The following is a 72089-nucleotide window of genomic DNA, read 5'->3' as shown; positions in this document are numbered from 1 at the left end:
CATATAAAGGCTCTTGAGCATACCTACTTCACCTCCAAATCCTCCTCATTTACAGGATCTAATTAAAGCCAAGCCTGTCTTAAATAAGATTGCTACGGTTGATGCTTGTAATGTCCTCCTGAAAATTGAGTCCAAATATCATGTAGGCCAAAATAAGGCTGGTAAAATGCTAGCCAATTGTTTAAAAAACAAATCGGAATGAAAAACTATTGGTCCTATTCGTTGTGAGCATAGAAACAAGATGCTGTCCTCTGACTCTGATATTATGGACGCCTTTTAGTCCTATTATGAACTATTATATGCAGAAGACATAACCCCTTCTGAATGTGACATCTTTTTTCCTGGGACTTCCCAACCCTCCCTCCATTCCTTATACACTATTATCCCTTGAAGAAGATATTTCTCTTCAGGAAATCTCTGAGGTTCTTAAGTCTTTAAAAAAAAGCTAAGGCTCCTGACTCTTGCGTTTTTTCCGTCAAACTTTTCTAATTTTTTTCCTCTTTTTTTCCCCCCAAATTACTCAAACTTTTTAATTCTTTTTAGTATAACTCTAAAGCCAGTGGTTCCTTTTGGGAAGCCCTTATTGTCATCATCCCCAAACCAAATAAAGACCCTACTCTTTGTAAAAATTACCGGCCTATTTCACTGATCAATTACGATTGTAAAATCTTTGCAAACATTTTGACATCTAGTTTGGAGAGCATCATCCCCCTTCTTATTAAACCCGACCAGGCTGGTTTTATTAAGGGCAGGCTTGCTTCCGATAATTCTAGAATGTTTTCCAACATTCTTCCCCTTGTGAAAAAATATTCATCTCCCCCAGCAGCCTTGTCGCTTGATGCTGAAAAAGATTTTGATCTTATAATTTGTCAATTTATGTTTTCTACTATTCGTTGGTTTGGTTTTGCCATAAATGTATTTCTTTTATCAAATAGTTATATGTTGAACCACGTGCTTGCGTATTTGTTAATGGTCATTCCTCTCACTATTTTAAACTACATAGAGGTACTATACAAGGTTGTCCCCTCTCTCCTATACTCTTTAGAAGCCTGTCTTGTGCGTTTCAGATGTAACCACAATATAACTGGTTTTAAATTCAATTCCCAAGAAATCAAACTCTCTGCTTATGCAGATGACATTCTAATCTATATGTCTAATACCTTAAGCTCCCTGGATGATTTTTTACAAGAAATGAAATGAAATGAAATGGAATTTATAAAGCACGTTGGCTACCCGAAGGCCTCCCAGCGCTGCGGACAGAGGACAAACGGAGAGCAAAGCAAAGGACGAGCTAAAACAACCAGGTTTTTAAAAGCTTGCGGAACGATAGAAGGTTAGATTCATTCTGCAAAAAGAGAGGGAGTGCATTCCAGCCAATAGCGCCGTTATACGTGAAGGACCGGCCCCCACATCTGGCCCTCCTTATTCTAGGTTGACAAGCAAGGAGGGATACAGACGACCGAAGGTCTCTTTTCGGGTAATAGGGGGTGATCAGATGCTGAAGAATGGGAGGACTATTCTTCCAAACAATTTTATGGACCATACACATAGCTTTAAATTGGATCCTTTCCCTGATAGGCAGCCAGTGCAAGGTTTTAAGAGCTTGTTTGGCTGAGTGCCAACGGGGAATTTGAAGCAATCTACGCGCGGCGGAGTCCTGAATGACTTGGAGCTTATCAATGGTGTACTGGGGAGCTCCTAGATATAATACATTCCCGTAGTCCAGGCGGGAAAGGATCAGAGCTTGAACCATGATCCTTCTAGCATTAAAAGGGAGAAAGGGCAAAATCTTAGAAAGCATCCTTAGTATCCCGAAGCAAACTGCTGAGAGTTTCACTGCTTGCTGACTAAAGGTAAGGAAGTGGTCAATCCAGATGCCTAGGCTCTTAATTTGCTCTTTGGGGGCTGGAGCACGGTCTAGGCAAACTGGCCAGAGAGATGAAGGGTTGAAAACAGAAGAATTGCCCAGAAACATCAGCTCTGTTTTGTCCCCATTCAGTTTCAAGCATGAATGTTTTATCCATTTAGAGACCTCCTCTAAGCAGGTGCTTAGGGTGCCAGGAGGCCCTTTTACAATGGTTAAGTGCCACCACAAGTTGGGTGTCATCTGTGTAAGAGACAATTTTTATGCCAAACGGTTGGACAATCTCTGCCAAAGGTCGCAAATATACATTGAAAAGCGTAGGACTAAGGGCCGAGCCCTGAGGGACACCACAATTAAGGGGGAACTCGTTGGAGACTACATTTCCCTCAAAGATCCTGAAAGAGCGGTCACGGAGAAATGACTAAAACCACTGTATTGCCATACCTGAGACTCCCATATTCTTGAGTCTGAGCAGCAGGGTGGCATGGTTAACAGTGTCGTGCCACCCTGATCCATAATCATTTTTGTTTCTTCTATCACTGCGAGAAGAGCAGTTTCAGTACCCAGTTGAGGACAAAACCCTGTCTGAGATGGGTGAAGCAGGTTATGGGTTTCCAAAAAGATTACCATAATATTATTTACGTATTTCTCTAGAATCTTGCTCACCCACGGGAGAAGAGAGATGGGGCGGTAATTGGCAAAATTATCCTGGTCCAGATAGGGTTTTTTTTAAAAGGGCTTTGACCATGGCGCATTTCCATGCTATCGGGACTATTCCTGAGGAGATGGAGGAATTCACCATATCCAAAATAAGCGGCCGAACAGTGTCGGCAACTAAGGTAAGAACCTGGGGGGGGGGCGGGGTCCATCGGGGAGCCTGATTTTATAAGTGCCATGTTTGAATCCACCATGGAAGAATTGAGGAGAGGAAATTGAGCTAGTGAAGGGAAGGGCCCTACAGACGGCCCAGCAGAGGTGGTGATGGGAATAGTAGGCTCAGGGGCAGAAAGGCCTGTTAGATGTTCTGAATTTTCTTTTGAAAAAATTCTGCCAGAGTATTACAATGCGTCAAAGGATCCTGTAGCCTAGGCTGAGTTTGAGGCAGTTTAGACAGGGTTCTGGCAATTTTAAAACTTTCTTTGGGAGAGTTAGCGACTAATTCAATTTTCTGTTCATAGAAGATTGCTTGAGTGTTTTTAATTTCCAATTTGTAACATCTAATGGATTCCCTGTATTCTGTTACTAATGTTAGAGTAATCCAGCCTCCACTTCCTTTCCAACCGTCTGCAGCGCTGTTTAAATTCTCTCAAATTACGAGTGAACCACGGTGCAGTTTTAATCCTGTTAATTATATATGAAGCTTATTTGGGGAGAACTGTATCTAAAGAACATTGTATCCAGGAATTAAATCTCTTATTTGTGTGTTCTAGGCTCAGATTTTCCTCCAGGGATGGCCTATTAATTCCCAGGACAGATTCCCACTGGTCCACAGAGAGTTTAGACCAATTTCGCTCACATACCGGGATCGCATTGGGAAGGCGAGCCGGGCCAGGGATTACCCAGTTAAGCGGAATTAAAAAATAGTCAGTCCAGGGGAGGGGGATGGGCAGCCCACTGGTAAGTTCCCTACAGTTACTGAAAACAGGGTCAAGAAGATGACCTTTAGAGTGAGTAGGTTTCGATACTTTCTCCGTAAGCTGGAGGGCTGACAAACTATCCATTAACTCTATAGTAGTTTTATCAGATAGACAATCTAAGTGTAGATTAAAATCACCTAATACAGTAAAATTAGCTGGTCCCAGGGCTAAGTCTGCTACTGCAGATGGAAGCGCATCAAGAAACTGTCTAGCGTTCCCAGGAGGGCGGTACAGCAAAATACCAGAAAAAGTGCTGGTAGGAGAGATCACTAAGGAAAAAGCCAGACTCTCGTAGTTTACTAGCGGGTCTGCAGTGATGCGACATAAAAAGGTATTTTTATAAATAATGGCTGTACCCCCTCCTTTACCCGTTTTCCTATCAACCCGTTTTATAGAATAGTCAGGGGAGATAGTTTGTACTAAAACCGGATCTGACTCGTCTTGGAGCCAAGTTTCAGTTAAAAAGAGGATATCAGGTTTAACATCATCAAGAAACAAAGCCAGTTCCATAGAGTGTTTAGGAAGGGATCTACAATTAAGTAAAAACATTTTTAGCACGGGGGGAACCAGGGCAGTCAACCGACTTGGTGGGAAGCGAGAAGGCGAAGTCGCAATTAGGACACTGCCTGACTTTATGTAGTACATTCATGGAATGATAGCAAGCTTCAGAAGTGGCTGCACGAAGTGCAATGAGAGCATAAGGGCTATAAACAATAGAATCAACCCCAGAACAAACAGGGGTTGTGGCCCTTGGACCCGATCGGGCGCGGCCGGGCTCAGACGGGCTTGCCTTTGGCGCGCCGCTGGCGCGCCTGCTGCGCTGCATCCACAGCGCGCGTTTGCTGCACGAAGGCCAGAGCATCCGGATAAATGGAGGGGGAAGCGCGAAGGCTCGAGCGCAAACCCCCAAAACCGGAAGTTGCCTTTTCTCCCTCCACGCAATCGGGACAACACCCGTGGTGGACCGGGGAGAGGCAAGTGCAAAAAGGCAATAGTGCAGGTAATTTAAATGAGGCAATATTTGGCAGCAGTGCAAAGATCACAATTAAAAACAATGTTAGCAGCAGAGCAGAGTCTTAAGAAAATAAAACAGTTCTCAATTAACAGTGCGTTTTTAAAAGTACACAGTAATGTTCAAAGCGGGGTCTAAATGTAGCGGTTCACTAGCAGAGCGTGGGGTGATAGAACACCGATGCTTGTGTCGAAGTTTGCACGCGTCCGCTGCGCGAAGGTCAGAGCATCCGTTTAAATGGAGGGGGAAGCGCGAAGGCTAGAGTGCTAACCCCCAAAACCGGAAGTTGCCTTTTCACCCTCCACACAATCGGGACAACACCCGTGGTGGACCGGGAAGAGGCAAGTGCAAAAAGGCAATAGTGCAGGTAATTTAAATGAGGCAATATTTGGCAGCAGTACAAAGATCACAATTAAAAACAATGTTAGCAGCAGAGCAGAGAAAATAAAACAGTTCTCAATTAACAGTGCGTTTTTAAAAGTACACAAGAGATTGCTTTATATTCTAATATCTTTGGTTATAAGCTAAATTTTTCTAAAACCAAGACTTTACCGCTAAATTCCTCATGTTATCGCTATATGTTTGACAAGATTAACTTTACATGGTGTCCCCATAAGATCAAAAACCTGGGGGTCTGGAATCCCCCCACTTTACCAGCGACTCTAGGTCATAATTTTACTGCTTTAAAACTTAAACTCTAAAAGTTACTATCTTCCTGGTCTCCTCTTTTTTTATCTTGGTGGGGTTAGTTGGACACTATTAAAAAGATGATTGTCCCCCATGTTCTTTTTATGTTTTCTATGTTACCCTTTAAAATTTCTAATAATTATTTCTCCCAAATCACTTCTATTTGTACTAAATTTCTTTGGAACAACAAACGTGTGTGTATTGCTTTGTCTAAGCTAATCCGACCCAAGATGGAAGGTGGTGTACGATTTCCATCCTGACATTAAGATATATCATGCCACTTTTTTAATTTGACAATTTTATGCTATGTCTAAGAATACTATGACTCTTCTATTCCAACATGGATTGTTTTTGAATGCTCTTTACTACATAAATTTGATTTCATGTCCAATTGTACATTCATATCTAAAAACCCATTTTTAAAATATTCCCACTATTTATTACATACACTTTTTACCCAAGGATCTGATTTTTGTCAATCCTTCCTTGCATCTTCTATTTGGTACTATAAATTTCTTAAATTCCCACACAAATAATTTTACTTCAAACATTGGAAGGAAAAGGGTATTTTTTATGTGTATCACTTGGTCTTTCAAAATTCCATTTTATCCTTCCCGCTATTGCAGGAGAAGTATGGCCTCCCTGATTCCTGCCTCCAACAATGTAATCAATTAATTACTGTACTTCAATCCTTCTTATTAAACAATAACTTCACATCTGACATCATTCCTTTTAACCCAATGACACCATTATACAATATTGCTAATGATTTCACCCCCAGAGCTTCCTTCATATATAAGTCTCTGTCCTCCCCCATCACTACGAGGAATGCATCTGCCATTGAACTTTCATGGGAGATTGAACTATCTCAATCATTGTGTCCATCAATGGGATCTATTTTGGCGTAAAAATTTGAGTATCTCTAAAGCTGCCAATATTACACAATCTTTATTTTTTGTATACAATAGGGTTGGTATTACTCCCTCTTTCCTTCATAAAATGTACTCCTCTTTCTCTCCCTTATGCTGGTCATGTCTCTCTGATGGCACTCTGACTCATCTACTTTAATATTGTCCTAAAGTCAATGAATTTTGGATAGCCATTTGGTCAAAATGCTTAATAATTTTCTCATGTAATATTCCATTATCTATCCAAAATATATTTCTTGGTACTTTATCTGCTGATTTTGATCATCTGTCTTCAAAACCTGTTTTACTTAACCCTTGTATTGCTCTTGCGTTCAAAGTTATACTAACTTGTTAGAAAGATAACTCTAAACTATGTATTTTGGTTTGGTGGAACCTTATTTGTAATGAGCATAGAATATCTACCGTTTTTTCCTCTTCGCTATCTCAAAAAACTTAAATCCAATCTACTTTGGTTACCCTTTACCAATTTTCTATCTTCACACTACCTAAAACTCATGGTTTTTCTATTTCCGTCTCTTCTTTTTCTCTTTCTCTCTTTTGTTTCTTATTTCTTATCATCTCTCCCTTTCGTTCTTTCCCTTTTTGTAAAAAATACATAAAAGATAAATAATCATCATTGATTCATTTTGTATAACACTAAATTTGTATTTCATATTTTCATGACCTTAAAAGATTCCTTGTTCAAATGAGTTCATTAACTTTGTATTCTGTTTAACCTGTTATATTTTGCCTAACTGATGTACTGTTTACTACCCTTTACCTTTCAATAAAAAATATTTAACAACAAAAAAAAAATAGAACTAAAACCTCAACACAGTTGATTAAAGTTGATGATAAGGAAATGATTCTGCTTTCAGAGAACTGAGAGGACTTCCAAAGAAGATTAAGTAACACATGAAATCAAATACCACAAGCGTTGGAAATGTCAATATGTGTGGGATTGGCTACCAGCCTTTTCACTTTGTCAATGCTTGTTTTGCTTTTTCACGAACTTTGTAAACATTATTATTTGGAGAGTTGCCGGACCTTTAACAGAATATATAAAAAAAATGCAAAAAACAACAAACACATTTTTGGTCCAAAAAACATACACAGCCATAGTAGCCCCTGGCACCGAAGGGAACTACTTTGGATGCGGATGTGCTCCTTGTAAAAGAGCAAATGCCCGCAACTCACAGTAAAGTAGGGCAATGGCTGAAGTGGGCTGAACTCTTTAGCCATGCTTAATGCTGTACAAGGTGTGGGCAGAACAAAATGTAAATGATACAACAGCAGAAAAATGGATGAAAAGGACTGGCTAGAAGCCTCTCTAAATAAGTATGTGTAAGGAAGTCAAGCAGCTCAGCAGGTTACCTATTCAATGTCTGTTACACGATCTTGTGTTTATCTAGTGAGGGTTTGGGAGTTACTACACATGTGGGATCTACTGGCCTATGACACATCCTGAATTTCTACATTTTTCTCCTTTCAATCTAGGTATAATTTCAAGATTAAACTCCATGGGCTAAAAGGGCTTTATTACTTAAAATCACAAATACAACATTATAAAATTCTCTTACACCTTAGGTCACTGTGTAACTTATATGACTCCTCATGCACATTTGACTCTGCGCACATTTGCCTTCCGAGAGCTTGTCTGTTCTGCTGTAATGCTTGTTGCCGATGCTTACTTCAACAACTAATCAATGTACTTTTCCTGCTTCTTCATTAATAACGAGTTGATCTTTGGTTCAGGAACATGACAGACTCCGTCTTTACATTTAATTGACACGATGTCTGGAGAAGTTCAGTAATAATTGTAATATTTATCTTTTCTGAATTGAGCTTGCAAGTATTTACCCTGACCTACTACCACTTTTGCAACACAGTAGTCTATCTTTCCTAAAAGCATCCTTGGTATTGGCCATGCTATGCAAGTTGAAACATACTTAGAGGTCTACTAAATTTCTCTACCTTTTACTAGGACTTTGTTTCTATAACCCTGAAAGAGCGAACCTTAATTGGAACAATTGCCCTGTAGCTGTGTCTAAGGAGTTGACAATAATAGGGTGAGTCTTCCATTTTAAATAGGTGTATACTTCTTTTTTACACATGCATTTGACTTTGAGTCATCCCCTGCTGGTCTTTAAACTTCCTCAGGCCCTCTTTTGTGTTATACTTCTTTTTTCCCCTGCATTTGACTATGCAATGTCTGTAACACCATGCCCCTTTTATTTGCAGCCACGGCGCTCCAGAACCAAGGCACTCACCAAATCAAATCAATGAGAAAAGAAAGACTGCTCTGGACTCTGCTGCACCTTCACTTCCATTTCTACAATTAAGAGTGTTCCCATCATGTGGAAAGTGGAATACAGTTGTCGTCTTCTACTGTAGAAGTCAAGTGTGTTAAATTCATCTAACTCAAAGTTATGACAGGCGGGACAGGCAATTCCAAAGTCTGTTGCAGCCTTTATCTCCACTTGCATGTGTGCAGTGGAGCATTGCCACACTTTACTGCAAAATAGTCCTGATTCAGTACTCTTTAGTAACATCAAAGTAAGACAAACAATTCAAAAATATGCCTGCATTGCAGTTTCCAGATATGATGATGCTCTTGGTTATGTTAATGGTGGAGCAGGGTTTAGCATAAATGAAACCTGCTTGAATTGAGTACCCCTATAATATGTAGTAACAGTAAGAAGTACGTGAACTAAAGTACACCTGACACAAAAACGTGGGAAATAGCTTTGCACATGCTTGCACCAATATGAAATAATATTTGAAAGAACTAAACGCATTGCAGTATACTTTGACGAAAACCAACTAGGCTTCATGTGCATTTATGTGAATTGCATGCTGCATTTTGCTTTAAACAGTGAATAATGCTGCTTTGCGCCTAAAGCTTATGCCAGATAACTTTAATAAGGAATGGTACAAGGGAGGTGGATACACAGTGAAAACTACATTGTCATATAATTAAGTAATGTTCGTTTGCATTTACTTTAGTGTACGGGATAAGACTCCATCTTGATTTAGAAAATTAACCCGAGTGGGAGGGGTATGATGAGGAGTGCAACAGAAAACTGACAGAAGCAAGGCAGACACGCTGTGCTCAGCAGAAAGATTGACTGAAGTTGAAGGCCACAATGACGTACATCTGCCAAAGAAGGATGACGACCATGGGACCAGAGTCATGGTCTACGGATATTGTCAATTTCTGTGAATAAAAAATATTAAAATTGTATCTGGTGAAAGAATTGCGAGCACGTGTTCAGGATGTGAACTGTGAGAAACAAAATGAACAATAAAGTGATTGAGATGTATATGTAGTCACCATGGTGTTACAGAAACATCCCCAAAGCCCACCAATCATTTGCTTAGATTTTAGAAATGTTTCAGTTTATGTGGGATGGACATGTAAGTTTGAGGGTATAATTGGGATGCTTTTAGGGGTGTGGTTTACGTTTAGGCTGGCAGGAGAGAAAGAGGGTCCTTCGGTTTGCAGACAGGCCTAGCTGGACCAGACCTGTCCTGATCCTGTCCTTTAGACTTTGTTCACTGATCCTATTTCGGGGAACCCCCATCATCACTTAGGCCAAAGGGGTGATTTTCTACAAACCAATAGGTTTGTATTTCAGTCTCTGATTTCATTTGTGCAATTTGTTGCAAATGTATTTTATTCCTGAAATCTTTTGTCTCTCCACCTATCCACTCCATTAAATTCATTGAAATATTATTAGATGAAACTTTTGTGTCTTCAGCTATCCCTTCCACTAGGCGTATTCAGTTTTTGCATATAATTGGCTGAAACTTCTGTCTCTTAAATTATCCACTCCTTCATGCACAATGTCATTGAGTTAGTCTGATGAGTTACATTTCATTTATGTTTCTAATGTGTATCTCTCCCTTCATGGTTTTCATTATTTACATTTGTGACTGAATGCATATGAGCAAACTGCAATTTATTGAGATAAAGCAAACTAACTTTACCAAGTGTCTGTGGTTATTTAGTCAACTGTCAACGTAAGGCATGATCATCATTATCATTATCTATTCAACTAATTGGTCCATCAACCAAATAGAAGCAAAGTTGATTAAATTGATAGGTATTTAAACTCTTTACATTGATTCAAAGAAGAGAACAGCGTTGAATGAAACAAATTGACACCAGTGAATCAGGGATTCTGGGTGAATGTGCATGGGCCATTATAGATGTATGAATTGAGTATTGATCCCTGATCAGGTATTAACCTCGCACTGGATCATTAACAATCTTGCTGTAGGCAGAGTATCACAACCCAGATTGGAGCCATGTGCGAGGAGGGAGTCCCAGTGCTAGCTCACCACCCTCCCCACAATAGGAAGAGTAAGCAGAGTAATTAAAAATGTGCGAACAAGTTGTGACAAGAATTTTCACAGCAGCCAATAAAAACACTTTTTTTATTCGTAAAACTACAAATGCCATGAGCACTAGGTGCCCTTTAACCATAGACAGTACCCTATATAAGGTCTCACAGAGGCATTCACTTCCTCTTTCTTTGCGTGATTCATTTGAAAACCATTAAGTCCAACGTCTTGAGATAACCATTCAATCTTGAACACTGTCTTTAACCTAGACAATCCATTACGGTAACCAACATTCTGAAGTCCAACAGGGACACTCCACCTCAGGGGAGGAAAAACTCCCCATCTTGAGATCAGCGAACGATCGCCGCACTTCAAAGGAGGTAGAACACTCCAACGAACCATGGAAGGCGAGGACAGAAGTCCTTACTTGCCATTCGTATCTGAAACAAAGAGAAAATCCCGTAATGACGGTCCCTCTAGAACTTATCGTATACATAAAATCATTTAACCAGGGTGGGAAAACAAGTCAATAGTACAATCAAATAACAGCAAACACTGCAATTCATGACATATGATTCAGTATAACATATATTCTTGGGTGGGATAATCCTTGCCTCCTTCTCCTTAATAGAACTGAAAATTCTTGCCACGACTTGTTCGCAAATTTCAGGACCGGAGGCTCCGATTATGCTTGTTCAAAGCTGAGCCACCACTACCGATGCCACATCCACAATCGGTTTATAATAAAAAGACTTAAAGGTGGATTCTGTCGACCAGTCAGCTGCCATGATTATATCGGCAAGCGTTACTCCAAGAGCATGTGACTTAGAGGCCATTGCCCCTTGAACAGAGTTAGCCACAAACATAGAAATATCAATACCTGCCTCGCTCATGAACCAACGCACACAGCGAGCTAAAGTGGCAGGGGTCACCGGGCGAAACGTTTTTTGTAAAGCAATAAACAGTTGACCTTGCATATTAGAACAAAACTCAGCTGTACTTACCTCGAACGCTTTAAGACATTGAACCACACATAATTTCGGATTATCCGGAAAACTAGGATATGAAACAGAGGTGGTATTACACTTGGTACGCCTGGAGTTACTAAAAATGACCCCTTCTGGGGAGAAATGGCAACCAGCCAAATTCAAAGCTCGGATATCAGACACTCTCTTGCAAGAGACCAAACATAATAACATGGCCAATTTGGCAGAAATCTGCTTGCGCGATAGATATTAGTTAGCAGGCCATGATTCTAAAAACCGTAGAACCACTGCGACGTCCCATAGGAACGAGTACTTTGGACATGGGGGTTTGACCATCCGAATCCCTCTTAGCAGTTTGCAGACCAAGGGATGTTCTCTCACGGGTTTGCCATCCAGCTGAACATGTTCCGCCGATATCGCAGACCGAAAGGTATTAACTGTTCTGTACGCGAGACCCGATGAGGCCAGGGAATCCAGATAATTCATGATCATGGAGACATTTGCTGTAGTGGGATCGATATCCCGTTGAGCACACCAGCTACACCATTTGTTCCATGCTGATGAATACCGCTTGAGGGCATTATCGGACCAAGCCTGTTTGATGAAGGCGGCAGCGTCTCTCGAAAGGCCAGGGATCTCCCATTAATCCCTGAAACTTGCCATGCCACCAGAGGGAGTAGCCCTGCTAATACCAAGAGATGGGGTTGCTCGTGAGGGTCCAGTAACAGGTTCCATGTCTGTGGAAGTAACATTGGTACAGCACAAGATATCTCCAGTACAACTGGGAACCAAACTTGTGCTCCCCACAACAGAGTGACTAGAACAAGTTCTGCTAGCAGACGCCTGGCCTGCGCCAGGACTCTGGGTATCATTACAAACGGCAGGAAGGCATAGAAAAGGCTGGGAGGCCAGACCTGCAGCAACGCGTCCGAGGCGATCGCCTCTGGGTCCGGACGCCAACTGAAAAATTTCGGGAGTTGTTTGTTCAGGCGAGATGCAAGCAAGTCTAATTGACAAGGACCCCATGTTTGATTCAGGAAGCGAAACATTCGAGGATGAAGCCTCCAATCGCTGTAATCGTGCAGGTATCGAGAGTGCCAATCCACCACCTCGTTGATGCACCCCGGGAGATATTCTGCCACAACTGATATTTTGTGCTGCAGACAATAATGCCAAAAAACCTTTTCTGCAAGAATCCGTGACTTCGTCCCGCCCAGCTTGTTCACGTATCGGACTGCCGATACGTTTTCTATCCATAAGAGAATACAGCAGTTCGCCTTCTGGGGGGGAGAGACTGCTAATTTCAAATGAGCCTGCCAGCAGTTCCAGTCAATTGATGTGAAGGGAAAGCTCCTCTGGGGACCACCGACCCCCTGTCGAAATCGGACCGCAGCGGGCTCCCCAGCGGCTGGCATCCGATTCGATCACTATCTTGGGACGCGATCCGAACATGGCTCTGTCATTCCACGACTCCATGTGATCCAACCACCATGACATCTCCCACCTCGCTTCCTCGGAAAGATGAATACGTTCTGCATATCCAAGGCCTTTGCGGAGATGCAGGATCTTCAAGCGCTGGAGTGCTCGATAATGCAGAGGTCCCGGAAATATAGCCTGGATCGATGAGGCTAACAGACCCACAACTCGGGCCACCTCCCTCAAGGATACAATCTGCTTGTTCACAATCAATCTCAATTCTTTCTTGATTTCTCTGATCTTTTGTGCGGGAAGGAGAAGCTGACAGCTTCAAAAGTCGACCTGAAAACCCAGGGATTTTATAGATTGCGTGGGGACAGTATGGACTTCTGAGGGTTCACCACGAAACCCAGGCTCTGAAGCAAATCGATTGCCCACTCTAGGTGCATGAGTACCAGGTGAGGGCAACGGGCCATGATAATTATGTCATCTAGATAGACGATCAAGCCAACTCCCCAAGCTCGCAACGACTCCATGATTGGGCGTAGGAGTTTCGTGAAGCACCAAGGTGCTGCCGAAAGTCCAAAGGGAAGTACTTTGTACTTGTAGCAGACGTCCTGCCAGAGAAATTGAAGAAACCGCCGGTGTGGAGCGTAGATGGGCACTGATAGATAGGCATCTTTCAGATCGAGACACACCATCCAATCCCCTTCCTGTAGAAGGTCCCGCAACAAATGGATGCCCTCCATCTTGAAATGTCGGTAAATGATCCACTCGTTGAACTCTTTCAGATTCAGGACCAATCAGGATCCGCCCCCTTTTTTCTGGACTAAGAAAACCTTGCTGATGAAACCTCGAGGATGGGGTTGAGTGGCCACATAGCCCCTTTGTTGAGAAGGGCGAGGATTTTGTCTGTAATGAAATCTTGATCTTGATGAGAAAAATGAATGGGAGGAGGAAGGGAACCCTGGGAGGGAGTATCGTACAATTCCAGTTTGTACCCCTGAACCGTCTCCAAGACCCAAGCATCTTGCGAGATTGTTTACCAGACCTGTAGGAAAGATTGAATCCGACCCCCCAGAACTACTTCTGAACACAGAATGAGCCTCACCTGCATTTCCAGTGTCTTGGTGGTTTCCCTGGTTGCCACCAAATCTGCCTTTTCTGAAATGGTTTCGACCTCTTCATGAGGGATTGAAGGAGGTGTTGCCGGAGTTATGATCCTGGTAGCCTCCTCTTTGATGCTGTTGTCCATGTGGAGCGCCTTGATTGTACCCACGGCCGAACGTCCGTCCTCGATTTCATCCAGCCTTGGTAAAAACCGGGTGGAAGGCGTGCTTGAGCGATTCCTGCACCTTGTCCAGGCCACTGAAAGTGGCCACAAACTTGGTCAATTCTTTCAAAAATGGTTGACTGAAGAGGAGACCCTGGGCCACGGGACCCGCCTCCGAGGAGGACAACTCTGCCAACTTAGGATCCAATTTGAGGAGGATAGAATGCCTCCTTTCACTCGACATGGCGCAGTTGGCGTTGCCCAACTGGCACACTCCCCACTGTGCCCATTCGATCAGGTCATCTGGGTCTATCGGCGATCCGGATTCCTTGGCTTGAAACCCAATTTCAAGTATCTTGGTAAGCGGTGCGGATAGGTCTAGTAATTTATCTTGGCATGTCCGTCATGCTCAGTCTATGCCTTTCTTGGGGTCTTTGGCATATTTCTTCAAATATGTGAGCATTGTGGGATCCACCTCAGGTGGCTCCGCAACTCGCACCGCTAAATCAGGCCTCGGGCACTCCAACGGCAGTCGGGCCCTGACGTCCTTGTCAATGGGACGTCAGAGGTGCGATTGCACGTAATCCACCACCTCCTGCGACGGGAGCCACGTGGTGGAATTAGGGTGGACAATGTCCGATGGTTCAAACGTAAGGAGCTTAGGCTGACTGGGAACCTCAAGGTGGTGTCCCTTCCTAGACTTTTTCGCTGGTCGGAGTGCTTCATCCTCCTCTGACTCCTTGTCCAATGAGGAGTCACCTTTCTCACCCTGAATGGAGTCAGTAGACTCTTTGGACGTAGTGTATGCATGGTCATTCGCCAAAGCCCTGGAGAGTCGAGCAAAATCATCTGTGTGAGGGTTAGAAGCTTTTTTGCTACTGGCTGGTGGTCAAGAGCTTGCTGCAGAAATCCACCCCTGCTGGATTGAGTATTTATTTAAATGGAGCTTAAGGGGTTCAATCGCTCTTACTAGGGCAGTGTTTACAGAATGCTGCACCCCAGCATCTAGGGCCTCTATGAGGTCGTGCTCCAGAGAGCCGGACGGCTCTTCCTCCAAATAATCATCCTCAAAGAAGAACTCGGCCATTGTGTATGAGCCGCAGTTAAAGGGTACAAAAATATGACACCAAGCTGAATGTGTCCCAACAGGTATAGAGGAATCAGGGGGAGAGGAACCCCAGGCAAGCCAGGCGATAAACTGTATTTTGTGGTGGAGGGAGGGCTTGCCAGACCTCTCTAGGCAAAGCATATGCAGTGTTATACAGACCTCCGTGTCTCAGCAGTGTCGGGTGTCACAGGGGCAAAGGACGGATCAACAGGCACTTTTAAATCGGGAGAACTCTTCCACTCCGTCAATCTTATCAATTTCAGTCCGGGAATGAATTAAAATGGCCGCAGTGCATGCGCCTACCATGCATGCATGGCTATGGCCATCCGTCGCTATGGAAAGAGAACTCACGCGATCGCGTGATGCATGGTCCTCGCCCCGCACTGCCACTCCACCTGACTCTGCTTCGGGCACAAAGTGCCCAGGAGGGGAGGCCAACGCGTCCCAACGATAGTGAGGAACGAGCGCTACAAGACACACCATGCGCTGGGGAACGCAGCACTGAACAGTAAAGCTACAACAAAGGTGATTAATGACTGCAAACCTGCATTAATCTAATAGTTATGACCCAAAACCCATACACTACCACATAAAAGAGAATAGTAAGGGAAGAGGCACTTAACTGGCTGCAGAGCAGCAAAGAAAGAGGAAGTGACTGCCTCTGTGAGACCTTATGTAGGATACTCTCTATGGTAATGGGGCACATAGTGCTCATGGGATTTGTAGTTTTACGAATAAAAAAAGTGTTTTTATTGGCTGCTGTGTAATAAATGCAAAGAAATGAGAAGCATAATCGGAGCCTCCGGTCCTGACATAGAATTGGAATCTGCGAACGACTAAATCTTAGTAGGGCAATCAGGAATAGGAAGAAGAGAAAGAGAAGAGAAAAAACACACTGGAAGAAGCATTGAGAGATAGGAGTGCATGTAGAGTAAATATACTGAAGTATATTTAGTGTCTCACAGGCACAGATGTTTCTTAGCTCTCGCTTGCATTATCTCTCTTGGAAGTATTAAAGGAAGCAAACTATACCAGTGGGAGATACAAGGAGTCACAAGCACCCAAATGTCAAGGGAGAGCTCGGTGAGCATAACACTTCTGGTGAAGCATCCTAACGGGGTAATGTTCTGAGCATGTGTGGTACAGTAATGACGCACAGCTGATGATTATTGGGAGAAGAGTAAGCACTTCCAAAGGAGAGAGAACAGGAACTAGTGGAAGGAGAAGGCAGAAAACAAGAATTCAGGGTCTCCAGTGGTGAACCAGATGAAAGCAAGAGTCCTTCTGAGGGAGAGGTGGGAAAGCGTGGCTAGAACAGACACATGGGAGGAGTGGCAGAGAAGCCACTGGGTGCCCTTATCATGGTGAGTCATTTCATTTTCTCACTTCAATGAAAAATATAGATGGTAAGTTATAACAGTGGTGCCAGCGTGGCAGTTACAAAGCAACCCTCATCCCTTTTTCTCGTACTGGGGGTTCCCGTAAGCGAATGCCGAAACCAAAACCAGGAAGTAGGTGGCAAACCACCCCGAGGTTGGGAGCACCAGGAGAAGCTGAGAAGTGGTTATCATGTCAAATATCATAGAGCAAGTGTAAGTCAATCTGAATGCTGATATTCAGAGACGTATGCAGTCACAACAAGGAGGAAACATGGGACGAAAGAGTAGGACAAAACAATGGTGGAGGAAATCACCAAATTGTTGCTCAAACTAAGCGAGATGGAACCATACAACTAAGCTGCTGCAAGAGAACTTGCTACTGCCATCAGGCTGCTTAAATTACCCAGGATGCAGTCCTCCTGCAAAATTGATTAGTTGTCCTTCTCTCTCTGACTTGGTAGACCACACTCCTTTACCGCAGCCCCAGACTCCCATGAACTGGCCTTAGAAGTCTCCCTGATTGCTTTCTGAATTAATTCCACATCATTCTTCCCAAACTATTCGAAACTCACCTGACCGCTCCCTGAGGCAGGACACAGAGTAATGTGAACACACTTAGATTGCACCTTTCTAGTCATACAGATTATGCTATATTTTTAGCTGTTTCTTTTACAGAAGCAGCCTACTCCTGCTGTAGAGAGAATGCAGTCTACACATGTCATATCTACCCTGGTGAAGCACGCAGCCATTGCTGAAGATAACGATTACAGCCTACAGTCTGGATTCCCCTGGTCTCCTTACTGATGCCAAGCATGCTTCTGGTGGATGATGTGATCTCCATGGATATGTTTGTTATTTTGAGGCCATCAGCTCTCACTCCCACTCTACTTTGCTGGCATTTGTAGAGCCTTCTTGTAACATCAGGAAGGCTCCACGCTACATGGCAGTAGTGGGCCCGCAGCTGCTGTCGCTGATCACAAAGGCCACTGAGACAGGCCCTCTTGATAGGGCTCACTTTGCCCATCCTCCTTAGGGACCGACACGAACAGGACCAGTGAGTGTTTTTTCATGATATACGCAGGACTGGCCCCAGAAGTCCCACGTATATCATGAAAAAACACTCACTGGTCCTGTTCGTGTGGGTCCCTAAGGAGGTCCATTCCATCGGTCGAAAGTCAGGCATCTGCTTCATTCTGCAGATGCCTTGCTCCGGACCTCACTGAAATCAGCTTTGGCCACACAAGAAGGACCCAAGCTTCCTATACTAGGGCCGTAGAGATCCCTCATGAAACACATTGGAGGCCGTGCATTCTTCTGGCATGTCGAGGAGCAGATCAAACCAGGCCCTCTAGGGTAAAAACATGTCAGATCAGTGAATGTCGGGCTTATCATCTCACTCAAAGCGGCATTCAACGCGCGTCACAAACGGGTTTCCTTAAGAGCTGATGAGGAGACTGGAGGGATGTCAACAATCGGGGACGGTAGCCCTCCTGGTGTTTTAGCCTTTTTGGAAAGTCTCAAAAATATATGACCGCATATGTCTACATCTTGGCTAAACCAATTCTCTGAACGTGTTATCTTATACTCTAACAATATCTAATGATTAATGGTGTTTTATTATTTTTCATCACCATAAGTTTATTTCCGTTAAAAAAAACATGATTGATCGTCATGACTATCATAAACAATATGAACAAAAAAGAAACTTAAAACAGTTTTATAACTCAAGGTACAAAGGGCATAAGTTACCAGTGATTAAATTCACGAATCTGAGTGCAGCATGCAAAATTCAGGGTGCACAATTTCAACCCGACTCCTTCCATGTGTCTAGCTGTCCTGCACTCCCATTAGTTTTATTGTTCTTTAGTATATTTTCAGGCCTGTTTTTAGTTCCTGGCAGGGGGCACTTTAGCATTAAATTATTGGCAGCTCAAATGCTTCCAGGGGCTCTGATGGCAAGGAGCAGTGGTGGGCGTGATTCTGAAACAGAATTGAAAACATATTTAAATTACCTATGAGTGGGATCTTGTATGGAAATTCATTCAATAGGCCACACTTTATTATTCAGTATGAGTTTGACAGGGCAGTCTTCTCATATGGCATTCTACTTCATGCAGTCAAGAATAGCCTGGTGCTTTCGCACCCTACTTTCATGGAATCGGGAGCAATGTACCTTATTTTACTGGCCAGAAAGAAAAACTTGTTTAATTTTCAACTGCATTAGCACCCAGGCCTTGCACCACAGCTCTCCCTGCACTCCTTTTTCTGGGAGAGCGTGCAATATTCCCCCCTACCAGGGCACTATTTATTACTCCCCTCCCTTCCCCGCCACCTCCAACAATCCCACCCTGCACAGAAGGTGACGCTTCCATGTTCCACCTATTTCGAGAAGGTGCTCAAAGGGAGTGATAAACCCCATGGAATTGGACATTCCATGCAGTTTTACTTCTGGTAAAAAACCCTTCTACATAGTTATTCCCATAAAATGGGATTTAACTCTTATTTGCATGGTACTGGCGGGGTGTTACCACACGGTCCCATTAAATGGGTGCAGAGTTTGCACCCACCAGTACTGTTCAACTTGGCATCTATAGGAAAGCCACTCTGCCTAGTGTGGCCGATGTAGTTGCCTGCTGTGCACACTCTATTTTGCCTCTTGAGGAGAGGACGGATAGGTCTATAGGTGTGCAGTATTCCCTCCTGCAGTTCGATGAATGCACTCCAGTGGAGGAGGAAGGATACTGTCCAACAGCCAATAGCATAAGGCTTCAGATGAATACTCCACTGGGCTCAGCCAAGACGTGATTGACAAAGACTCCAGTGAATCCCTAATAGGCAGCTCAAAGAAAGACAGTGGTAAAAAGTGATGGACCCAAAGCCCACTCTGTGTATGTTGTAAGCAATAGGGCTGTTTGTCAGCCTCACTATCAATTCAGGATTAAAATCATCCCCAGTACCACACAGTAAGGCCTTGAAATCCGGAAGTTGTTGGTGCACTATAAAATACATATTTGGCTCTTGTTCCCCAGACGTTTGTGCACCCGATTTTTTGCCCCTTGCCACAACGAAAATGGTGGGGCCCTCTCCCAGAATGTGATGAGTGGCTCCCGACTGACCATTATCTCACAGATATTCATTGGCATGGGGCAGAGTGGGGGCCCCTTGAAGGTTTGGGGGGACCCCTGAAGGACTGGGGGACATTTGCGCTGCACGGGCCTATGTTACGTCCCTGTTTTTTCCCGTACCTAGAAAGATAGGATCAATTAATGGAACTTTGCCCAATATTCTCTTAATTTAATTGACAGGCATAACATATGATGTACTTTTCAAAAGCCGACTTAGCTCCCGATTAATGCTTTTGCTTTTGCTACTATCTTTCAATTGTCTACTGTTTGTAGGTGAATGGTCGACAGTTTTTTTCTAAAACCACATTGCGAGTATAGGACGATTTTTTCTGTTTAACAGAAAATCCACGACAAAGACATTTCTCAACCAGTGATGAGAAATGATGGCTGCAACGCCCAAACACACCTATAGAAGGCAATGTACCTGGCTGAAGTGTAAGAAATTGTATACAACCTTTCTGCTCGAAAAGGGCCTGTTACCCTATAGTCATGAATCGTTGTCAAACACACAATTATGAATGAAGCAAAATGATACTTTAAAACAAGTTATGGTGACTAAAAATCGAAACACCTTTGTAAGCACAAGTAACTCATTAGTGAACTGACGTGTTGTGATTTATTGACGTGCACACCAAGCCCAAGCCTTGTAATTAACCTAGGGAGGTCAGGCCTTGTTTTCTCAGAGAATTGCTGAGCTAGCCCCTGCTATGAGAACGTGGGAGTTTCCTTTTGACAAACATTTCCAAGTACCGAACTGGGAAGGTCTCTTCTTCGTTGATTCATAGTCTGTTCACCCTAGAAAGGAAGGGCTTCATCTTAAGTACATTTCCCAGGGTAGAAGACATCTAGTTTAACTCTCTTACCAGGATATTGAGAGTAAGTAATTCCATAGAGGAACACAACTCTTCTTCAAACCTCTCTTACCTGATTGGTGTGGAAATACTGAGTTAGGTACCACTTGCCATTTGCGCCCACTCAGTATTTAAACTAGGGGTGGGCTGGAACTTGCAGAATTTGACTTCACAGAATTTCACGGAGTTACATAAAAACACCATGAGATTCTGCGGAGTTCCGTCAATGGGCGTACATAGGCTCGTTGCACTGCTCATGCTGTGATTTAGCGCAAACTGCACCACGCAGTGTGCCAGAGGGCGCACTTGAGTTGATTTTGCTGCCACTTGAGTAGATTTTCAATTTGAGTGGAAGCCTTCTGACCCCACAAGATTGTGACTGCCCGCGTTAAAAAAGATCTCATTGGATGTCCTCCTAGCAACCGGAAATCATGCTAGCGGACACCAATTATTACTCCTGCTCGCCAATTTACAGTTCTGGAGCCTCACATGAGAAAATATTCCACCACGCGGGGATTGGCATATTCTGGCCAGAACTCCGCATTACTTCATATTCAGCCAAATCCGTGGGCAGAATGGAATATTCTGCTTCTCCCTAATTTAAACATGTTAAAAATGTGATTATTAGGTATATTTGCCCAACCAATTTCCACCAAGTTAAACCAAGCATTGTTTGACCTGACGTCCTTGGTGTGGACTTACCCCAAACTTTCTGCCTTCTCCCCTCTTGGCTTCTGAAATTCATTTTTGTTGGCCTTAGAATCTAACCAGTGTTAAAGTGCTTGTGCTCACTCCTTTGAACTTGGTAAAATTGGCTTACACCCAATTGGCACATTTCATTTCATTATAAGTCCCTAGCAAAGTTTTACTACATGTACCCAGGGCCTGTAATTAATTTCTGCTTGTGGACCTGTATCACTATTGGCCACCTACTTAAGTAGCCCTTAAAAAGATATCCCCAGTCTGCCATTGCAGTCCATATGCCGTTTTGTTTTGTTGTTAACAACATTTTATTGGTTTTAGTAAAAGCGTCACAGAGAAAACACACAAAATAAAAGGCCCATTTAGGGGACTCCAAGGAGCCATTCACAACAGTCCCAATTTACAGTTGCTCCCTTCTTCGCAGCCTCAGGAGTGCCCCCGTTCAGTTGCTGATATTTTCATCCAAATTCTGAAGTTTTTTGGGGGCACCTGCATTCTATATGAATTATTTTTTTCTAATTTAGCACATCGATCCATGCCTGTCCTCCATTCCCACTGTGGAGGGGCACTCCAACACCTTCTAATTTTTGGCTGTACCCCTTTGCGATAGCAGTGCTCCGAATCCCACCAAAATTCTATCGCACTTCAGGCCTCTCCACTCATCTAGAATACCAAGCAGGGTGAATTTGGGGGTTGCCTCTATTATGTGACCCAGGACCTCTGAGAGTGTCCCTATATCGTTGAATGATTGAGCATCTTCATACCATGTGAACAAAAATCTCCCACTTCTTGCTTACATCGGATGGGTTCAGAGATTCTTTCGACTTTCCAATTTCCATGGTGAGAAATATCTGCAATGAAGTAAATTAAGTTGAATGAGGCACAAGCGGGCTGATATGGCCAGGGTGCAAGGTGTCATGCATGCTTCTTGTCACTCCACCTCATTCAAGTGGCCCAAACATTCCTCCCAGCCTGCCCTAAGGTTCAGTAACTTATATGGGGAGTGAGCAACTATGGAGCTGTATATCTGGGAGATTTCTCCCTTATTCAGCTGGCCCATGAGTATTTTTGCCTCCAGTGAATTGCATTACAGTGGTGTGGTGAGTACATTGTGATAACTTGCCAATGCCGGTCTAGGCTGCAGATAATGGTAGAAGTGGGATTTATGTAGGGACAATTCTGTTTGGAGCATCCGGAAAGTTTGGTGTGGTCACCCTCGCAAACATCTGCCAATCTTGACATCCCTATCTGGTCCCATCCCCAAAACCCTTTAAAGTGAACTAAACAGTCCAGCCATCATCCTGTCCAAAGACAGTTTCCAATGTCACTCAGTGATCCCACCCGACCATTGCAACACTGACGTCCAGGCATGAAATACTACCCGGGTAATCTTTGGAAATGCCTGGGGGATGTATGCCCGATATTGTATGTTATATTATCCAGGTCAATTTGTTAGACTTCGGTTCTAAAGTAATTATCCTCCCATCTACCATACATCCAGTCCTTCACCACCAATATGTATGCAGCCCAATAATAAAGACAGATGTCAGCCATGGCCAGGTCTCCTCTGAATATGGACCTAACACAATTGTCAAAGGAAATTCTAGGGCTTTGTTGGCCCATAAGAATTTATGAGCCCTAGAGGTGATACCGGCAAACCAGGAGTTTGGTATGAAGTAGGGAAGTTCTGGAAGACATGCAACTGGTGCCGGAGAATCATCATCATAAGGCCACCCTCCCCAGCAGATTGAAGGGCAATTTGGGCCATCTGTCCATATCCTCCTAAATGGCATGATTGAGCATCCACTTTCCAGGTCATGTGAATCCCTAGGTATCGGATGCGCAATTGTTGGACAGAGTGAACAGAGTGTCAAGTTGCATCCCCTTGGTCACCCCTCAGAACACCAGGAGGGTTTTTGACCACTTTACTCTCAATCAAGAGGCAGGCTGAAAGGTGCTTACAATATTAATAAAGCGATACCAAAGGGGATGATGAATATTAATAAGGCGAGGGCCAGTAGCATCCAGCCGGGCCTTGAGGAAAAGATCTTTGTCAACATAGAGGGCATTCCTGTCCTCAATTGCCATTCCACAGTAGAATCCCTCAGACCTGGACACTGCAAAGCACCCATTTTTCCAACGGTTCTATTTCCAGGGTCAAAAGAAGAGGAGACAGGGGGCATCCCTAATTGGGGCCTCCTCAAATTGAAACTCTAGGCAAAATTGCTCCATTCACTCGCATCTGGGCTTGAGGCTTGGCATATAATATGTGAACATAGGATTGGGAATGGGTGCCATGGCCCAGTTTACAAAGCACTTCCTGCAAGAAAGCCCAGTCCAAATAGTCGAAGGCCTTCTTGAAGTCAAGGAGCATGAGTGCTGTTGTGAATTGTAAAGACTGAAAGCAAGTCAGAAGCATGTGGACTCTCTGGATACAGTGTCTTGTGCTATGATGGGGAATGAATCTACATTTGGCAGAGTGGCCAAGAGGCTCAGCACTTGAGTAAGGCACCTCACTCAGACTTCAGCAAACAGTTTAATTGCTGTGTTTATCAGAGAGATAGATGGTTAGGAGGCACAATGGTCAAGTGGCTTGTTGGGTTTCGGTAGCACCACTGTGGTGGCTAGGTCTATCTCCAATGGAAAATGGGCTAGATTAGGGGTCTCCAGATACAGGACTAGAATAGGAGGTGGGATGGTGTGGCTCAGTCTGCGATAATATTCTGTGGGGCATCTATCTGACCTGGGAGTCCTGCCCAGATTGAGACCTGAGAGGGCCTTGCTAGCATGCTCCACAGTCAGCAGCTGATGTAGGTCTTCCTGTTCCGATGGGGTCAGTCTGGGCAATAGACTGTTAGCAAGTAGTGGGGTGTGCGCATCCCATGCCAGAAGTGCACGTTTGGCATAAAGAGAGCCTTAGTAGTCCGCAAAAGCGGAGGTGATCTCAGGGGCCGTTACTGCTACCATCCTATTTGGTCCAGTTATCTCAGGCACTATTCTAGACTCAAATTACCAAGTGGCAAGCCAGTGCAGGAGTTTGCTGGATTTATCACCCCATTCGTTCACTCTTCTAATTGAGGCCTCCCAACACTGGCGGGCCTCAACCAGATGTTGTTGGTGTAAGGTAGCCCTCTCCACTGCCAGGTGACGGCACAGCAGCTCCCTTGGAGTAGCCAGGTGTTTAGTCTCCAAAGCCAAGATAGAGGTTTCCAGGTTGGTTATGTAGGCATACATCTCACGGGATTTTCCGCTAATATAGGACCTTGCCTTCCCTCTTATTATAGCGTTAGAAGACTCCCACAATGTACCAGATGAGTCCACTGACCCCCAGTTGACATCCAAAAAAGCGTTTAGACGGGCCTCCATTATCCGGGTGAACGACCGGGCTGATAAAAACCTAGCACTGAGTCTCCACGTCTATTTCAACCCCTTTGGTCCCCGGGTTTCTATGTAGATTGTGATGGGGACATGGTCCAAGATACCCCTCATATGGATATGGGAACCTGGTGTGTGTAGGAGGCCAGGGCCTGGGAGCAAGAAAAACTCAATGCAGGACAGTGAACCATGAGCTGCTGAGGCATGTGAATATTGCCCCGCCTCAGGGCTTCACACTTTCCAAACATTGCATAGCCCAAGGCCCTGAGTCCAAATAGCCAATCTCTTCCCAGCCCTGGAAAAGGCCCCTGAACTCCGTAGGGAATCTTGAGGACTCAGGATGTCATTTAAGTCCCCTCCTATGAGTGTCCTATTGGGGGAGGGACAGTATGAGGTCCCTAAGTGTCTGCTGGGTGGGTAATGCCAGTTGGGGAAGGATATATACACTAAGTTAATTGTAGTGGTGTCTTCCAATAAACCCTCCACCAACACGTATCACCCCTGATGTCCTGATGAATGCTACAGACTACCAGTGGCAGGGACCTATGAAACATGAGCTCCACTCCCCTAGAGCCTTGGGTAAATCTACATTTTATTGTAGCCATATCTGGCCAAAAAAGCAAAATTAGTGCCCAGGAGATGGGTTCCCTGCAACATTATAATCTGAGGAGCATGACAGTCGAAGAAGTGTAGGACTGCTCCACATTTAATGCGGTCTACAAGGCTGTTCATGTTCTATGTCGTTGCTGTAATATTAGCCATAATGGTCTATGTGATATGGAGGGGAGGATATATCTCAGGGATGCTCCCAGTCAGTGAGGCGCTCTCATCAGACCTCAGTGAGCCTATTCCCAGTGGGAAGGAGCAGTGGTGTGTGAAATAGTGCAAAGTGTGTGTGCTGTAAAATGTGCCCTGTAAAACAAAAAGACAGTCAACAAATTAAGACAACCAACTTCTCATCCCACCAACTACCCCACCCTATACTTCCCTGCTGTCGAAGCATCTGTTGCCCTTATAAAAATCCCAAATGGAAACTAGGTGGTGTCAAAACCCCCTTTTTCCAGATCCCCACTTGGATCTCCAAGCTGAAGAGGGCTATAGTAGAGATACATTGGTGCTGGCAGGTAAAGAAACATCAAGACAGGTGTAGCTGCCCCTCATCATGAATTCAGTTTTCTGTGTCAACAAGAGGTGGGGCCCCCTCCTCTGCCCCAGTATCCAACATGTGTGGATTGTCAGCCTCCTCTTTTTTGGAGTCCGATGTGACCGGGTAGTCTTGGCGGTTACGGCGCCCCCTAAGAGATCTTTTACTGCACCTGGGACCTTTATGCCTGCTTCACACTGAACTTTGCCTTTTCGCTCCCAGGCACTCGGGACAAGATGGCTGTTTCTTTAACGGGAGAGGTCTTTGCTCTGTCAGCAAGTCCCAAGCCTCTTCCGGATATCAAAGAAGTGTGAATTGCCTCTTTGGATTACGCATTATTGTGCTGGAAACGAGCATATATTGGAGGTCCATGTCTTTAAGCTTTTGTTTTATTTGGTCATTTGACTTCTCCTGAACTTGTCATGTGTAGTCCAGGAATATCATCACACGTCCAATTTGATGCATGACTTTTCCTTTGCCCCGAGTAGAATGACATCCCTTTTGTGATAATTTAGTATTTTGAAGTTTGTGCGGTGAACTGAGGTGGCTTCTGGGTCAATGAGATATGTATTTGTTTAAAGAAAAAAGCAAGGCGACAATAAGGCACTATTCAGTCATGATCTAAACCATTGCTCTAAGAACATTTCAGGTATAGTTCCCTCTACCCCCTCGTGGCAGCCAAAAAATAATGATTACTCCTGCTGGTTCTGTTTTCGGTGTCCTATACACAGTCGATAGGTGTCTTCGAAGTTCATAGTCAGACGGGACACCTCTGCCTTGAGGTCACAGATTGTTTCCTCCAATGCGGAGTTGCGCCCTTCAGCTTCAGATAATCTGGCTGCAGTATTACAAAGGTCTTGTCATACAAGAGCCATGTTCACCTGGAACGCTCGGATCTCAGGTTCCAGCACCAAACGTGAGTCTTGCATGGCTTGCAGGATCAGGTAAGTGTCCCCTTTTCCCAGTGCTCAATCGCCCTGGGATCTCTGACGATCGCACCCTTCTGACCACCGGTTGGCACTGTAAACGTATTATTCTTAGCTTGGCCACTGTTGTCGGAGTTTTATCACCCCCATGTCTGTCTTGGATACTTGGTGGGCGAGTTTTGATGTTGTGAACTATGTTCGTTCCAGCCTGCCTGCCCCACAACACTCCAGGTGTGAGAGGCATGAACAGCCAGATTCCAGGCTCCTCAACTTGTCCGATGCAAGGTGTCCTTGGGCCTGGACGCCATAGGCATTAAGTCCCGGTATGCCGTCAGCATCTCCTGGCAATAAGTGATGTTGTGTATCCACGTATCTATTTTGGGTGCCCTAAGTGAACCCCAGTGTCTCGAAATGCAACGCTTGGCCAAGAGGAGCATCATGGCCGATAGACGGCCTGTGCCCAGAGGGGCCTTAGCCACATGACCCAATAGGGCTGTTAATTAGCCCTGGGTGGTAAATTTTGTTCCGCTCGCGGAATTTTCAATATTTTGACATTTTTGCTTTCCGCAGAGAGCGTGAAAATGTCAAAACGTTTGCAATCTGCCGCGAAACTGAAGTATTTTTCTTGTTTGCGCTTCAATAATGCGTTCTCGCGGTCGCTACTTACCGGGTCCCTGCGTTCGCCGACGAGTTTTCCTATCCGTGCGCCATGAGATGTTGGATTGTTAGTAGCCGGTCGTGCTATCCCGCGAGAGTTTGCGATCGCGAACAAGTCATTGCGATCGCGAACACGTCATTCGACCCGGAACAGGAAATAAGCATCGTGCGCAAGATGGCCGTGCCCATTAGCGACCGCATGGGCAAGTTGGAGATATATTTCCCCACGAGCACGCAAAAACACATCACGAACAGGCGGGAAAAGCAATCTCCGCAGCTTCGCGAAAGTACCATTTTGCGCAATTTCGCGATAATTTGCCAAAGTCAATTTTGCAAATTCCGCCCACCCCTACTGCTAATGGAGTGTGGTCCAGCCGGGATCCAGTCACTTCGTGAATAATATATAACAAAAGAGAGAGAAAGGGATTTCACAACTAAGTTGTATACCTCAGTCCCCTGAGGTATACAAAATAAACAAAGAAGGGGGTATCCTTAAATGAGAGAAGGTAAAGACCTTCTGTCTGTTAGAGAGTTCTCAGAGAAGTAAAAAGAGAAATTATTTCTTTTTTATGAAACCCCTTTTTTATGAAACCCCTCACTCACCAACCTAGTTGGTGACATGCTTCATCATCGGGGTCCACCCGAGCAGTCGAATACCACTCGGGTGTGCTTCAACGCCTGATTACAGCAAAGCAGGTTTTTTATTATATCAGTACGTGTAAGTGACGTGTGTGAGTGAGTGAAATAAAGTTAAAAGTAATCCTACTGTACTCCCTAACAAATTTAATATGGAGCAGCAGGGTCATGGTTAAAAAAGTGGTGAAGTGTAATACTAATGTAGGTTTCATTTGACCTAAAGTATTATCCAAATATTGACGGTCTACATGTTTCAACCTTTTAGTGTAATTACAGGTTTTCGTCAGGACCTATCGACACACCGGGCGGTCTTCACGCACTAAGGTGCATCCAACCCTGGAGCGTCTGTGTGCCACCTACATATACTTGCGAAGGTGGTAAAAAGGGTTCAGGGAGTCCTCTGTGTACAGATGAACTCGCGATTCTTACTCGAATCGTGTCATGGGCTCAGAAGGGAGACAGACGGTGCTGCATTACTCAGCTCACCGACTGCCTGCCACAAACCTGCGGTGCTTCCCCCAGGCGCCCGGATGATAATTTCTCTTTTTACTTCTCTGAGAACTCTCTAACAGACAGAAGGTCTTTACCTTCTCTCATTTAAGGATACCCCCTTCTTTGTTTATTTTGTATACTTCGTGAATAATGTCAAATACATTGTCTCAAAATTGTGAGATGGGTTGGCAGGTCCACACCAGGTGGAGAAAGGATTCCTGTGCAGCGGCGCATCTCCAACATTTGGCGTCAGGTCACAGGTCCATTTTGTGTAGTTGTATAGGTGTGCGATATATTCTGTGCAAATATTTAAAATGGATGAGCCTCAGCTTATAGTTTGGGGAGAGAAATTTAAGCTAAGCACAGCAGAAAGCCTATTACTTCTCAGTGGGTGGTGTGTCTAGGTTGACAGTCCATTGCTCCTGTGCCTTAGGCGTCATGATCGACGAGGTATGTTGTGTGGTGTTATAAATACATGTGATTAGTTTCTTGGACGACGGGTTTACCAATATATTCTCTAGTGTGTCTAGCAACGGCGGTGCCGAGGGGAAGAAAGTGTGAATTTATCTACAGTTGGATCAGAGCTGGTAGTAGAGGAAAAGTTCTAGGATGGGGGTCTGGGTACCATCAGGGCTTTTTGGTCTGGCTAGGAACTCATGGTCTGGATAGAGGTAGTAAAAAGTAGCAAGCCCCATCTGACGTGCACGTTGGATAGAGCCGGTGTCTTGCATGGGGGAAAACTAGGGTGATGTGCTAGTGGCATCGATAGTGCATATAATAATGGGATATTTGTGCTCTCTTGTCCAACGTAATGCCTCCACCGTATTTATCTCTTTGTTTGTTCTTTTATAGGTATAGTTAATGGAAGCTGGCAACGGTGCTGGGAAAGCGAAGACTTTCTCCACCGCAACACAGGGTTGGAATGGGATGGTGTGGGTCGAATAATGGAGATATTGAGCATGTGTACTCAACCCGTAGAGTTTGAAGTCTGGTGCCCCAAGCCCACATTGTGCGAGTGGCAGTGTCAGCACCGCCCGGGAAATGCACAGTTGTTTACCCGCCCAGACATGAGATACAAGAAGGGAACGCAGTTGCTTAAAAAAGGTCTATGTGAGAGGAAGGGGAATATTGACAAACAGGTACAGGAATTTAGGCAAGATTACCATTTTTGCAATTGCAATCCTACCGGCTAGGGATAGCAGCAGTCTATCCCAGATGGCTATTTTACTTTCAAGCCAGGTAATCAGCCGACCATAGTTTAATTGCCAGATCTCCTGTACTTCTCTGCTGAGCCATATCCCCGGATATCTGACCGCGCCGTTAGCCCGGGCTAGTGGGAAGTCCAAGTCAAACATGATTGGGGCCAGTGTCAAGGCCAGAAGCATTGATTTAGCCCAGTTGACCTGTATGCCCGACATCCCTCCAAACAGGAGGAATTAACGCAGTGCAGGGTTGAGGTTTATCTCGGGCTCACGTATGTATGATGTAATATCAGCGTACATCAATATTATCAGTCCTCTGTCTGAGAGTCCCAGTCCCCTAGCTGTGTGATGCTGACGCATCCTGGCAGCAAGGGGCTCCATCGCTGTCACTGAATAGCAGGGGTGAAAGCAGATACCCCTATCTAGTACTGCGCGATATGTGAAACGGGTCAGATATCAGGCCATTGACTCTGAGTCTGGCAGTTGGGCGGGTGTAGAGAAATTGAATAGGCTTTAAGAACTTGGTGCTCATGCCAATTCTGGGCAGCATAGTAAAAAGAAACGGCCATTCGAGGGAGTCGAACGCCTTAGGTGCGTCTAGAAACGCGAGGACGTCTGCCAGGTTCAGGTCTAATTCATGGAGGATTTAAAAAAAGGTGTGCAGATTATGCGAGGTGGATCCACCTGAAATTAATCCGGATTGATCCGGCCTGGCAGCAATCGGGAGAAGTGGTTGCAGTCTACTAGCAGATAGGCATGGACCAGACTCAACTTTCTGTGATTGTTTAAACGGCGTATGTTTCATGTTAGGAACGTAACTGCCGTTATGATCAGTGGTATGGCCTGCATGTCACAAATGTACTGCTGTTTGTGTGTGTCCGTTGGTGGGTATGGGTTGCCCATGTGTAAGCCGAGTTGTCTAATCAAGCTGTGTATCCTACCTCTCCATGTGCGTGCTGAAGTGAATGGACTTCGCATCTTTACATTAACCCCCCACCCATTTCTTAACTTGCAGATTGCCCTACCCGCCGCACCACCAACCCCACAATTAGGTTGTGATTTTCCTACCCACCCCCTTCCAAACAAACCAATAAAGGAAACAAACATTTTTAACCATGGGAGCTCTCCCTGTGGAGGCATGAGTTGCCGGCAAACTGAAGGTGGCAGGGTGGCCGGGTGGCCGGGTTGTCTAATCAGCACAGGGAACACATATCAATGAACCGTAAGTACTGAAGTAATGAGGACTACCTTTCAGTTATGAGACAGACGGGTGCTGGTTGGGATGGCATTGGCCAGGTGACATAATTTTCGGATTCTCTGCGTCATCTTGTGTTTAATCATTGTCACAGAGTCTGGCCTCTGTTCCAGCCTGTTGGGATGAACGGAGCGAGTGCTGTTTAGAGCAGACATGTTTAGCGAACTTGAGAGCTGATTTGGCATCAGTGAAGAAGTGAGCTTTGCCATCGTGTGAGATTTTCAGTTTGAGAGCATTGCATACGGGTTTTCGGCACATTGCAGAAGGCGCTTTGCAGGAAGAAATTCTTTTTGTGCGGCTTGGACCAGAGGGTTAAAATCCGGGAAGATGGATATGTTATTTTCTTGGTGATTAATGGGGTCATGGTCTCTGGCTGCGGTAGTTGAATAGTCGCGCTATTATGGGTCTAGGCGTGCCGCCGACAGGTGGTTTAGGTCCCAAAGATCTGTGCACCCGTTCTACAACTTGTCCGATGCAAGGTGGGATCAGCTTGCTCTCGGGCACCTCCACATGGACTTCTGGCCAACCACGCTGGTATGTGGCTTGTCGCTTCATGTCCAAGTTCGCTCTCCCCCTCCCGGGTCCTTTCTCAGGGGCAATGGCCTATATCACTCAGGAGCCCAGTGCGGACTCAGGTCCATCCTCCCCTAGGCACCCTAATTGCCCTTTCAAACTGCAGTCTGGGGCTATTACCTATTCAGGGGGAAATGTGTTCTCCCTCTGCCATTACTGTGAAAACATTAAATCTTCCCTTCCTCCTCTTGGGGAGGGCATACGAGCCCCAAACAATTCCAGGGACTGCTCGATCTGCAGCACTACCTGCACACATTTTGCAACAGCCATATGAAGTGTTCTCTCTTTCCCCTCAACAGGGTGACCCAGCAGGGCCAAAGCTCCAGGGCTCGCCTCCAGGGCAGTTTCATCCCTCACAAAGTCACTCAGTTTAAGGGCCTACCTTGGCACCAGGCATTGACAGGGCACAGCCGGTACCTTCAGTACTGGGGCAGCTGAGAGGCAGCATGACCGCCAACTTGTGAGGAAGCGCAAGTCTCTCAGCACGCAGGCCAGGAGCTTTGTTTAGCTGCTCTGCATCATTCTGGCACTATACCATCTATCCAATGACCTTTGCTCCGTTACACACAGCTCACCAGCACCACACTATGATGGGAGGCACCGGGAGCTGAGTGGGAGCTCTTGGCCATCCTGGCTCCACACTAGCTGTCAATTTAACTTGGCAAAATAAATCTTTTGCCAAACCTAAACCTTCCTTTTTCACCCCTAAGATAGACCATAGGGCAGGGTGCAGTGTATTAAAAACAAGTGGGACATGTACTTTTCAGTTTTACATGTGCTGGTAGTGAAAAACTCTTTAAAAAAAAAAATATTTATCAATTTTGCAACATAAATCAGTATTTAGCGTATCCAGGCCATTTAACAGCAAAGGCAGAGTTAGAGAGTGATATCGAGCGGGCATATTCGCTTTCTGCAACAGGCATCAGTACATATCATCTAGATTTATACAATTTGACATGGCAGCGAGCAATTAACAGTGTTCCATAGAGAGGCGTGTCCATTACCCCCCTCAACCCAAAGCGCAGGCTGCATATTGGGGTTATTACCAACGTCCGGGTATGGTGTGCAACATGGGAGTGTTACATGTCCCCCAGCGATCTTGGGAGTATGGTTAAGTGCTAAGGGTAGTCTATCAGGGTGCTGGTACTATTCCCTCGATGCATGTGTTGGTCCATGCCACAAATAGGGCCCACATGTCCTTGGGCCTGGACGCCATAGGCATTAAGTCCCGGTATGCCGTCAGCATCTCCGGGCAATAAGTGATGTTGTGTATCCACGTATCTACTTTGGGTGCCCTAAGTGAACCCCAGTGTATCGAAATGCAACGCTTGGCCAAGAGGAGCATCATGGCCGATAGACGGCCTGTGCCCAGAGGGGCCTTAGCCACATGACCCAATAGGGCTGTTAATTAGCCCTGGGTGGTAAATTTCGTTCCGCTCGCGGAATTTTCGATATTTTGACATTTTCGCGTTCCGCAGGGAGCGCGGAAATGTCAAAACTTTCGCAATCTGCCGCAAAACGGAAGTATTTTTCTTGTTTGCGCTTCAATAATGCGTTCTCGCGGTCGCTACTTACCGGGTCACTGCGTTCGCCGACGAGTTTTCCTATCCGTGCGCCATGAGATGTTGGATTGTTAGTAGCCGGTCGTGCTATCCCGCGAGAGTTTGCGATCGCGAACACGTCATTGCGATCGCGAACACGTCATTCGACCCGGAACAGGAAATAAGCATCGTGAGCAAGATGGCCGTGCCCATTAGCGACCGCATGGGCAAGTTGGAGATATATTTCCCCGCGAGCACGCAAAAACACATCGCGAACAGGCGGGAAAAGCAATCTCCGCATCTTCGCGAAAGTTCCATTTTGCGCAATTTCGCGATAATTTGCAAAAGTCAATTTCGCAAATTCCGCCCACCCCTACTGCTAATGGAGTGCGGTCCAGCCGGGATCCTGTCACTTCGTGAATAATGTCAAATACATTGTCCCAAAATTGTGAGATGGGTTGGCAGGTCCACACCAGGTGGAGAAAGGATTCCTGTGCAGCGGCGCATCTCCAACATTTGGCGTCAGGTCACAGGTCCATTTTGTGTAGTTGTATAGGTGTGCGATACATTCTGTGCAAATATTTAAAATGGATGAGCCTCAGCTTATAGTTTGGGGAGAGAAATTTAAGCTAAGCGCAGCAGAAAGCCTATTACTTCTCAGTGGGTGGTGTGTCTAGGTTGACAGTCCATTGCTCCAGTGCCTTAGGCGTCATGATCGGCGAGGTATGTTGTGTGGTGTTATAAATACATGTGATTAGTTTCTTGGACGACGGGTTTACCAATAAATTCTCTAGTGTGTCTAGCAACGGCGGTGCCGAGGGGAAGGAAGTGTGAATTTATCTACAGTTGGATCAGAGCTGGTAGCAGAGGAAAAGTTCTAGGATGGGGGTCTGGGTACCATCAGGGCTTTTTGGTCTGGCTAGGAACTCATGGTCTGGATAGAGGTAGTAAAAAGTAGCAAGCCCCATCTGACGTGCACGTTGGATAGAGCCGGTGTCTTGCATGGGGGAAAACTAGGGTGATGTGCTAGTGGCATCGATAGTGCATATAATAATGGGACATTTGTGCTCTCTTGTCCAACGTAATGCCTCCACCGTATTTATCTCTTTGTTTGTTCTTTTATAGGTATAGTTAATGGAATCCGGCAACGGTGCTGTGAAAGCGAAGACTTTCTCCACTGCAACACAGGGTTGGAATGGGATGGTGTGGGTCCAATAATGGAGATATTGAGCATGTGTACTCAGCGCGTAGAGTTTGAAGTCTGGTGCCCCAAGCCCGCATTGTGCGAGTGGCAGTGTCAGCACCGCCCGGGAAATGCACGGTTGTTTACCCGCCCAGACATGAGATACAAGAAGGGAACGTAGTTGCTTAAAAAAGGTCTGTGTGAGAGGAAGGGGAATATTGACAAACAGGTACAGGAATTTAGGCAAGATTACCATTTTTGCAATTGCAATCCTACCGGCTAGGGATAGCAGCAGTCTACCCCAGATGGCTTTTTTACTTTCAAGCCAGGTAATCAGCCGACCATAGTTTATTTGCCAGATCTCCTGTACTTCTCTGCTGAACCATATCCCCAGATATCTGACTGCGCCGTTAGCCCAGGCTAGTGGGAAGTCCAAGTCAAACGTGATTGGGGCCGGTGTCAAGGCCAGAAGCGTTGATTTAGCCCAGTTGACCTGTATGCCCGACATCCCTCCAAACAGGAGGAATTAACGCAGCGCAGGGTTGAGGTTTATCTCGGGCTCACGTATGTATGATGTAATATCATCAGCGTACATCAATATTATCAGTCCTCTGTCTGAGAGTCCCAGTCCCCTAGCTGTGTGATGCTGACGCATCCTGGCAGCAAGGGGCTCAATCGCTGTCACTGAATAGCAGGGGTGAAAGCAGATACCCCTATCTAGTACTGCGCGATATGTGAAACAGGTCAGATATCAGGTCATTGACTCTGAGTCTGGCAGTTGGGCGGGTGTAGAGAAATTGAATAGGCTTTAAGAACTTGGTGCTCATGCCAATTCTGGGCAGCATAGTAAAAAGAAACGGCCATTCGAGGGAGTCGAACGCCTTAGGTGCGTCTAGAAACGCGAAGACGTCTGGCAGGTTCAGGTCTAATTCATGGAGGATTGAAAAAAAGGTGTGCAGATTATGCGAGGTGGATCTACCCGAAATTAATCCGGATTGGTCCGGCCTGGCAGCAATCGGGAGAAGTGGTTGCAGTCTACTAGCAGATAGGCATGGACCAGTCTCACCTTTCTGTGATTGTTTAAGCGGCGTATGTTTCATGTTAGGAACGTAACTGCCGTTGTGATCAGTGGTATGGCCTGCATGTCACAAATGTACTGCTGTTTGTGTGTGTCCGTTGGTGGGTATGGGTTGCCCATATGTAAGCCGAGTTGTCTAATCAAGCTGTGTATCCTACCTCTCCATGTGCGTGCTGAAGTGAATGGACTTCGCATCTTTACATTAACCCCCCACCCATTTCTTAACTTGCAGATTGCCCTACCCGCCGCACCACCAACCCCACAATTAGGTTGTGATTTTCCTCCCACCCCCTTCCAAACAAACCAATAAAGGAAACAAACATTTTTAACCATGGGAGCTCTCCCTGTGGAGGCATGAGTTGCCGGCAAACTGAAGGTGGCAGGGTGGCCGGGTGGCCGGGTTGTCTAATCAGCACAGGGAACACATATCAATGAACCGTAAGTACTGAAGTAATGAGGACTACCTTTCAGTTATGAGACAGACGGGTGCTGGTTGGGATGGCATTGGCCAGGTGACATAATTTTCGGATTCTCTGCGTAATCTTGTGTTTAATCATTGTCACTGAGTCTGGCCTCTGTTCCAGCCTGTTGGGATGAACGGAGCGAGTGCTGTTTAGAGCAGACATGTTTAGCGAACTTGAGAGCTGATTTGGCATCAGTGAAGAAGTGAGCTTTGCCATCGTGTGAGATTTTCAGTTTGAGAGCATTGCATACGGGTTTTCGGCACGTTGCAGAAGGCGCTTTGCAGGAAGAAATTCTTTTTGTGCGGCTTGGACCAGAGGGTTAAAATCCGGGAAGATGGATATGTTATTTTCTTGGTGATTAATGGGGTCATGGTCTCTGGCTGCGGTAGTTGAATAGTCGCGCTATTATGGGTCTAGGCGTGCCGCCGACAGGTGGTTTAGGTCCCAAAGATCTGTGCACCCGTTCTACCACAAATACAGCAGAAAGTGTAGTTGGGAACAGTTTGTGCAGCAGAGATTCAACATACGGTTCCATTTTGGGAATGGCAGTGGTTTCTGGTATTCCAGCAATGTTTAGGTTATTGTGCCGGGAGCGTGCCTCCAAATCCTCATTCCTCCCCTTGATCACAGTTAGGACTTTTTCCATGTTGATGAGATGTTCTTTGGTGTCCACTTGGTACTTCTGTGCCTCCGACACACGGTTCTCAGGTGCGTCAAGTCTGGTCTCGTTTGAGTCCACTTGATGCTTCACTGTGTCCAGTCTGGAAGTGAGCGCATCTAGTTTGGTGTCAATAGATTTAAGGTTTGTGCGGACTACCAACATGATTGTGCACAGGTCCTCTTCTTGTTTGTCCCCTCTGTGGATAGGCTCAATTTCAGGTTCTGAGCTCGTGTCAACCGTGCGGGTGTGGCGCTTGTTTTCAAATAATAGTTTGGACTGCTTAACGTCGTTTTTCCCCATATTGAAAGCAAATGGTGTCTCCAAATCTCGGGGACCGTGTTCCTCTTACTCTGCTGGGTCATCACTACCCAAGTATTCTGGCAGGTGGATGCCGGCACAAAGCGCTTCTGTGGATTTACCAGCCTCGGGTGGGCCTCGCCTCCCGCCACACCAGAGTCTCACGGGCTGTAACTGCCACGCGGAGCGGCGCCTCGCCCCAAAGGAAAGCCGGTTGTGTCCCTTGAGATACGCAGAGTGTGGCTCTCAGTAGCTGGGATCTCGATCGCCCCGTATTAGGTAGGATTTTGAAGGATTTTGAGCCCGGCCGGCAGAGCCTACTTAGCAAGCGGGCATCTTGCTGCTTGGCCAAGCCACGCCCCCCTCCCCCCGGTAGTGAAAACCACTTAAATTCATTCTTCATTACTGCTAAGCCTACCTCTCTCATAGGATATCATTGGGTTATAATATTACATTTAATAAGTGGTGAAAATGTGATGTTTGGTCTCAAATGAATTGCAATTTTAAATCCTCTTTAATGGTAAAGTTGGATTTTAACTCTTAATTCTGAAAATGCAACTTTTAGAATGTTGGTACTTTCCTGTCCTAACAATTTGGTGCCTGCTGCCAGTGTCCTGGGTCACATGACTGTAAATAGCTTGGCTGTTAGGTTTAGTCTATTTCTCCCAGACTGTGAGACAAAGGGGGACATGTTGGCAGGATGGGCCATCATGCCAGGATGAGTGGAGTGGAGCTGTTCCCTGCCTAATATGCGCACAAATTAAGCTACCAATGTATTCAATTATGTTACAGTGTCCCTCTCAGCACTGCTCAGTAGCAGTGCTGGACATACAAAAAATGTAACGTGTTGTCCTCACACACCACCAGGTGTCATGCTTCATCATAGGACAACCCTCGCTCTCCAAAAACCCACTTTGATGGAGAGCAGGCCTCTACCTGAAGACAGGGAGGCAATTCTAATTTACAATGGTCCGGTGTAAACAGTGAATTAAAAAACAATGTGGCATCCTAAATCCTGTTTATTCATTGGAAAAACATTTAGTATTAAAAAAATTAAAAGTTGGGCATAAGGGTACCTAGTACCCCATCACCACTATTACCGTTGTTGACATGTTTCTGCCTTGTGGCTCAACTGAGTCTGCATCATTCTTCAGGACAAACAAACGGGCTCCTAATGAGGCAATTTTGTACTAAGAATTGCCTCAATGGTAGAGAAAGCTATGTCTACCTCTTATTTGAAATGGTTCATAGATACCTGTAAAATACATTAATGACTTTCTTTAGAAGCCATTATATAGAAAGGGAGCTATAAGTAACGCGTATATGATATGTAATCATGTTTCATATGTATGCTATTGTGATATTCTGACACTTCCCATGTGAGGGAACCATAAAATATAAAAAAACTTTTCTCGACTGAATTGTGAGGCCAGCTCGCAACCTTACCCCAACGTAGGGTCTTCCATTCACCATGGGACCCCTGTAGTCACACTCTTGAGATAATCAGTTTTAAAGGGAAATGCAAGTTAGAACATTTCACACATACACTCATTCAGATGTATCTAGTCAATGGCTCCCTTCACTCATTCGATCTCTTACTGCTTCAAGATGCATCCTCGCCCTACACGCATCCACTCCTCCCTCCCGACGATGTTTGAATGAAGGGAGGACGTATTTTTAAGCCCAACTCATTTTGCGGGAATGCGAGATGCACTGCACCTGTGGAGTGAAATGTGGCTGATTGTTCGAACTGGTGCGTTCGTATTGAAGGCATCTCTGTTTTTCCGGTGTATCAAAGCGATGCCTGCCTGGGGTGCGTGTGGTGACATAGCATCCCCGGCTGTCGCTTTTATCCCATTAGTTCATGGGAGTTGTCGCTTCTGGATGCAGGATGGCAATGCCAAGTCACATTTAACTCTTCACGGGCAGTGTAAAGAAGTACCCGGAGGAACAAGATTACTATTGTTTGGTCATCTCAAATTGTGCTTGGGTCTATATGCATAAGGTCAGTGTGTACTCGTATTTGGGCCAACATGGCCTATATGCCATTGGATAGTATGGCAATATCAGGTCAAATTTTACTCTTATTGGGCGGTGTAAAGGAGTGCCTGGAGGTGCCCGATTCGTCCTGTTTGTTGTGTGGGGCTATGCCTGTTCTAATTTTCTATTACTATTTAGTCATTTCATATTGTGTTTGGGTCTGTATGCACATAGACATTGTGTACTCATTTTGGGGACATCATGGCCCATATGCATTTGTGTGCCTATATGATAAAACAACCAATGTAACAATTTGTGGTTGATAGCAGGAATTGACCCATTGATACCCCACATGGTTTAGTTTTGACATGTTGACTAATACATGAGATCATGCATTATGCTATATTAAACAGTAAATGCAGGGCAGCAGTCAAGTTGTTACCCACACGGCGTGGTTTAGAATACTTGGAGCTATACGTTTCATGGTAATGTCCATCTCTTTTTATGTAATTTGTAGGCACAGTATCTCATTGTTTAGTCCTTTCTCCCATGTCCTTAGGCGGAATACCCATCGCTGTTCTTGAGACAGAAGTTACTTCTGAGCGTCTGAGTGTTTTGTGTTGACTTTTTCCAGGACCACCCATGTCATATCCACATCCTGATGACCTTGTTCTAGGTAGTGGCATGTCAATTTGGTATTAGTCTGTTTGCATCGTATTGTGCTTCTGTGTTCATTAATTTATATCTTTATTTTGCGTGTGGTCATTCCCACATAGAATAGACCACACAGGCACATTATCAAGTATACAACATTTTCGCTGTTGCAACTGGTAAAATTTGTAAGGTTGCAAGGTCTCTATATCCAACCTCTTTTGTTGCTTTTGGCATGTGCAATAACATTGGGCACTTTTTTCATCATGTAAATAGGTACAGTTTCTGGCACTGACAACTATTCAGTTGATTTGTATAATGATGATGGCTCCAACAATGTGCATAAAAAATTAACATACTATTACATATGTTTTTGCAGATTCGCCCCTGACGAAGGGACAGACCATCCCGAAATGCATTGGGCTGGATTTTCTTTGTGATATTTTTATAATTTTGTATTGTCCTTTCAATAATATAACACAAATATTATCATGATCTACGGAAGTTTGAGCAATCAAGTTACTTGTATATAGGATGTATTTGAAAATCATGCAATGAATATTAAATTGTATGTTGAAATTAGCAAAAAAATATCTGATTCATTGTGAGGAATGAAGGTTTAAAATGAAAACTTAGTTTGTATTTAACTCCCCTCCCCCATTGTGTGCGTGTGAGCCCAGGACGCCCGCTTGGGACCTGGCCCCTTTTGACTTGTTCTAGGTAGTGGCATGTCAATTTGGTATTAGTCTGTTTGCATCGTATTGTGCTTCTGTGTTCATTAATTTATATCTTTATTTTGCGTGTGGACATTCCCAAACTTCATTTTCTTATCTTACTCCTATGGGAAGATATGCTTGTAAATATGTTACAAAGCATTCCCCATTTTGTCCCATGGGCAAGATAGCCTTTCAATAGTGAAAAACAAAATTGGCAGTATTTCACTATCAGGACATGTTACACACACCAGTACATGTCCTACCTTTCACATACACTGCACCCTGCCCAGGGGGGGTACCTTGGGCCTACCACAGGGGTGTCCTATGTGCAAGAAAAGAGAAGGGTAAGGCCTGGCAAATGGGTACACTGGCCAAGTCGACATGGCAGTTAACAAACTGCGTGCATGCACTGCGGTGACAGGCCTGAGACACCTTTTCAGGGCTACTCATGTGGGTGGAACAATCAGTGCTGCAAGCCCACTAATAGCATTTGATTTACGTGCCCTGGCACACTTAGTGCACTTTACTAGGGACCTACTGGTAAAACAAATATGCCAATCAGGGAGAACCAATCACAGTATCAATTTACACAGGTAGCATTTGCACTTTGACACTGATTAGCAGTGGCAAAGTGCCCAAAGTATCTAAGCCAGCAAAAACGAAATCCAGCACAGCATCAAAAACACAGGGGGTAGAGGCCAAAAAGTCAGGAAAAACCACGCCAAGGATGTCAGGTGTAACAATACTGATAAGAAGAACACACGAAGAACAACAGGAAATAGCATGTAACAACCAATAGAAATGGAGAACAAGGAAGTGGCAAGCACACAAATGAATAAAACATAAGGGCGGATTGTAAGCCCCTTTTAAGATTTATATTGAATACAATAGATTTCCTAAGCACAGCAAAAGTGCTGTACATGCAAAACCTAAAAAGGACCTCGGTTTTTAGGTTGAGCCTAGCGCAGCACGCAGCGTTGCCGTAGGAGATGACCTTTACAAATTGGTCATTTCTTTTCAGGCACTCATGCTTGTGCTGGCATCCACCTTGCGGGAGCGAGCAGCGGCGCGCAGGGGCATCTGTTTTCAATTAGCGTGGCCACGCGCACTTGTTGACACTCCTCTACTCTCGCTCTCACCCTCGCCCTCCCTTGTTTTCTAATAACCACAGCTCTCTTGCCGGGCCCTACGTTATTTGTTTCCTGCTCAAGACAAAAATCCTTCCAAACGGGGATGTTTATACATCTTGGCCAACTGTCACCTCTTCATATGCCTGACTACAGCAATAAACAACTGAAGGTGACTAGTTAACGTTTATAAGTGTCTGTGTGCAGCACGTTTAATGACTTTTGAGCTACAAATATTCTTTTTGTTAAAAAACTGTAAATTAATCAACAGAATTATGGATTGTGTGGTGACTGACGGGAAGTAACTTTTCATAGAAAATGCTGTAAATCAGATTTTTCCACTGGGCTTGGGGATAGCTTTATTGGCATACTGGCTGCAAGATAGCACAGTGAGTTGATTACTCTCTGCTGACAAATTTAGTGATCTGATAGTCGCCAGTTGAAATCCTGGCTTTAAAGCCGACCAAGCCTTCCATCCTTCTGAAGTTGGTAAAGTGAGTGGTTAAAGCAACGTCTGTTATTTTACAATGTTTTATTATCTATAAATTATCACAGGGCTTTGAAACATCATGCCTCGTAGGAAACGCTCTCTATTTATGTGCAAGTATTATAGACATGCACATTATTACTGCAGGTTCCTAAGTAATGCGGTGCAGTTTTACATATGAGAGTGTGGGTATCTGTAGGCGGCACAGGCTGACGGGTGCTTTGGCGACATCTCTCTTTTCCTTTGCCTCTTCACTGTCACTGCGGGCTCTCCCTTTCCTTCCCCCATGCCTCTCTCTCTCCCACCCCTCAGACCTTTCCCCTACCCCTTCACTCTCTCTCTATACCCTTTCCTTTTAAGGCCCCTCTCAACGCTCTGCTTCTGTCCATCCCTCAACCCTCTCACTCCTCTGGGACTGATACAGTCCCTACCACAGCCTGATACCATCTATCTATCTATCTATCTATCTATCTATCTATCTATCTATCTATCTATCTATCTATCTATCTATCTATCTATCTATCTATCTATCTATCTATCTATCTATCTATCTATCTATCTATCTATCTATCTATCTATCTATCTGTCTGTCTATCTGTCTGTCTGTCTGTCTGTCTGTCTGTCTGTCTGTCTGTCTGTCTGTCTGTCTGTCTGTCTGTCTGTCTGTCTATCTATCTATCTATCTATCTATCTATCTATCTATCTATCTATCTATCTGTCTGTCTGTCTGTCTGTCTGTCTATCTATCTATCTCTCTATCTCTCTCTCTCTATCTATCACACTTCACTGACAAAACGTATGTATGTGTCTTGGCCATGCGTCTTTGAGTATCATAATGTCGGTTTAAAGCATTATAAAAGGAATGCAAATCTATTCTGCTTGGCATTGATTTTATGTGGCTAGCCTAAGGCACTGCACAATACTGTGTAACATCCAGATCAAATGTGCACAGGTGTCACGTGACACACTCAGCCGGCCATGGCTTTTAGTTCCTAGACAATAGATAGTACCTTTTATTCTGAAGCTCTTAAATACTACACGTACCAGAATGGAACAAAAACATAGGACTGGCCGAGGGTGACACGCATGGCATCAATGAATTCAGTTGGGAATGGCTGGGCTAGTCTTCTTGTTCCAAGTTAAAAAAAAACAAAGGTTTCCAAGTAATCAAGGAGCAGTTCCAATTAATGGAAACTCCAACCTCCTTTCACTGCATATTGCATTCTGGGACTTGCAGTTCACAGTTTAGGCATGCAAATCCTGGCCTGCTAACTGCTGATGGTTAAAATGCCATGACAGGCTGAAGGTGTCACACATGTGACACTGGATCACTAGGCGGTATATGGATTTTGTTGCTGACTTTTTTAATTTGCACCTCATAATCTCGCAAATGTTTGTTCCGTTCCTTATTAAACAAGCCGCATACTAGTTGGCAAATCTGTTTCATTCCCTTTTTCACAAGTTATGCATGGATCAGAATTTGTCTGTACTAAAATGATATTACACACCAGAGTCGTTTTATAAGCAGCTGTGTCATATGTTTAGTGCATTACTTTCTCAATTTTTCCCTAATGGCCCACAGCAAAGTCTGATTGCAAAAAATCACCAATAAGCTATTGCACAAGATGCAAAAGTGGTGCAGATAAGTCTGCCAATGCTTCAATACATGGCGGGACAGCACCCAGGATAATGTGCTGCATGACTAATCACTTATAAGCTCCCAAAGGCGAGACCTATTGGCTATGCCAATGCTTGTTTAAATGGGATTTTGCAAAGATTTGAAGGACCCCTTTCCTACATAGAGCCCCGACCTCAGACCTGTGCTGCCCAGATTGATCTTGTTTTACAAGTAGATCACTAAATATCAGAAAGACAGGTTAAACGCCGTTGTGTGACCTAAAGATTCCAGCCCCCAAATTGGAAGAGAAATCCGAGGATGAGCCCATGCAAACAGGACGCAGTGTTAAGGGTACCCTAAAGAAGAAAGAAAAAGAGCTTGAAAGAAAGGTTAAATTATGCTTGCTTTATAGTCAGGTGAGACATTTCATTAAAAAATCCCCCAGTCTTTAGCAAATTCATTTTTTATTAAAAAATGTTTTTTGTGGTATTCATTTTTTACTTTAAACAAAACAAAGTGTGTATTCTCGTAATCACTCAAATATTATGCAATTTATGAGAAATACATTCTGGAATCACTTTTACAAAAAAAGAAAGTCTATGCATTGCATAGTACTGGCAAAGATGGCAAAAAGCCACTATAACATGTTGAAGCACCCCCACTTGGATGTCAATCTTCTTTTTGCACTGAAAAAGAACCAGTCTCCTACAATTGTCAATCGCCGATGAGAAATAATTTGATTTAATTGCTTTACCACAAAAAATATTAACCCACCAGATTGTTTTTTTTTTACCACCAAATCCAGCTAATACATGCATTTTTAAGAATAGATATTTGCATAACGTAACTTGGTAAATATCTTTCTTCCTTGGCAAATTCGTGGAGCCAGAATGACCGAGCACCAGTTTAAGGAAGGGGTGATGAAACCCATAGAAACAAAATAGAACTTGAAATCACAACACCCGAAGTATGTCTTCCAATTACAAACGAAGATAATGCACTCCTGTCCTCTTCAAGGCAATAAACAGCATAGGATATTGAGACCCCCCAAAGCACGAAACCAAGAAAAGCCCAGTGCTTATGGCATAATTTAGGATTTGGAAGAAGACCACTGCCATACATCAGCAGAGGCCGCATCCACCAAACTTCCAGTGCCCCGTGCCTTCTCCGGAGTCGGGGGCCATTAGGCTGCCAGTGGTGGACCCCATCTGCGAGGAGGCCACAGGTTCAGGACGATGTGTTGGAAGGACGCCCTATTTAGGGCGAGCTGCTGGACGTTTATGTTCAGGAAAAAGCCAGCTGGTTGTGAATAAAATTAACAAAAAGTGACGCCCGCGCACTGGGGGAAAACTCTTAGCATGTCAAGATCATTGTTTTGATTTAAAAAAAAAAAAAAAAAAAAACATGCTTTGTGATTCGTCCGCAAAAATTAAAATGAATGCAGAGCGGGCTGCCGAAACTTGGCGATCTGGCTAGCATTCAATTTTTAGACAAAGCTCTCCTTCCACACCACCGTAAATACATGCAGCCAAACGATCTTTTTCCCAAAAGGCAGAGAGCTGTAAATATAGCAGGCTAATGCCGGCCAGGAAATTACCACCAACATATAAAAGTGTTCTTCGGGTATTGAGTGAAATATGTGATTAAGTCAGAATCTAAACACAGACTCTGACTCACGTATTGATGGAGTCCCCTTATGAGGAATATTTGTGGGGTCAAAGCACATTCAAGAATCCCAAATGGTGAGAAGGAGTACATCTCGGTCATGATAGATTCTAATAAAAGACCCATAAACGAATCACAAAAAACTGCGAGGAATCACTTGCTTATTGCCTCCTCTCCACACATCAGCCTGTATTATCAGGTAGAAAAATCTGACTGTATATATCCATTTATTGTGCTGCCATGTGCACAAGATTGATTCTTGTGTTATTGAAGCAGTAATGATTATTTTCAGTTCATTTAAAAAATCTCAATCACATGTTTACAAAATACTGTTGTGATGGTGATGGAGCGGGTAGAACAAAATGTTGTATACCCCCCCCCTATTTTGCATGACTATACTAATTAAATAATCTATTAATTGTAATATTACTAAATAAGTTTGTTTGGTTTTAATCAACATTACTAATATATGAAATATACGTGGGATTTGCATTTCGGATGGCTAATTAATTTCTATAACTAAAATATGTACGCATGCTAACAGTAGTATATGTAGTAAATAGAATACTGCCTGATATATGTTGCTTTTGTGACGTTTTCGTTATGTTGCACCAGATGACATCAAATGAGTGAATAGAAACGCTTTGAATGTCGCTATACGTTAGATAATTACAAGCACGTAGAGGGATTAGTAAGGGGTTAACATCTTATTCAATATTTCTATGTATTAATTACTTTTATGTGTTTGTTTCGCTTAAGGTGTCCTTTCGGCCTAAATACAAAATGGCCGCCAGCGTGACACGACGTGATGGCCTCCATTCCACAAGGTTTCGGGCGAAGTGCGACTGCGCATCAGTTTGTTCCTGTGGCCTCATCATGACCGTTGCCACGCTGTGCACGAACAAGGCCACGGTGGGAAGTCATCCAAGTATTAAAACAAAGGACATTTACAAGAAACCGGAAAAATCCAAAACTATTTCGTAACCTCTTGAACTGTGTGAAACCTCACCAGACGATCCCAACCGACGAATTAGGAAGCCCAAAATCCATAAAAATGTTACATCTTGACATTACTTTTATTATAAAAATGACGTTAGAATTGAGAGCTTGTGACACGCATTTCCCTTTTCCTTTTGCTGACGGAGACGACGGTGACGCTACGTGATTGCTGCGTTCCTGAATCTTTGACAGTCCGAATACTGCCCATTTCCTTGATGAACTGCGAACTTTATAAAAATGTATGGGCACTGATAGATGCTTGCACGTCTCTGGTCCTTGTCCATTCTTTGGACTGTAGCGTGCTGCTTGAAGAACTTTTGAATTCCGACTGATTGACAGCTAATTTGATGACTTAGAGGACTCCCGATAGCCAGTTTAGGTAAATATGGTGTTCTGTGATTTACATAAAATTTAATAAACGTTCTAGATGTAAACTTAAATTTTGAGACAAATAGATAAACAAATATTGATGAACAAACAAATGTATTCTGTGTATTATTGAAGGAGGGAAGATCAAAATCCTAAAATGTGTTCTAGCTGGTTCTAAATCACCATAACTGATCCAACTAAATGATCCATTGATCATGTGGGAGGAGTATCTTGATATTTAGGATTACGGTCTGTAGGTGTAAGGATATTAGTGTATAGATATGTAATATAACTTTCTTCCTATAGGTTATAAGGTATTCCTTTCATGTCAGCGCATGGAACATTCATCTCTCCTGTAAGTGCAGAACAGTGTGAAGTGTTGTGTGAAAGTTGGTGTTATGGGCCCCACCAATGACTGCATGAGTGAAAGTGTTAGAGTGATATTTGGTCTGTGACGAAGGGAGGATATTTGGTACGGGTTTTGTCCTGTTCCTCGTTACCTAAGTTTCCGCGCTGCAGCAATGGCACATGTTCATGTTGCAACCGCACATCTAGCTGGAGGGTATTTTTTAAAACTATTTTTTTAATCTGATTGAAGAAACAGTTTTACACTCATAGCATGCTTTTGAATATTTATCTTGAGGCAATATATAAGTTTTGACCTGGCAAAATCATCTCTTTACTGTTTTGTGAGCAGAGATAATTATTTGAGAGTTAAGGCCTGTTTCACCTCCAGTGCTGAGCCCTTTTTTGGCTAGTTGGGGCAGTTGGCGCCTAGGGCTCCATAACATTTTTTTTCTACATAAGGAATCTAGGTCAAATTTGCTTCCTTTTTTCCAGTATGGTGGGGATTCTAAAGGTTCTCAAGGTTGGGAAACCGCCGTTACAATGCAGTTGTTTCCCCGCATAGTCATTACAACGCATTTTTTTACAACATCTGCTTTTACCACGCATGCCTTTTCAAATAATTTTGCTATAAAAGTATGTGCGGTAATAGCACATACCTTGCAAACAAATATAGGCGATCCACATGGTTGTGATTCTCTTCCGTTTCCTCACAACGACGTGCACCACCCCTCAGACAACCAGAGGGAACCAGGAGCCATGAGGAGAGAGAAGAACCATGAGAAGAGAGAGGTAAGGGAGATTGGGCCTGGGGTGGGGTTACTTTTTTAGGGTACAAGGGGGTCGGGGTGGGGTGTGGGTGTTGTGCAGGGTACTGTTTTAGGGAAGAGTTGGGGGTTGTGCAGGGTAGTGTTTTATGGTGGGGAGAGGACTGGGGGCCGGTTGCAGGGTCGTGCAGGGGTAGTGATTTAGGGTTAAGGGTAGGAAAAGCATTTGGGCTTGGGGGGTCGTGCAGGGGTACTAAATTAGGATTTAGCGTACGGCAGGGTATTGTAACTTACCTTAGATTCTTTTGCCAAGAGTATACCTTTACCACCCATGCCTTTGCGTTGTATTGGCATGCGTGGTAAAGGTGTATTTGTTGTAAAAGTATGCGTTATAATGGCAGGTTGTTGTGAATGACTATCCGTAGTAAGACCCTCGTTGTAATAACATGCGTGGTATTAGTACACTTTGTAACGTGTCATATTCCCTAGGGTTTGTTGATTTTCCTGGAGGCGATGAGAAAGTAGGGAAAATATAGCTATTTGTTGAGTTTTTTGGGATAAAATAGGAAAAAGTACTCTGGATAAACATGTCTGTGTTTTTTTTCTAAAGATGGCATCAAAGAACAGTGTGTTGTAATAAAGTAACCATCTTCCTAGCTTTCACGGACATGCATAGCTGAATCAACAAACCAGATTTTTCTACCACAGTGTAGGTATTTTTCAAAGAGGTAACCAATTTTTTTTTATTTTTTGTGCTTTTCACCTACTTCCAGTTTATGGTGGAAACAAGTGTGAATCCCATGGGTGATCCGGAAAAGCTATATATTTCTGAAAAGTAGACACATCTCCAAATTCAGCAAGGAGTCCTATGTGGAAATCCCTCAAGGTTTACGGAAAGATACTAACTGTTTACAATAAATAAATATTGAAAATAAGTAGCAAAAACAGTCATACATGACAACGTTTTCATCAGTAAGTTTTTACTAACATTAAAAAATCAATATACCATTATGTTTGCTAGACCCTTCTGGTTGTGTGGCAATATAGGGTTTGTAGGTTTTCCAAGAACCCGAGGTACCAGAGTAAACTACTGAGCTGCACCATATAATGGTTTTTCATTTCAATGATATAGTGAAATATATTATGCAAAATATGGGTATCAAGGAAACCTATGTATTTCTGAAATTGGCACAAGAAATTTAGTTTAGGAGCAGTGGTTATTTGTACATTTCTAAATATGTGGGTACCATACTAGAATGTAAATTAGAGGGTATTTTTCAAAATGTCTTCCTTCTTAAATATTTGCTTCCACTTGTAAGGCACAAATGCAGCAAAATCCAATTGGTTATAAAAAATATTCTACCTCACTTATGTGGGGAGACCTAGTGGACACATCACAGTTTTTCACTGAAAAATGGCCCTAGTTCAACTGGCACCAATGGAATCCTAGCAAGCATATACAGTTTTAAAAACTAGATATCTAGTGGAATCCAGGAAGGGGTGACTTTCATAGCTCCTACTAGCTTTTGTTTTACTCAAAATACTTTTGAAAACTCAAATTTCGACTAAAAAAGGAGAGGAGGAAGCCCAGGGCCTAGAGGAAGATCTGCCATTGGCAGAGGTCCAGGTGGCAGTGACGAAACTTTGCCCTGGGATGACCACTGGTACTAATGGGCCACCCGCTGAATTCTATAGGCGCTACCCCGATATCCTGCATCCCCACTTCTTCCGACTCTTCACAGATTCCCACGAGGAGGATGTTCCACCGTCGGACCTGCGATCGGCCACTATTGTGGTCATACACAAGGTGGGCAAGTCCCGTGACCAATGTGGTTCTTATAGACCCATTTCATTGCTGAACTCGGAAATCAAAATCCTGGCCACCATCTTGGTGACCCGTCTCCTAGGAGTTATCATGGACCTGGTCCATGAGAACCAGTCAGGATTTATGCTGGGCAGATCTACCCATCTAAATCTCAGGCGCACTCATAATTGCCTCATGAAGGTGAGAAACCGGACGAATCACAGGTGTTCCTATCAGTGGACACCAAAAAGACGTTTAACCCTATAGATTTATCATTTCTAGATGCCACTCTGGACAAATTTGGGTTTGGGCCGCAATTCCGCAGTTGAGTGGCACTTCAATATAACCAATCGATGGACAAAGTGCGCTAAATGGCGGACACTCAGCGCCCTTCCCCATTGAGAGGGAGAAGCGGCATGGCTGCCCCCTTTTGCCCCTACAGTCTGCGCTCACCCTCGAGTCTTTGGCCTGTGCTATTAGAACACACCCTTAAATCCAAGGCTTCTATACCACGCTCGCAGATACGGGAGAGGAGAAAATCTCTCTCTATGCCGACGATATTTTGATGTACATTACTAACCCCAAAACGTTTACATCAGCCCTTTTTGACGTAATCACTGAATATGGGAGTCGCTCAAGTTAAAAATTTTACTGGAATAAGTCCACGCTCTACTGTCCGACCAATGTACAGGTGGACTGCCCACTACCCGGAGAACTACGAGTTGTGCAAAGAGGCTTCAAATACCTTGGGGGCATATCAGCAAGGGCCGGCGATAATTATCGCTCAGCGCGCTTAGCGTGAGGATAATTATTGCCGGCTAACGCTGAATTTTATCGCTGAGATAGTGTGCTACCAGCAACGTTTATCTCAACAGCGATAAAATTCCAGACGCAAGCTGCCAAAAGTGCGATTATCGCTGGAAATCCAGCGAAATCGTACAATGTTTGGCGATAGCTTGTTGATAGGGCAGGGCAGACTCAGCCATGATATCCACCTTCCATTGGATATCATGGCTAAGTCAGATGAAAAGCAGGCGTCAGGAAAGTAGCGATAACCGCGGTTAGCTCTACTTTTCTTATTGCTCTGCAGGTTAGCGTGAGGCTAGATAATAGAAGAAATGGTGGTTAGCGACATTTCTCACGTTCTTTTGGAAAGGAACTCCAACTTTGTATCTCATTAGAGATGCAAAGCTGGGCGTTAAGGGGAAGGGCGCTAAGGCAAGGATTCACGCGATAGCGTGACCTTGCTGATAAAGCGATAAAATTACTGCCGCTTTTCGGCCAAAAACGGACGCAAAAGCGGTGATCATTTTATAGCGCCGCCTTGATAATATGCCACTTGGCATTTTTGTTACTCCATATTTGGAGCTATGCAGGAAGGAAAACCTCGGAACAGTCCTGAATAACTTCAAGTTAGACGTGGAGAGGTGGAGGGATCTCCCCCTCACCCTGCTCGGCCAGGCAGCTATTTTCAAAATGATCACCCTGCTCCAACTCCTATACACCCTGAAAAACTCATATCGTCCCCTACCCAAAGCTATCTTTGCGCAAACAGCAGGCAAAATCCGAATACTATTGTGGCAAGGGAGACACCCGAGAATATTGCTTACGACGCTGCAATGCAATCCATACAATGGAGGGATAGCACTTCCCGACATAGAGGCTTACTATTGGGCGTCCCACCTGATACCCATAAACGAGTGGATACACAAACCCAGAGAATACCTTACATACCACCTTGCGAGGGACGAAAAGCTGCCGCACACACACTTCCATTACATTTGTGGAGGGAAGGGTGGTTCCCGCTTACTGCATGTGACCCTGGTGACCCTGGCGGCATGGGAGAGGGCAACTAAGATTATGGGCTGGATTGGATGGATCACAAAGAGCACACTGCTCTGGGAGGGAGCCAGGTTTAGGGAGCTACACAGGCTTAAAGGGTTCGGGACCTGAGATATCCTGGGGATCTCCACGGTGGGGACACTGTTGAAAAAGGGGAACTAAAAACATGGGTGAAGCTCAAGCAGGAATACAACAGGCACAATTGGGCCACGCCTGGCAGGCAGAGAATCTCCCCAGTGAACAACTTCCGGAATATGCACCCTTGGAAGGCAGACTCTTGCAAGAAGAACAAGCGCATAAAGTGATCTCCTTCACATACAAGACCATTAACAACAACATCCCGAACGGACTGGTGAGACTCCTGGCATGGTGGGAGAGGGAGTTAGGGCCCATGGAGGACATAGATTAGGAAGCGGCGTTAATGCAACCCAGAAGGCGAGGCTTCGGCTTATCCAACTTAAGATATTACACCGAATTTAGTACGATAGGGATAGGTTGCATGAGATGGGCAGGGCTGAATCACCACTTTGCTTGGCCTGGACGACGGCCAAAAGCGACTTTTTTCACACAGTATGGTCATGTTCTGAGCTACAGTTATATTGGAAAAGGGTAATCGAGTTGCTAGGAACGGTCTTGGGGTTGACATTGCCGATGTCCTTGGGATGGGTAGTAGCCAAAATAGATATAGCAAGGAGATGGGGCATTGCCAACAAGCTGACCATTCAGTAATGGATGAGGGGAATGGATTTATATATGACGGCTGAGCAAACCACATACCGTAGTAGTGGGTGTCCCAAAAAATTCCACAAGATCTGGGGCCCGTGGAGACGACACTTCAGACTCGATATAGGTGACAACACACAACAGTTCGATACGCAGGCCACACAGGAGACTCTGGCACGATGCCCGAGTGTGCACTGCCCTGACGACCATCCCTGAGGCCCACTCATTGCTGTTCCCGGGCTCAAAACGACAATACATGATCAGAACGAAAGGGTACTGGTGGTGAGCATTAATTTACACAAATCAAGGGGGGAGAGATGTGGCTTTGTTGATGGCGACATTGTTTGTAACTGTCCGCGATTTATTCCTGCAGCTATATTATGTGAGAACTGTATTGCGCTAACTGTTCAGTTGGAAAAAAAAAGAAATTAAAAAAACTTAAAAATTGACTAAAAAACACATTTTCCTCTTATTTATGTGACAGGAATTCTGGAAACTGAAAGAAGCCACACGCTTCTTTCCACCTAGCACTCTCCCAAGTCTTCAGATAAAAATGGTACCTCAGTTCAGTGGGTAGGCCTGGTGCCCGAAAGAGAAAAGTGCCCAAAACTTAACATGGAGACGTCACATTTTTCCATTCAAAGCGGACCCCTTAAACCCATTCCCAAAAATCTGGTAGTTGGGAACTTTGGGCTTTAGCTCAGGCAGCACCTAGAAAAAACTAGCAAACCTTCACATTTTTTTAAAGATAGACAGCTGGGAAAAAGCACATAGATACATCACATTTTTCTACTGAAAACGGACCCTTTTTTTCAAAGTGGGTAGCTTTGTATTTTGGGCCCTAGCTGAGCCAGCACCAAGGGAAACCTAGCAAACCTGCGCATTTTTTAAACCAGACACATGAGAGAATCCAGGAAGTGGTGACTTGTGTGGCTCTCACTAGGTTTACTTTACCCAGAATCTATTCCAAACCTCAAACTTTGACTAAAAACACATTTTCCTCAAATTTCTGTCTTGGAAAGTTCTGGAATATGTGCAGAGCCACAACCCTCCTTCCACACAACATTCTCCTAAGTCTTCAGATAAAAAGGGTTCCTCACTTGTATACGGAGGCCTAGTGGCTGGGACAGAAAATGGCCCAAAATGCAACATGGATACATCACATTTTTCCACTTAAAATTGACACTGTTTTTGCAAAGTGGGTAGCTATGGATTTTAGTCTCTAGCTCAACCGACACCTAGAAAACTCTAGCAAACCTGCACATTTTTTAAAACTAGACACTTGAGGAAATCCAGGAAGGGGTAACTTGCATGACTCTCACCAGGTTTTATTTTACCCAGAATCCCTTGCAATCCTTCAACATTGACTAAAAACACTAGTTTTCCAGTATCTGTGACTGAAAGTTCTGGAATCTGTGGGGAGCCACAATCTACCATTCACCTAGCATTCCACCAAGATTTACAATAAAAATGGTGCTTCACTTGTGTGGGTAGGCCTAGTGCCCGCGAGAGGAAAAGGCCCAATACACATTTGTCCACTCAAAACTGACCCTTTTTTTTGCAAAGTGGTTAGCTGTGGATTTTGGGCCCTTGCTTAGCCAGCAGCTAGGGAAACCTAGAAAACCTGCACACTTTTTAACACTACAAACATTAGGGGAATCCTGAAAGAGGTAACTTGTATGGCTCTCACCAGGTTTTCTTGCACAGGATTCCTTGCAGACCTGATACTTGGACTAAAAAACACATTATCTTCAAATTTCTGTGATAGAAAGTTCTGGAATCTGTGGGGATCCACCAACTTCCTTCCAATCAGCATTCCCCTAAATCCCCAGATAAAAATGGTACCTCACTGTGTGGTTAGGCCTAGTGCCTGTGACAGGAAACAGCCCAAAATGCAACATTGATGCATCACATTTTCCCACTCAAAACGGACCCTTTTTTTGCAGTGCATGTAGGTGTAGGTTTTGTGCCCTCGCTCAACCGGCACCCAGCAAACCTGCACATTTTTCAAAACTAGATGACTAGAGGAGTCCAGGATGCATGACTGCGTGGCTCTTAAGAGGTCATTTTACCTAGACGCCCTTGCAAACATCAAACGTTGGTTAAAAACAACTATTTTCCTCTCATTTCTGTGATGGAACGTTCTGGAATCTGCGCAGAGCCACAAATTTCCTACCCCTATAATTTGCCACATATCCCCTGATAAGAAATGTGCCCTACTTATGTGGGTGGAGCAAGAGATCACGACACAAAAGTATTTGGGGCCATGCTGAAGCCACACATAAAAACCACAAATCACTGACATTACTGAAAACCAGACAACCAGGAGATTTCAGGGCAGCATAATTTGCATGGATCCCTTGAGGTTTTCTTATCAATAATGTCCTGCAAACTTCAAACTTTGCCTGAAATCAAACATTTTTTTCACATTTCTGTGATGGAAAGTTCCAGAATCCAAAGCAATCCACATAATTGCTACTAGCTAGCGTTACCCCACTTGTGTTGATAAAAATGGTGCACCACCTGTGTGGCTGGGCCAAGCACGCATGACAGGAATGGATCAAACCAAGTTCAATGGGAAACCTTGTTAGGTGAATGCCCCTATCCACCCCCGGGGGAGGCAGAAAGTATATTGGGCAGTGAGAGAGAGCACGAGACCATGCCCAGGGGGCCGTTCCCCCTCATAAACAAATACTGCATGATTGCAGTCCCTAATGTCTGGTAGGCTGAGGATAAATTGGGTGCAATTGCCACTAACTGCTCCACAGTGGGGCAGAAAGACTTTTGGCTGCCTTCTGGATTGGAGGGGCATGAACATGCCCATGGTTGGCAGCCCCCACCCCTATTTTTTTCCCTGGTGTCTAGTGGTCTTTCTGCCTCCTAGGGGCAGATTGAGTGTAATCACCCCATCTGCCCACCCCGGGTGGGTGGGGGGTAGTAAGAATTTCAACACATATTTTGGGTGTGGGACATGGGAGCTCCCACCCCATATTTTGCTTTGATATATACCCTGGTGTCTAGTAGACTTTCTGCCCCACAGGGCAGATGAGGGATAATTACCCCAGCTACAACTGGTGGGGGGGGCAGAAAGACTGTTGACACATTTTTGGGGGGGTTGGAGGCATGGCCATGCTCATATACATTTATTTATTAACATTTTCCTGGTGTCTAGTGGGCTAGAAAGACTGTTGCTGCATTTTCTGGGATGGGAGCATGGCTATGCCCTTGATGGGAAACCCCCACCCCTATATGTTCTTTTAAAACAAAATATCCCTGGTGTCACTAGACCTCCCTGTCCCCTCGGGGGAGGATTGGGAGTAATCACCACCATCTGCAACCAGAAGGGCAGAAAGACTGTTGCAACATTGTTTGGGTTGAGGGAATCGGCATGCCAATGTTGGGCGGCACCCACCGCTATAAGGTTTTGTAGCAATATTTCCTTGGTGTCTAGTGGGCTTGTGCTTTTTGCCCTACAGTGGTGGTGAATATGGGGTAATCCCACCATCGTCTCCCTAACAAGGCAGAAAGATTGTTGCCATGTTTATTTGGGGTTGAGTTAGGGCCTTGCCCTGGTGGGAAGCCGCTGCCCCTCCACTGTTATGAAAAAAATGTTCCCTGGAATATAGTGGGGTCCCCCCCAGAGGGCCAGTCAGGATAATTACCCCCATATGCCCCTCAGGAGGGACAGAACGAGTGACAGTTCAATCAATCATTAAACTGTATTCGTTTTTTTGTAATGAAACCATAAAAGTGATCGAGCCTGACAGTTTTAAGGAGGTTGGGGGGAGCACAAGCCCTTGCCTTAGGGCTCACTCCCCTTATCGCTGGTGCCTACTGGGTGGCTTGAGGATAGCTCTCCTGTGGTGATCACCAAACAGGGACCCACTGGGGAGAAATTCCATTGGGATTCTCTCCTTTCCAACAATACCTGTCCCAAGAGAATCAGTTTAAGTGGGTCAAGGTATGCCCCTCAAGAACTGATGCAGTAAAAGTAAAACAAGACCATCAGCTTGTTTTAATTTCACTTTCTGAAGTAATGACTTCAGGGTGCCCTGCACACTGATCATCATTAGAAAGAAAAAAACCACTCAGGCAGTAAGAAACCTCTTACTGAGCACCCTGTGGTGCAGGAAAAAAGGATACTCTCTAGTGCAACGCACCAGAAAGGCCTTTATATCCCTCCTCAGTGTTGGCCAACGGCCGACAAACGCGCTGCAGCGTGAGTGTGCTGTCAGCAATTGGCTGACGGCTACACTCAAAAGGTTAACATTCAATTTTTTAGGTAATGTGATTATATCCTATAGAACAGTTTTTAGTGGGGTACATCCAGCTTGGTAAATGTTAACTCTACTTTGGCTTCTAGGTCTTAATATAAGATGTTTACTACAGTTGTGTCAACAGTCTATGAGCTGTTTGAATCCCCCATACTCTGTCTGCAGTTCTGGTTTTCGAATCCCTCTGTTCGTGGAATTGGATATGTGATGCATTCTATATGCACTGCAGAAATCTTTGGTTTTTGCAGCTCTGTTGAGCTTGAGAAGATAAAGTATTGGAGCAAACCTACCATCTTATGATGATAACGATAATAATCAGGATAATGATGACAAAGATAAAAATAAGCTGGTGGTGAAGGACTCGATGGAGCTGGAAGATGGGAAGGTGGTGATGGATGTGTGTGTTTGTGTGTGTATATCGGCATGCCTTATTTAGATGTATTGATGGGAATGTGTCTTTAAGTGTGGCTTTGTGTTACAAAGAATGAAGTTAATCATTGAGGGTTGGACAGTTATGAATATCATTGTCTTTTCTGATGAAAAAAAGCTGACCTCTCGCAACCCTATTGAAGGAGTTCTGACATTTGCACATATTTTGAAATAAAAACTTATGTTACATGTAAAAAACAAATTCAGAAAATAATGGAAAGGTTTGTGAGTGGCTCAAGGCACTGGAGTGCCAACATATCAGAATAGGTATAAAAAGATGCATACTTTCATGTAAAGAAAACTGGAGGCTCTGCCACACAAAGATTGATCAGGCTACAATTGCAGAACACTGCATGCACTCTGCTTCTGCTCTACAAGTAACAAAATGGATGTCGCACCCATTTGGGCGCATCAAACTTTGCAAGCATGAGTTATTCGAGCAGTAGCGGACGGTGTTAGAGGAGAGTGGCAGGCCGGGGGCAGGGAGAGATGTCAACAAAAAAAGGGGAAAAAATGTACTTACCTGCCACCTGTAGCCCGCCGCATCGCCGGTAATCTGCCCCTCTCATGGCTCCACTGCAGGCACCTGCTCCCAGACTTCCCTGCAGCCGATCCTGAAGCTGCTCTCATACAAGAGAGCAGCTTCAGGATTGGCCTGAGTGCTGATGATTTGCACTGCGAGAGAGTCTGGGAGCCTGTGCTTGCTGTCTCCATTCTGGCAAAGCAGCTTGGGTTGGAGACAGCTTCAGTGCGCATGAGACGGCCGGCCAAACCGTCATGTGCACTGATAACAGTGCATACCGCTCCCCATCGGTGCCTGTCATACCCCTGGCCCCACCCCCAAGACTTCGGGAAACACAATAAAACGATAATAAACCCAGGTTTATTATAGTTTTTAAAGACATTTTTTTAATGCTGTTGGAAGAGAGGGGAGCGGCGCTGCTGCTGGATTTGAGTCGTTTATCTCCATACTTGGTCTCCAAACGGAGCTAAACTAAAAAACAAGAAAGCCTAAAGATACATCTGTTGTGCCTCAAGGCTTCATAACACCAACCCACCCCTCTGGAGGACAGAGGGACTCTATGCCATGGGCCAGAAAGTGCAGCACGAGCAACTCAATTTCCCCATGTATTTGGTGTTCTAGAACCATGACAGTATACCCACCCTCCTAATTGTCTATTAATGGTGAGAATAAGAGAACACAGGACCTGGGAGCAGAGTGGATCAGATGACAGTGAGTACTATTATTTTCATACCAAGAGATCAATACAACAAGGGGCTGTCAGAGGCATAGGAGTCAGCTGGGCAATAAACTATCTCTTAGCTCATGAAAGTTCCAGTGTTGGCAGTTCAAGTGTTTTAGAGTGGGTTAGTAAGCTTTATAGGCAGGTTTTATCTTCTTGCAGTGACCCAGTTGTAGATGAGCAATCAGACCAAGTGTTTCTGATGTTGATGCCAGATGTGTTTCTACTGTCAGAAATCCTAAAATTCTCCCATCTCTATCCAAATGTGGCAGGGAAACCATATGTTTGGTGTATGGGGTGACAACAAACTCTAAATCACTCTCTATGTCCAGGTTCGGGTGTGAATGATGCTGAAGACAATCATATGCAGAAAATGAAATTTAGACATTTGTTATGAGCCCCCAGATAACACTCCATAAGTGAGTTGAAACTTATATATTCTTAGGACTTGTAGGCAAACTGGTTGTTCACATGCTTATTGCTGGCGTGGTGTGCGCATTCAGTGGCAAACATGTTGAAGGTAGTTAAAGTGAATGCCACTGTATGAGTCTTTCCCTGATGTGTGAGAGTTCAAATGATGTGCTTAGAACAACAGTGTAGCATACAAAAAGGGACATGAGGGATTCCCTGGTCTCTGCTGAATCTCTGGGGGAAAGAGTGGCATAATGTCTGATCATAACACTCAGACGTCAGCAGACATGGCTTTTCTCTATCCCATTTTGGGTCTTATGTTATTTTTCATTACGAGCATGACATACATCTATGGTCTTTGCCTGTCTGTGTTTCCATTTATTTGAATGATTTTCTCTGGTATGAGCGACTCCATCTTCTCCTTTCTCAGATGAGTAGTTGTGCCAGGTGTAGTTTCATTTCTACGTGGCCGAAGTCAAAGGAGATAACAGCAAGACCCACTTAGTGTCGTCCTCCCTCTCTACTGATGTAGGTTAAGTTTTGCTGGGCGTGCATGCAGTGCCACATGTTAACACGAGACATTCACTCACTCCCTTCTCTGCTATTTATATTGGCTTCCGGGTGGCTGGATACAAATTCCAAGAGCTTACCTTTTACCTTTTAAAATGCAGATATCACATCAGCCTTAGTCTTTGCTCTGTCATTTTGCATATTTATAAACATCGATCGACTGTGCTTTGCTAGTGGGTTTTCTAGCACCATGTGATATATTTATGCTTAGACCATCTTTTTATTTTTGTTTCATATCTTTTATTAAAAGGAAGACAAAGTAAAGGTATTTAAACAACCAAAACGCAGTCTCACACAGCACTGGTTCCGGACATTTACATCAAATCAGCTTCTGCTTCATAGTTTAACATCCAATTACTTATATCCGCTGTGCAGTAGTGATAATTCTACTTAGCATTCAATATGTAACTGTAGTCCTGAGTTAACTTAGCAACAGAAAATCAGAAACGAAGTGACAGAAAGAAGGGGGACCCCAAAATTGGAAAGGGGGAGTGGGGTGTGAGAGGTACAGCCTATGGTGGTATCCTAGGTTTTCCTTTTTAAAACGAGGTACTAGATAATAGGCTCTCTGTGTATGCTGTCTGGTATGTCTCTTGTAGCATGTCGGTATTTTGAGGTGGGAGGGAGTCTTCAAAGAATTGTAAGGCTCGAAGTTTTGGTGGAGTAAAATAAGTGTACTCTAATTTGGGAAAACGGTCTAATAGAGGTTGTCATGTGTTTGTAAACCTAGTTGTGTTAAAGGCTAGCCAAGTCGTGAGAAGTTCCATTGCGTGGTATACCAGAGGCGGGTAAACCATAGAGCGATTGGCTGTGTATCTGTTTTCTTACATTACAATGCTATTATCTGCTTGGGTGCTCCAAGCATGTGGAATATTACACGCCAGTCTGCATGCGTCAATGCAAGGAGGGTTGAGGGCCTAATTCCTAGAATGATCATTATTGGGGTTGATGGTATGGGATTGCCAATTACATGTTTAGTATGACTGAGAAATTCTTTCCAATAGGTGGTCATCAATGGACAGTACCACCATTTATGCAGAAACTCTCCAATCGCGTTCTGACAGCGCCAGCAGTTGGGTAAGGTATTGGGGAACATTTTGTGCAGTCGTTGTGGGGTGTAATACGACCGTGTCATACGTTTATAGGCGGTCTCCCGCTGTGATTTACTTCTAAATGTTTTCGGTATATACAGCCAGAGTTGTCCCCATTGCTTAGAAATGATCTTATCTGTGCTGACCGCTTGCCAATGTGTCTGATATGTGTGGAGCTTAATCGGAGTACAGTGTTGCAATATTTGGTAGGTACGCGAGATCAGACCCTAGGACCCATCATAAGAGCGAACCAGTGCCTCAAAGGGGGTGTAGGATTGGGCCACCCCCTGAATTTTCAATGGTGTGTGCAGCCAGTGCCGGATCTGGAAGTACTGTAGCCGAACTTCCTCCGTTAGATGGAATTCCTTTTTACCCTGATCGGAAGTTTTAAATTGATCGCCCTCGAACAGATCCTGGATCGTTTGGCATTCCCATTCTGCCCATGTTGGGAAGGAGTACTGTTGTAGTGCTGGTGCAAGGTTTGAATTGCGTGCTAAAGGAGTATTAGGGAATGTAAAGGAAGTTAGGCCTCTAGAAGTTGCGATCTTATCCCAGATTTCCAATACTGTTTTTGTGGGGGTGGCTTTATAGGCGCTATATGGTCGAGACCCCCATGGAAGCCACGCTAAGTCCCATAGGGGTCTGCAGGCACCACCCTATCCATACCTAGCCAATGTTTCTCGCTCTCACGCACCACCTACTCAGAGATGTAGTGTAGATGCGAGTCCCAATAATATTCTAGGAGGTTGGGGCACGCTAGCCCACCTCTATCTCAAGGTAGCATGAGAAGTTTGTTTGGGAAGCGTGGCCATTTTCTTCACCATATGAAGGTAGTTAGGTCTTGCTGTAAGCGTAGTATGTTAGGGTGCGGTATTGGTGTGGGCAGCGTTTGGAATAAATATAGTATTTTTGGTAGAACAGACATTTTGACTGCATTAAGTCGTCCTAGCCATGGTATAGGTAGAGACTTCCACGCACGGAGGTCCTCGAGGACCACTTTTCTATATTCCGACCAATTTGCCTGTGTCCATGTGGATATCGTGGAGGTTAAATTGAGTCCAAGATATCGTATTGAGTGGGTAGCTCATTAAAATGGGGTAAGGTATTGAAGTTCCGGGATCTCTTCATTGGGGATGGTGAGATTAAACGCCCAGGATTTGGTGGCATTGGTTTTGAGACCAGAGGCCTCTTCCAATGATTTTAAGAGCGTAATAAGGGCTGATAGTGAGGTGCGTGGCTTCAATAGGGTAAGTAATAAGTCACCGGCAAAGAGGGCTATTTTGTGCTCCACTCCTCCAAAAGAAATACCGCTAATATCTCCTGATTGTCTAATAGATATAGCTAATAGTTCTACTACAAGAGCAAAAGGTAGGGGAGAGAGTGGGCAGCCATGTCTAGAGCCCCTATGTATATGTATCGGGTGCGTGAGCTCCCCATTGACCCTGACCTGAGCTTGGGGAGAAGTGTATGATGCCATTATCCCAGAGATCATCATGCGTCCCAGCCCTATCTTCTGTAAGACTGCCCGCAAGAATTCCCAGTCCACCTGGTCGAAGGTTTTCTCTCCTTCTAATGATAGTAAGCAGGCAGGGATGCTCTGACGGTGTGCCTGTTCTACCAATTGGGCTATCTGCCGTATATTGCCAGCTCCCTGATGCTGTCTAATAAACCCAACTTGATCTGGGTCAATAAGCCCCGGAAGGTATGGTTCCAGGCGGTTGGATAGAATTTTTGTGTAAATCTTGATATTTTGTGTTGAGAAGCGCAATGGGCAGATAGGAGGAAGAGAGAGTCTCGTCTCTGCCAGGTTTGGGGATAAGTGCTATTTCTGCCATGGCCATGGTGGCTGTCGGGCCCGTGATGTCTGTGAAAGAGGCGCAACAATTGATCTTGGATTTGTGGATGGACCATGCAGTAAAAGTGTACCTGCAGACCATCTGGGCCGGTGTTTTGCCCACTGGTGAGTCATTTAAATTCCATCAGAGCTCTTCTAGTGTGATTGGCTACTCGAGAAGTTGTGCATGTTGTTTGTTTAGTGGGGTCCATGAGCAGTTAGCGAGTATTGCATGTATCTTGTTCAGGTGGAAAGTCTCTTGGGCATAGAGGGTAGAGTCGTATGTGTAGAAGGCTGTAAGATTATCCTTTTCAGTGATGGCCAATGCGCCTTCTGCAGTTTTGATTTTAGCTATATGTGCCTTTGCTGCCCTCCATCTCAATCGACGTGCCAGGATTGAGACCACTTTGCCCCTCACAGCATAATATTTATGCTTTAGCGCCAACAATGCGCGTTGCTTAGACCATCTTTAAAAGAGAGTATGCATGACTATTAAATAAACTATGTGACAATTGGCATGGACAAGCCTAACCATAATCAAAACGCACACAGTTAAACGAATACATTGATAGTTCATTCAAAATGTTTCCTTTGAAGGTCCCCGGATTAGATATTCAGGCATTAATTGCAGCTTTTAATGGGAGACAATTTAATGGCGACAATTAGAAGTCATAAAATTGTACATTTGTCATTACATAATGGAATCATTTTACGCTATTACTAAGGGCACATCTATTCTGTTGCATATGTTGACATAGATTCATACATAGCAATCTTTCCAACTCTTGGATGGGAGTAATCATTCTTCTTAATAAAGGCCACAGGCAGGACTGTATTAAGAACTGGACTACTGAAAGGAGTTTTGTCTGTCCTGCATTATCATGCTGCCTTTATGTAGTTAGTTTAGTTATAGTCTTTTAGAGCTCAAACATGCAGCTTAAAGTCTCTTGGTGCTACACCATTACGTAGAAACAGGTGAATATAATAATAGAGAGAAAGATTAAGGTTTTAGGTTTCTTCCTAAAAAGGCTGCAAGTGCGAATAGATTTCAGCTCTTGTGATAAACTGTTCCACAATGGGGTAGTGTTAGACCTGTCATCCTTGGTATGATATTCCCCCAAACCTTTTACCTTCAGTCCTCCTGTTTAGCTGAATTTCTTCATATTTAATTTACATGTAAAATGGTGCTGTGGGCCTGCCAGTGATGGCTGTCGCCAATCTAAAGTAGAGAGGCAGACTGGGGTGGGGGGGTATGAGGACAGTGGCTGGAGGAGTTTTTAGGGGAACAATAATCAATTAAAACAAAGACTTACCTGCTGCGGACGCTGCTGGCCACCTCACTGCTCCTCTTCGGCTCTCGTCCCGGCAGTCCATGGGACACAGTACAGGCTCCCCACCCAACCAGATGCTATGCTCATGCTATATCTAGCATGAGAGAAGTGCCTGGATTGGCCTAGGCCAGCTGGTCTGACCCTCGCTCAAGCACAGGGAGCTTGTGGCTTTTCTTCAACCCAGCTTTGCAACACAGTTGGGTTGAAGAAATATAAGTCTGTATGTCTGTTTGGCCGGCCTAAGAAAGCTGGCCAAACTGACATGCACACATATAAGTGCCCACCACTCCTCCTCCCTGCCATGGCCCAGCCCTGCCCAAGACTCCATGGCTTAGTCAGGCTGCTCAGACAGTGATAAATCAAATGATAATAAAATTGTTTTATAATCATTTTATTTTTCATATGCTGGCAGTGGGGCAACGCCTCTCCTCTACTACGGAGGAGCCGAGCCTGGGCCTGTAGCCTGTAAATTAAATTATAGGGCCTATAAATTTAATGCTATTGGTGGTCCTGCAGCATTTATTGTGCCAACCACTAATGTAGCCTCATAAAACATTTCTCAGGTCTGCTATTACAGCCTGCATTGCAGTTTAAACTGCCATTTCGACCTGTCAAAATAAACCTTTATGCCAGGCCTAAACCTTCCTTTTTAACACCCATAAGGTACATACAAACTCCTAAAGTTCTTTTTCATTGTTCTTAGACCTTTCTCACCCATTGACTAACACTGGGTTACCTTATTTTATTTACTAAATGATAACTTTAAATTAGGAGCAGAGAGAAATATACTGTTTACACTCAATTGTAATTAAAAATTCTATTTAATGGTGAAGTTGGATTTTGAGTCAAATTTTACATTTTGTGCCTTTTGCCAGTATCCTGGATCACATGACTGTGAATGGCCCTGCTGTTGGGATTTGTGTATTCCTCCCAGTCGGTGATACAAAGGTGTGGACAGGATGAGCAATCCTACCGGGATGGTTGGGGGTGTAGCTGCGGTTTTGCCCACTTACACTTCAAAGGGCTTGCTCCAGCACACACAAAAGAACCTGACACTAGTCTTTTTGTTACCTAGTTCTTTTTGTGACTTCTAGTAGAAATGACAGGGGAAGGAAAGAACCTTCCAGAGCAAGATAGAAACTCACCCCAGTCACGTTTAGATCTAGGTTATAAATCCATTATTGTTCTTTTGCTTACTTTGCCACCCCAGTTCAGACACAGCCAAATGCAAATCAGTGTTGACCCTGCTCCTCGTGGTAACAGTCCAGCTCAAACTGCCAAGCCTGGACCTTTTTGGTCTGGAAACATGCATCCTGGGACCAGTTTCGGTGTAACACCCCTCATCAGCCAGGCTAGCTTGAATCCAGTGGCAAGTAGTATAGAAACCCCCCAAACTTTAAAAGCTGGCACTTGGCATAAATGTTAGACCTTCAGAGCAACTCTTCAATACACTTCTGGACCTGTGGACATTGCAGAAGAAGCACTGCCTTGCTCCCCAGAGGACTGCCCTGCTGCTACCAGAAGACTGCTCTGTTGCCTAAGTACTGCCTTATCTCCCTGAGAAGGAAGACTAGACCTTCTCACTACATCACAAGCTAACCTGAATAACTCCAGTAGACAGGGTATCTGGGTCAGAAATTGTCACAGGCTCTCAATCCAGCACTGTGGAATAAGAAAGAGCCTCACTAGTGGGGGGTTGGACTGTAACTTGCTCCTTACAGGCATGCCCATTGCTAGTCTAGAACCATAAAACTGAGGAAAAGTCTGCAAGATGACAAGATAGATGATGATATGTTGTAGCATGGTGCTATGAATGCACACACCAAGAGTCTGTTGGCTGGCCTCCTGTCTGAGCTACAGGGAGACAACTAGAGGTCTCCTTGCAACTTCCCAGCTGACCTGCTGCACTGGACCGGCCTGGACCTGTAACTGGGCTTGCCTGAGCCCTGCTGGCAACCATTGGAGTGAGTTACTGACTTGCAAGGGGTACCTTCTCAGGTCCAGGACCCTTTGCTGGCATCAGCTGAGTTCCTCCTAAGAAGAAAGGTGAAATCCTGATGTTTTTGGGCTCTCCATGACTGTAAATGAGTCTTTTTTGTGCTGAGCCTCTGTTGCCTGGCACAACCAACAGCACAGAGCACAGTTGCACCAGACTCTTTGTACTATTAAAGGGTTTACATTTTAGTTGGTCATTTTAGTTTTCATTTTTAACTTAGCTCCATTTTGATATGGTGGTTTGTACATGTTTTTCAGTAGCATGAGAATGTGCTATGCATACATTTATTTCTAGTAGAGATTGTTGGTCTATAGTCTATCCTATTAGTTCCAGGAACACACATATCAGAATGAGATGTCCTTTTTTGTTATGTGTTTGTAGAAGACAACTTTATCCCTTCAGACTAATTAACTTTGTTATTCTGCGTCTCTACCAGAATGTGATAAGATTGGCGTTTTATTATTTAAACCGTACCCATGTTGCAGTCGGTGAGAGGCACTTCTCACAGGAGTTATCATGAATTCCGCAGAGAGCTGTGAATGAAATTCTGCCCTGCAGACCCTAACATTCATCCTAAGAAGAAAGAAAAGTACGCAAGCAGAGATGTGTGCAGGCTTGCATATTCAGACCTCATGCATTCGTTAATGCACTGATGTCTGCTTCCTGAGACATTATACCCAGGTATGGGGTTAGATCATTTTATTTAGGTCTGGCAGAGGGATACCTCCAATATGCTCTCATTAGAGTAGAAGTATTATTGATACATAAATGTAGCATTAGAACCAGTTAACATGATTGCATTTTTGTGTTTTTCACCATTTTAATAATGCTTGAAACAATAATGTGTTTCATCTGTCTAATAATCACAGTACACATTTTATTTACAAGGATTAGACCTTCTCAATAAACATTTGAAAATGCATTATCATTTCTTTTCTTTGTAACACTTTGGGCATGGAAAGGTGTCAAACTAAAGGGTAAGTTCTCTTTACACAAACTCCTTGTGAATCAGAGTGGGCATATTCGAGGTAACTGACAGAATCTACAACTCTAAAGGTTTGGGACTGTAGATGGGTACTGTGAGCTAGCCGAATCAACATTTACTGATGAAAAAAGTAAACCTAGGGCCATATGTATCAAACCCCCTTTTTGCAAATCTCAATTTGCGATTTTTAGCGAATCGCAAGTTGAGAATCGCAAAATTGGATGTATATAAAAAATAGCAATTAAATAGCGATTCCATAAAAATCGCTATTTATTTGCGAGATGTGAAATAGCGATTCCTTATCTGGAAAAATCGCAAAATTGCGAAATTCGCAAATTAGAGAATCGGAAACTCAGGTGCAGCATCTGGTCAGACATCCAGCGCAAAGTCAATGCAGTAGGTGTCACCCACAGGAGCGTGGAAGATCTAAGAAAGCGCTGGTATGACATGAGCCAGCGCTCCAAGGAGAAGGTGTCTGCCAGGTTGGAGCAAGCAAAGAGGACTGGTGCTGGGCCCTCCACCGCCACTGACTCCACACCACTTGAGGAACTGGTTGAGGGGACCCTGCTAATAGAGAGTGTGATGGGCGTGTCCGACCTGGACAGCTCCGACCCCCCAGCACCAAGACAAGATAAGAAGCATGCCATGACCCCCCTAATACTCCCCAACTACCCCCACACACCCAGTAGCGACCCATGTGCAGAATCAGACAAAAACCCCAGTGCAGGTACCCAAGCACACACAGCAATGCATTATGGGAGATGTAGTCACATGCACATTACAGTGGTGCATTTACACCCAGCCAGTCCGTAACAGCATATGCACATCAGGAAAGGCAAAATACAGACTGACAGTACCCATGTAAAACCAAACAGTGAAATTTAATGCATGACAAGTGCAAGTCTGGACAGAAAATTAATGTATGCATTTACGTCCACAGCACCATCAGAAACACAGGAACTAGCCAGAGGAGGAGAGGAAGAATCACAAAACCCAGAGGCACCAGGGCAAGAGGAGGAAACGGAGGAGGAGGACAGCCCAGTATTCCCTTCAAGACGCCGCAGGCGTATTGTAGTGCCACCACTGCCCCCATTGGAGGATGAAGGCCAGGACACAGATGGCGATGTAGTACCAGTCCCAGCACAGCCAGAGCCACAACACCGTGCTGATCCTATCCCACCAGTTCCAACAAGGTGTAGGGCACGTCCATCCACCAGTGGAGCAGCCCCAAGAGAGGACACAGTCTTCGGCGGGCTGGAGGGCCAAATGTTGGCGGTACAGCGCCTGCAGGCAAAAAACATAAGCGCATTACAGAGGGAGGTCAGGGCTGGCTTCATGGCCATGACGGGTGCCCTGGAGGCACAGGGAGATGCAGCGCCTAGACCTGTACACATGGGCAGTTAGACGGCTGGCCTCAGCAACAAATGTGCTGTCAAGGCGAAGCATATGCATGCAGCGTGAGGTGGCACACAACAGCCAGGGCCCTGGTACAGATCACATCTGCTGTGGATGAGCAGCGGGCAGCTCGCACTACAGGACCAGGAGTCCTCACTCCAACCGATGAGGATGCACAATCAGCCAGGAGCAGCATCACCCCTCCGCCCCCTCTGGAGAGGCGCCGTAGTGGGCGTCACAGCAGGGCTACTGGGACATGTGAGGAGGGCACTGTGCACCCCCTGCCAGGGTCTCCGGAACGACAGCGCCGCACTTGAGGTGTACTGAGTTGGACCAGGAGTTGGCTGCCTCGACACAGTTCACATGGACACTTGCTCCGGATTGTGCTATCGCACTGTGAAAATAACATGTGCTGTGCATTTATCTACACATTGTTGGGAACACAGGCTGTGTGCCATCATTTCTCCTGAATTAAGGAAATAAACCACTGCCTCCCAACTGATATTTAGCATTGTGTCATATATTCTTACCTATATTCTTACGAAATAGTTGCGTGTAATCTCATCCCGCCTCTGGTGCCCAGCAGCTGCACCAACAACACCAGGTTGGCAAACATCCTGGCGCTGGCCCCTCATCATCGGATGAATCCGATTCACTGAGCTCCACTGGGGTGCCTTTCCTGGTGGCGATGCTGTGCAGCATGGCACATGCTACCATTATCTTGCAACAGGTCTGGGGGCTGTATTATAGTGCCCCTCCACTCTTGTGTAGGCATCTGAATCTGCTCTTGAGTATCCCGAAGGTCCGCTCAATGGTACTTCTAGTTGCTGTGTGGGCACTGTTGTACCTCCGCTCCCAGCGTTGGCAGGATTCAGGTAGGGAGTCGGAATGAAGTCACGGACCGCATACACACTGTCACCTGTGGGGTGGGAGGAATATGGTTAAACACTGTCCTGACAATGCTATCCTTTACTTGTGTGTCCTTTGTACAAATGCATTTACCTAGTAGGTATCCCTCACCAAACTCCCCACTTGCGAGTCGACGATGTATCCCACTGTGGCGGAAGATGAATGCGTTGTGCGTGCTTCCTGGGTATTTTGCGACTATGTCAGTGATGATGTGCTTGGCTTTACACACCACCTGTATGTACAGGGAATGGTAGGATTTGCGATTCCTGAACACATACTCGTTCTGGGAAGGGGGGGGTATTGCGACATGTGTCCCATCTATGCATCCAATGACGTGGGGAAATTGGGCTATTTGATAGAACTCCTGCTTGGTCTGGTCTAGTGCCTGTGGTGTGCTGGGGAAGTGGATGTGGTGATGCAGCGTCTGGAGCATGGCATCAAGGAACGTGTGGAAAAAGCGCGACAGTGCACTCTGTGAGACCCCTCCTGCTGAGGCTATCACCCCCTGGAAGCTACCTGACGCCAAGAGATGCAGTGAGCACAGGACCTGTATGTGGGTGGGGATGGTGTGTGTCCTCTGTTTGCGGTGTTCAAGGATAGGTTTGAGCTCCTCAATTAAATCAAAGATGCTCTCTTCATCCAGCCTGTAGTTTGTATGGGTCTCCTCCGCAGTGCGCTGGAACAGGGTTATGCGCGCACAAAAGATCCTCACTTGGCGTCTCCTCCTCTGTGCAGCAGCTCTGATTCGCAGCCTCCTGGCTCTCACATACAGCTCAGCCATTGTGGAAAAATCTGTTGCATTGTGGGCCTCCTTAAATAGTTTGCACCTGGTTACCACCTGCTCAGACTTGGTGGCAATTGCGATTCTCTAAATTGCGAATATAATGAAATCGCAATTTGCGATTTTTTCATACATTTCATAGCGATTACCAAAATTGCGAATTTTCAAATTGCGACTTTCGCAAGGAGCTACTGGCAATTTTGGTATTCGCAACAATATTCGCAGATTTTCTGTTTTGCAGTGTGATTAATCGCTATTTTAGCAATTCCTTATATTTGCGATGCGAGAATTTTTCATACATCGAGTTTAGAGAAATTTTAGTCGCAACCGCTGTTTTTTGCGATTCGCAGCGTTTGCGACTAAAATCTTGCTTCATACATATGGCCCCTAAGTCTCTAGATTGGGAAGTATGGTTGACCTTATACACAGTCCTTCTAAATTTGTAGGAACCATATAACAGTACAAAAGTGATTGCCAGTAACGATCGGCAACACAAAACCTGAACTTTGTGCTACAGCAATGAGAACCCGCCAACACAAAGTTTCAGCAATGATCACCTGCAACAACCAATTGGCTCTGTGCGCTACAGCAAGAAAGCCCCTCACTGCCTGACGTGCTCTTTGCGCTATTATCCATGATGTTCTACTGCTCCTCACAGCTTCCTCCACTTTGAATGAATCTCATTGCATCATTTTGGGAAGATACATTTTTAAGCAGGACTAACTTGCAGGCACATGCATCAAAGGAAAAACCGGTCGCAAATGGGCAGATCCTCAGAATCTGCCCCTTTGCGACCGGTATCTTTGCATTTGGGATGCATCATCCCAAATGCAAAAATCGCAATTAAAGGAATCTCTAAATTGCGATTACTTAAATTGCCATTGCATTTAAGGAATCCCAAATTGAGATTCCTTAAATGCAATGCATTAAAGTTAAAAACAAATTGCGATTTCGCTAATAGGGGGAGCAAATTACCATGAAGTTGAACTTCATGGTAATTTGCAAAAACTTTGAAAAATTCACTTTTGTGCATTTTTCAAAGTTTCATGTTGCGCACACACATGCCCTTAGGGCATGTGTGTGTGCAACATATGTGCACAGATCAATTTCAGGGGTGCAAAAAGGTGTCATTTTGACACCCTTGCACCCTTGAAATTGCATGAGCAATTTGCGAGTACCTACTGGTACTCGCAAATTGCTCATGCAATCTCCAATTCATTCCTATGGGCCTGGAGGCCCATAGGAATGAATGGGACGGCATTCCTTAATTGCGACTTGCGAGTCGCAATTAAGGAATGTGTAGGAATCGCTATTTTTATAACGATTCCTACATGCATAGGCTTTTGCAATTCCTTAATTGCGATTCCTTAATAATCGCAATTAAGGAATCGCTAAAGCCTACGTTGATGCATGTGCCAGTTGGTCCTTGTATCGGGCCCTCACTCCATAGCAGTCAGTCTAAACTTGTGACTTTCCCCTGTCTAGCATGACCAGATGACCGCGAGCGGCACATTGTGCTTTTATGCGATATATATTTACCTACAAGTTTGAAAATGAATATCTCCAGTTCTACTAACTAGATATTTGTTGTTTCTGGTATCATTGGGATTTGTCTCGTGTTGTGTTTTTATTTTATTACTATTTGTGTGCTACATAAATACTTTACACATTGCATGTAAGTTAAGCCTTAATGTTAATCACAGGTTAATTTAGTGATTCTTGTGGCTCACACTGACAAGGATTGTGGTTGGGGCCTGGGTGGAAATTTTCACCTTCTTCATAGGATGTTCTGATTTCTTACATTCGCGTTCAGTGCTGGAATCTAGTGCTTGTGTTTCTTCAGTGCCAATCAGTGATTTTGTGCAAAACTAAAGTCCCATATCAATTATCTGACATCAGATTTGTCTCCTTTTTAAATTCTTCGTAGTTTATGATTTGGTCATTTTTTTCCTTTTCCCAAATGTGAATCTTGCCTCACATCCTTTATGCTACACTGAAGTTGGAGCTGAGCAACTTTGACAACCTCAGCAAGGAAGAACTGCAGAGGCTCTGTAAGGTGAGAGGGCTCGATGTGGGAAAGAATACCTCTACAGTGACACTCAAGATCGCCTTCAGTCTTTTGAAGAGGTCAGAAGGATGCAGACCACACCAGAGGAGCAGACGGAGGATGACCATGAGGATGGGGAGATGGACTTGGAGAATGAGGAAAATGGCCTGGCCACAGACCATGAGCTCAACCATCAGGAGGAGGCTCACCTGCCCACAGAATAGAGATCCCATGCCATAGCAAGAAGCAGTGTTTCTTCCCATAACTTATCCATGAGGAGCTGGATGACAGGATTGCCAAGAGAGAGTTTCAGTTGCAGCTAGTCAAATTGAATTTGGCTGCAGAGGAGAGAGAAGCTGAGGCTGATGGAGCCTCGGAGTAGAAGAAAATACTTTTGGCTCATAAAGTGAGTCTAAAAGAGCTGGACCTGAAAGCCAAGCAAATCTCAGGGCCCATCAACAATGGTAGCAGTGACAGCAAAGTGTACAGTGGAAAAAGTAAGGTCCACATCCCTAAAGATCTGGGGCCACATGCATCATCATTACAAGTAGCGATGACCTAATTAAGATTTTCTCTGAATCGCAATTAGGTAATCGCTAATCCTAATGTATGAAGCTGTTTTCAGTTTCATTAGCGATTCTTAATGGGTCGCAAATAGACCTATCTCATGCATATTAATGAGGTAGGTCTCAATTTGCGAGCCATTAGGAATCTGCGCCATCACAGGGATGGTGGCCTGGTGAGATCAGCAGACCATGTCTGTGATTGCTTTTAAATAATGCAATCTATTTTTTCTGTAAAGCAGACGGTTTTCCTTAAAGTAAAATGAGATGGCTTACAAAAAGTAAAATTAAAAGTTTTCTTTTAACTTTTTGAGACCAAGCAGTTGTCCGTGGGATCACTACCTGCTCTTAAAAAAT

The sequence above is a fragment of the Triturus cristatus genome, chromosome 3_1 (genome assembly GCF_964204655.1).
Source record: "Triturus cristatus chromosome 3_1, aTriCri1.1, whole genome shotgun sequence".
Lineage (NCBI taxonomy): Eukaryota > Metazoa > Chordata > Amphibia > Caudata > Salamandridae > Triturus > Triturus cristatus.
Note: the sequence above shows the minus strand (reverse complement) of the source record.